Genomic DNA, 60,948 nt, shown 5'->3' with positions numbered 1-60,948 from the left:
TTTCATTGGTAGTCCCTTTGTCAGATGTTCATCGACACTTCAGTGCAAAATGGCGTGGGATGTTGGTTAACAATTCATCCCTGATTGGCTGTTAGCTAGCGAATCAGTGCATGAGATAGAAGTAAAAAAAAAAAAAAAAGTAAACAGCATTATAATAAATTAATATCAGCTAACATTGCTTTTTACTTGTTCCTGTGTGATAATGAGTGTGATGGGCATTTTTCTAAATTGTATTTCATACAAGTATGCGCGTGCATACACGTGTGCACGTCTAAGGCAATCCATCAGTGAGATGCACCACCCTGGCCACCCCACTAAAAAAAAAAAAAATAATGGCTACGCCCCTGGTCAACAGTGGATCATTTTAGATTGAGGCTGACAATCAACTGCAATCACTCATCCATTGCTCAAATAATAATGATGACACAAGAGTGCACACGTTGACGATTATTAGCCAGCAGCATCCCTGTAATTGTCATCTCTGCTAGCCTTCTGCTGTTAATTTTTGTGAGAGCCACTCAGGCAAACACGCACTTACAAACCGCATCCTTCGAACACTATCTAATGAGGTGATGACCAACCACTTGTTATAATTGCTTCAGTCTCAAGCTTATTAATCATATGTAGAGTTATTTAAGGATGCATAAATTAATCTTATATTAAAAAAGCCTATCAAAGCCTCAAAACAATTAAAGAGCAAGGTAAGATTTCCCCTGGGCTGCCACTTTTATTTTAATAGACTGTTCAGGTGATTATCATACTTTGATGCAACACTGTGATTAATGCAGACACACTTTTAAATGAGCTGCTCTCTCTTGCACAAAAAAAGGCAGAACAAACCTGATAATGACTTTTATCATCTCGCTGCCCAGCGCAGAAAGTATGACAACACCTGCGACTTTGCATGTTTTTATAAGGTGACAATAAGGATTTTTGAATGCACATGAGTTGGGCATTCTTGTAGACAACTCAAAATACATTTGAATTAATTTCGCCATCTTCATCACATTTTTAATCCATCAGATTGCTGGAATGAGATGATGATAATGAAGATGATGAATGCCTTTATTTTGTCATCTTGCTTTTTGACTTTTGTCTCTTGAAAAATTTATGTCAGTATGAATGGCTCTCAAATGAATGTTGATAATTCATTTTAATTCCGTTGTAAATCATAATGATAGTCATAAAACTGACATTTAAAAAACATACCTATTTATCACGTGTTTATTATTATTATTATTAGTAGTAGTAGTAGTAGTAGTATTTGCATTTTCTTATGTTAACATGTATTAATGTTAATGTGTGTTTAGCGACATCTTGTTGCGCAACTCTGACCAAATGCGGGACCCGCAGTGACAAGACGAGTCCTGTTTACCGTCATCAATATTAAACTCATGGTGACCAATCGTAAACGATTCATTGACTTCGAACTGTTCAATGGATGAGGCATTTTGCATAGTTTCTCCGTGTCTCTAACAGTTCAATGCTTTCTTTCAGCTTGTCATCTTTAGACCAACTGCTTGTCACTGCGGGCGTGCGTGTGTTAATGCACGTGCACCGTGCCTTCGTGGGAACGCGGCACGTGACGGGGGCCTGACACAATGCTGCTTTGCTGAAACAAAAAAACAAAAACAAAAAAACAAAATATATATATATATATATATATATATATATATATATATATAGATAGATATATATATATATGATCAATTAGAATTATAGGCTTCATACGAATCAAATAACAGTATTTTAAAATTGCATGAAATAAAATTACATAAGTGGAATCTTAATACAATAATGAGACTTTAGGCTATTTGTTGTGGTGGTAGTTGCTGTAGCTAATTGCTGCGCACGTCGATAATTTCATCCAACATCTGCCATGAATGGATACTTTAAATGTTTATGCGGGTGCATCTTGCAGTTTAACACGCTTGTGGTGTAACCCAACCCAGGCGAGCACATGCAGCCAGGGTGGGAGGGAGGGAGGCAGTGAGTGGAGTGAAGTGAGGGAGGCAGGAAGGCGGTGCACGGAGTCCCATCACTAAAACAAACACTCCGGCAGCACCCGACACACTCCTCGTTTTGTCTCCGCCACGCGTGTGATCGCGGCCGTGTGGTGCACGACGAGAGGGGCGCTGCACTTGCACTGAATAGGTGAGTTTTCGCAGGACTTCGCTTGGTACTTTAATTTGGGGGAAGGGATTGAAGTTCGTAAAAATGACTCTGGGGGAAATGTGCATTTAGGAAAAGCATGCGTCTGTCATCAGAGCGACTTAAACCCAATGTGTTCCAACATTTACAATCTTACTGCAGCTTGCACTCTCCCGCAACATGGAACCCATTCAAGCGGGCCGCGACTCCAGCTCCTCGCCGGGCGCCAAGCAAGAACTTTCCTACCCGCCCTCCAACAACCTGAAGCCCAACCAGGTTGGCGAGACGGTACTGTACGGAATACCCATCGTGTCCCTGGTCATAGACTGCCAGGAGAGGCTGTGCCTGGCGCAGATCTCCAACACCTTGTTGAAGAACTATAGCTACAACGAGATCCACAACCGACGCGTGGCGTTAGGCATCACCTGCGTGCAGTGCACTCCTGTCCAACTGGAGATCCTCCGCCGGGCCGGCGCCATGCCCATCTCCTCCCGGAGGTGCGGCATGATAACCAAACGCGAGGCTGAGAGACTGTGCAAGTCCTTTCTGGGGGCTCACTCGCCTCCCAAACTGCCAGAAAATTTCGCTTTCGACGTGTGCCATGAGTGCGCGTGGGGCAGCCGCGGCAGCTTCATTCCGGCCAGGTACAACAGCTCCAGGGCCAAGTGCATCAAGTGCTCCTACTGCAACATGTATTTCTCCCCAAATAAATTCATATTTCATTCGCACCGCACGCCGGAGTCCAAATACACGCAGCCAGACGCGGCTAATTTTAACTCGTGGAGGCGACACCTTAAATTAACCGAGAAAAACAGCCAGACTGATGTGTTGCACGCGTGGGAGGACGTGAAGGCCATGTTCAACGGTGGCAGCCGCAAGAGGACGCTACCAGGCTGCAGGTCGGAGTCCAGCTCGCCTCTCAAATCCCACGGTCCGAACCCCCACCGACATTCCCCCGAGATACCCGCCAAGATTCTCAGCTGCGAGGACAACCGGGTGAGCGTGGGCCCACGCAGCTACCCCGTCATTCCGGTGCCCAGTAAGAGCTTCGGGATGCTGCAGAAGATACCGCCGCCACTCTTCCCGCACCCGTACGGCTTCCCGGCGTTCGGCCTCTGCCCGAAAAAAGACGACGGCATCGTGGGCGAGCCAAGCAAGGCGGGCCTGCCGGGGGTCCTTTGGCCCGGTACCAAGGACAGCGCCTACCCGTCTTTCCCGGTTTTCTGGCCCGCAGCGGGCGCCCTCCCCATGGCTCCTTACTCTCAAAGCCCGCACAAACCTCCAGCCGAGATGCTACCTCTCCACAGACACGCCGACGTGGACGTTTCCGAGTCCACCGACACGTCCAAAGACAGCCTGGCTGACAACGACCGCTGCTCCAGCACCCAGTCCACGCGGAACGACGACGACAAGTCCGGGGATGAGGGGAGGCCGCTGGAGGGGCCCACATTGGCCCCACGCAAGGCCAGCTACGTGTCCGCCTTCCGGCCCGTGGTGAAGGACGCGGACTGCATCGCCAAGTTGTACGGCAGCAGGGGAACCTACACCCGAACCGGCTACTTGTCACCTGACTTTTTAAGCGAGAGCTCCAGTTACCGCTCCGTGTCTCCGTGCGTGGACAGCGAGGGCGAGGCGGACGTGGACGTGGAGACCAGTAAAACACCCGAGGACGAGGAGCCCTGCAGGCCCCTGTCCTTGATGTGTCCCCGAAGCCCTCCGGGGCTCACCCACAACGTGTCCCCGAGCGACTCGGACTGCAAGGGTGTACCGAAGGAGATAGAGCCGCTCGAGTCCCAGAAAGTGGGCCCACGCGTGGCTCCGCTTTCCTGTGACAGAGAAGGGCAAAGCAAACAGTTAACAGACGCACACATTGCGGCACCGTTTAGCCAAGTGAGTGACACAATTACACGACTTAAATATTTGCCCCAAAATTCACGTTTGTTTGCCTAATTAATAATAAAAATATTTTTCCCACTTTGATTTAATGCCGTGTATTTTCCACCCAAATCTTGCAGGTTTACACACAGGAAAGAAACGAGTTGCAACTGAGAAGCAGTCCCTATCATTTCAGACCTGCAAGATACCAACCTGCGGGGCTTACAACCCATGGTCAGACATCATTCTAATCCATATCTTTAACTGAATAAATCAAATCCGGAGAATCTAATTTAAAATGCGTGTTGGTTTTTTTTGTTTTGTTTTTTTTTCCTGCAAGATGAGGGGACAAGCAAAGAGGAGCCGTCGTCCACTGTGGAGGAGATCGAAAGCAAATCTTTACTGGAACAAAGCAACGACGAAAACCAGCTAGAGCAGGACGAAGGTACACGAGCAGAGAGAATGAGTTTCACAAGATTTTTTTCATTTTTATGCAAAATAATTTTTATCCCCACAGTAAATTAAAGTGTGTTTTTTTGCCTCTATCCAGACGAAGACTCAGCAAGAGCTTTGCAGGCACAAAGAGGCGTGCGGACTCTTGCAAAAGGTACGGTTGTTATATGCATTATATTTAAATATTACAATAATTAATTAATTGATTATTTTTTTGTCATTCCCCATTATTTTAACTTTTTTATCATTGTGATTATTTAAAAAGCTTTTATTGTTATATTTGATGTTTCATTATAATTTAACATATGTCGCGCTACTTTTATTTATCTAGCCATTAAATAAACTATTTTTAAATGCTTGGAGGCAAAAAGAAACTGATAGAAAAAAAAAACGTTAGTCTCATAATGCTCTGTAATTTGCTATTGAATATTTTAGATTTGGATGACTATTTTAATAGATACAATTAATAAATGATTACAAAATAAGAAACTAAGAATTATTTTGTCACATTCTATGTTTGTATTGTGTGTTTCCACATTTACAGCTCAATTTAAAGTTCATCCAATTGTGTATGTTGTCTCTTTTTAGAAGAACTACAGAAGCAACTGTTTGAGCAGGTCGAGTTGAGGAAAAAGCTGGAACGTGAATTTCAACATTTAAAAGGTGAATCTTCACAACGTGACACGGGCTGGATGTTATCGGTTCGATTTTGGTTCGAATTTAATTGTTTGCAGTCTTGCACGTTTTATTTCCTGAACGCTCCAGTACGAAACCTTTGCAAGAGCTCAGTGACATGCAAGTGGATTACAATCTTTGCAATAATCCATATTTCTAGACAAACTAAAATGTGGACACCGAGGTGTTTTCATACCAAAAGAGAGCAGCATTTGCAGGCGGCTATTTCTTTTTCTTTTTTTTCCTTTTTTTTTGGTCGCTTCAATGACATCCTTGTACTCAAATGTCTATCACTTCTTTTCACTCTGCCACTGTGGCTATATGGAATGATGAATGGTGCGAATAAAGCAGTACTCATTGGCAAAGGGGCACATAGACCCCCCCAAACCTGCAGTAACCGAAGAGCGGCGCATCGTGTTTTTTTGGATGCTCATGGATGTTTTTATTTTTTTTTACCGGTGCATGTTGTTACTTTTCAAACGACTCACCTCTGTGCAGCCGTGAAAGTGGACACATTAGCATTCATGTCTGAACACAACATTCCCACATGCACTAGTCACTTGGAGCTCTTTTTTTACCTTGACAATCGTTTGCTTTCATCACGTCAGAAGTGCAACTTGCAAGTAATTATATAAGCCAATCTAACCACAAAAGGCCGAAACGTACTCTTTGGACCACTGATCAAATACATCCTGTATTTCACTATTTAATAATAATAATAATGATAATAATAATAATAATAATAATAATAATCATTCTTGGTTAATTTTTCAATTTAGCTGTTGCGTTACATTGACTGTTAAGAATGCATTGTTAAACGTCCTCCAAATATGTATTCATCGCCGTCTCATACTAGATTGACTGTATTTCCTAAAATAGACTTAAAACATTAAAAGCTTACATGTTGCTATTGTTTGCACGCAGACATTAAACACTGAACTGCTCAATCTGTCCGAACGCTGCTGCTAACCAAAACAGCAGCACCTACTGAAGTACACTTTGCTTACACTTTGCTTTAGATGGCTCTAAGTGAGCAAACCTCGTCCAACTATTTCGTTTCTGAGTTGTCTTTTGCATCATCTAGCAAACCGTTTGGCTGTCAATAATTGAAAATCGTCTTTTCCCCGACATCTTCAGATAACTTCCAGGACCAAATGAAAAGAGAACTATCCTACAGGGAGGAGATGGTCCAGCAGCTGCACATCGTCAGAGGTGAGAAAAATAAAATAATCCTTTTCTGTATTTGATTGCGAACTCCCCCAAAAATTGAGTGATTACATTTATTTTAAGGCTAACGTATCGATTTCCTTGCATCGATTTTGTTTTTTGACGGACTGTGTAATTACCCCAAAAAATCCACGCATGTTTCCGAATATTCACGGGCACGTTTGATTTTTGGCTGTCGTTCTTCTCAGAAGCTCACGACGCATTACACCATTTCTCCTGCAAGATGCTAACTCCTCGCCACTGCACGGGGTCGTGCACCTTCAAGTCTCCTCTGCTCCCACCGTGACGCACGCAAAGACGCAAACTCCGCGGGGGAACCTTCCACTCCACGCTGCGAGGAATAGACTCATTCGTTGTTGTGATATTTATTTAATAACAATGTGTACTGTCCAGCATTTATGTGAAGCTCTCGTTTGATTTCAACGGAAACCATTGATGATATTTATTATTTGTGGCAACGTGCAATGATAATGTATGTATCTAAGTTGTAATAGTAAATAGAGGTTGTTAGTTCTCTCATTGCTAATTTATTCATAAAGTCTGGTGGATTTTTTTTTTTTATTTAAATTTGTCGTTTTAATTCTCCTCATGGAGGCTGGTCGCTGATTTTATTTTGGACATTATGCACTTTAAATGAGTGAAAACGTGACATCACAAATAAAACAATTTGTTGAGGAAGACGTGAATTTCGAAGACTTGCAGACAAGTTAGGCCCACGACTTTCTCTTGTAAAGCACATATTCTATTCAACTGTTTGTTCATGTGGTATTTGTTTACAGCCCCCCGTGAATAAATCGTTTTATTAAAAGACGTTTGGATTATTATACACATAGCATTAGTACGTATATATATTGACGGATTTAATCAATCCAAGTGTGTTTTATTTCTTATATTCACGATTGGTTGTTTCACGAACCCATTTTATGACGTCGACTGTATTTATAAGTCCCATAAGGGGTCTTTACCGTCACATTTCGAGATAACGATCGAACTAGTTTTTGCAGCGGCATATAAATACGTCATCATGCGGCACTATATGGCACGCTCAGTTACCACCTATATTTTCCCATTACATTTTCTGTATTTAGGCGCACGAGTGTTTTTAATGGAGATATATACCAATAACTATGACTGCATTCCCGAGGACCCCCCTTTTTTTTAAAAAAAAAAAACTTTTTGTGCACGCGAGAGTCTGCACGATTGACAAATGCACCACGTGTCCTGTACATTGATTGGATTTCATATTCAATAAATCCCATTTAAAATATTAATTCAAACACTGGATAAATTGCATGTGTCGACTGCATGGAAGAATTACAGTTTACCTTGAAATAATCTTTTAATACTTCAGAAACGTTTTTTTTACATATTTGTGTAGCTCCTTAATTTTATTTCACATTAAAAAATTCATTCATGAAAAGTTTTAAAAACATAAATGTCATGATGTCGGTGTGTTTCATCCATTTGCTTATCTAAGATAAAAAAAAGTGACTCCTGCTTCTTTCAATATTAATTAGGGTTTTCAGTACAATAAAATAATGATTAAATTGGCTAAGGTGGGCCAATACACGTTTTCAGTAGTGTATGTGTATTAGCAGGTTTAGAGTTGAAAAAAGTTGGAAATACATATAAGTTTATTTGAAGAGAGTTACAACAAGCAAATGGCACCGATTCGGTGGACTGGCCACATTTTTTCTTTTACTGCTTCAACCAGATTAAATTCAGATGGTCTATAATTTTTTTAATAAAATGGTGGTCTCATCATTTTATTGTCCTAATCTTAAACAAATGTCAGTAAATCTAATACGGAGTGTAAGTATGCTTTTACTGCTACAATCACAACAATTTCAATGGAATGTTGCTGTGCCGCGTAGTTCGTTGAAATGGAGCAACTGCCCCCCCTGTCGTCTATTATGATGAAGCGACACAGCGCCCGAAGACTGCTGTTGCGCATGCGCACACAATGACACAAGATGGCGGAGAGTACGGAACTGAAGGTAAAGCGAGCCCCTCCACTTGGTTGACAAATAGGCGCTTAGCACTGTCACGTTTGAAATTCAAATAACGGAAACACCAGCTCTCGACAATCAAGTAGCCAACAGCGATTTGATAAATCCCCGTGCGTCCACAGGAAGGGGATAGTCATCACACAAACTGTTAGCTGGTTGGCTAACATGCTAGCCATAGCTTTGTTATTGTTGCCGACGATCCGTTAGTCATCTTGTGCTGTGCTGTTCTCGTGCAGATTACACGCAGATCCCGCCTTGGATCTTAAAACGAGACTTCAATAACGCCAACGCTTTGAAAACAGACCCACGACAGCCAGATCCCACTGACATTACTCAAAGATAAGCACCAACACCGCTACATCTTATTCAAACGGGCTCTGTCTATTCCCTGGAAGGACGTTTCATTTCGCTATAGGTAGCGTTGTTTCTCTTTAATTTATGTGAATTAATGACGGGAAAGAATCACCATCCAAATTTATGTTGCCTGGCGGACACATTTGTGTGCATTTAATTTAAGACGAAGTTGAAAAGCTCAATATTTTTTCATTTCCCCGCCATCAATCGGCTAGTTAGCCTAGCTAGTTTGTGTGTTCTAAACGTCGTCTCCTGCCAGATTACTCTTTCTAGCTGTGTATTTGCACTTTTTCAAATTTCTCCCCGTGTTTGATCATCGCTATGTGTTTAAGTGGCAAGTTCCGCGCACTAATTTCAGATGTGTTTTGACTGCTTGGCCAAATTGCAAATAATTAGTGCTCCTTTGAACTCACAAATCGTTCAGCATTTTTCTCATGACTTTACCTCAGACATTTGTTTCAAAATGTATCTTTTATGATTACACGCAGACCCGTGGTGTAAAATGACTTGAAATTAAGCCTTCTGGGCGCACTGAAAGGCAAATGTAATGTATATTTGATTTTTAATCTGATGTGTGACATAAATGACACTATTTTCCTTTTTCAGACAAACTAGGTTGTGGTATTTTCTTACCTAAACCATGATTGTCAGATGTTCAGCTTTTATGACAAGTACAAATTGTTTGAACCAATGTCCCAGCCTTGTAATCACGATACAGCGTGTCTTCTTGTTTGTTGCATGTGGTGATGCTTTATGGCTAATAGCTTTGAGCAAGTATAGTTCTTCTTTCAAGAAAATATACCATCTGTTTCTAGTTTTGTCTCGATTCAGAGGGCTGTGCTGGTTCCTGTGTGAATATTTAAAAGCCAGCAAGTGAAGCTTTTATTGTGATTGAGAAATAAAAAGCCAAATATGTTTATTTTTCTTCTTCAAATTCAATATTAGGGTTGTGACTGTAAAATGACAGATTTTAATGTCACGTCTTTTTCTTCTTGGCAAGTGTCGCAGAAAGTGGTCCTTAACTTGATTTCCTTTCCCCCCCAGCAAATGGTAATGAGCCTTCGAGTTTCCGAGCTGCAAGTCTTGTTGGGTTTTGCCGGAAGGAATAAGCACGGGCGCAAACACGAACTTCTGACCAAAGCGCTGCACTTAGTAAAGGCTGGTTGCAGCCCTGCCATGCAAATGAAGATTAAAGAGCTCTATAGACGAAGATTCCCAACCAAAATGGTATCGCCGGTGGACCTCGCACTGCCCGGCGTTCATTCCGCCTCCAGCCTTCCCGCGGGCCTCTTTGACAGCCATGGTTCCCCCTCGCCGCTGTTGCCTGTTTCACTGCTCGGGCCCAAGCATGAGCTCAGTCTGCCTCACCTGCCCTCCACCCTACACCCCGTTCACCCTGACGTCAAACTGCAGAGATTGCCATTCTACGACGTACTCGACGAGCTCATCAAGCCCACCAGTCTGAGTGAGTTTATGACTTTGCACATTTGTGCTCAGAGATGTCTGTGGGTTTCTACTGCATTAACTACTATCTCCTTTGTTTATTGTAGCCTCTGACAACAGTCAGCGGTTCCAGGAAGCTTGTTATGCCTTCGCTTTAACGCCGCTACAAGTTCAACAGATCAGCAGCTCCATGTAAGCAACACAACTCTCGCTCTTGTTAATACTGTCAATGAGCATGCAATGAAGGCAGAACAGAAGGAAACTCTTAACATCTGCTGTTTTCGCTTTCTCGTTCTCTCTCTCTCTTTTTTTTTTTTTTTTTTTACCACCAGGGACATATCGGGGACCAAATGCGACTTTGCTGTTCAAGTCCAATTAAGGTACAAACCAGCTCGTGGACAGTGATATCTTTTTGTGGAAAAAATAGTTACAGGAAAATTAATTTGATGCAGCCAGGAGTCTGCTAGTGAAAACAAGAGATTGCAGCATGGCATGCATCGGCCAACCGCTCACTGAGCCATGTGGCTTTCGGCCACTAGTTTGGCTGCAATTTGAAGTTTGAATCATTTGTGAACGGTATCGACATGTCCCCCTGTATAACAGCCAATCAAAAATGCATGTGAGGTTCCCCTCTTAAAAAAAAAGAAAAACGCAAATGAGACCTAGTCAGCCAGCGACTGCCGCCAAGCCATACTAATAAAGTACATACACAACACTTAAAATATTTTGAATTTCAACTGTACCTTTGGCTTGAAAGTGAAACAAGGAGAGTCTTGTCGCCAAAATATGCAGGTGCAGTCTGTGAAATGATCATTCCCAACAGCATAAAAGCATCTACACTTCCTCCTTTATACTCGGTTTCCTGATAATCATGCCATGTTTTTCTGGTTCAATACTAAAATAATGCATTACTGTTCTGGTTACTGTAGGTTAAAATCCCCAAATAGGGTCCTGTTTTTTCTATCACGGTGTGTGTAGAAGTGTGATGCTCAATCACTTAGTGTGTGGCTGTAAATTGCAAACTTTTAATTTGCTTCAGTCATGTTTTTCCGGATTGCTTGTTGTGTGATGTGCCTTGGGGTACGCCGGTAATTTGTTTGCTCTGCTCCCAATCAGATGATGGCTTTTTAAACTTGGTGTGTGTGGTGTTTTTTTTTTTTTTTTGAGAGTAAAAAGATCCCAGCGAACCAAAATGCAACAAAAACTGTTTGAGATCACTTTATCTCTTGTAGATCAATGCAAATGCTGTACCAAAACTGTTTCTAAATGTGGACTACTTGTTTTGGGTTGTACCGGGAGTTTAATTTATGTTTGAGTCATAATCTGTGATCACAAACTAACATTTGAGTTAAAACACTCAATAGACAACCACGCATCTTTTGACAGTATGCATGCATCAGTCAATTAGTCGTTTATGTCGAGTGTCCAGATGAGATTGGCAAGCATGTTGTCCTCATTATTTTTCCAATTGTGTGATAGAAAAGTCAGAAATTAGATTGGGCTCGCATTGAACAATTTATTCAATAATTTCCAACCATTGTCGCAGGCGATTAGAAAGAACATGATAGACAAGCACATTAATGGAATGGTAAAAGATATAAGACCATTGATGGCCACAAGTAAGGTCACCCTTTTTGAAGAAAAAAAATTCCACAGCATTGCAATTTAGCTTCTTTTTTTGTCTTCCAGGTTTTGTCTATCAGAGACAAGCTGTCCCCAGGAAGATCATTTCCCTCCGAATCTATGTGTGAAGGTGAATGGAAAGCCGTGCAATCTCCCTGTGAGTTCTCTCCATCCACAGACTATGTTGTTTATTCAAGTGTTAGCCACCATGAAGGGCATGGAATAATAGAAATGTGCGTTTTTTTTTTTTTTTGTCCTGGCAGGGATATCTTCCTCCCACCAAAAATGGTGTTGAACCAAAAAGACCCAGTCGCCCCATAAACATAACCTCCCTTGTGCGACTGTCCACTACAGTCCCCAACACAATTGTCGTATCATGGACTTCAGAAATTGGGAGGGTAAGGAGAACATTGGAAATACTTTGTAAAACAGATGTTTCGAGGAAGATGTGAGTCACCTCAGCATGACCCCCTTTTTTCACGTCTGTTGCCAGAGTTTTTCCATGGCTGTTTATTTGGTAATGCAGCAGTCGTCCACAGTGTTGTTGCAAAGACTACGATCCAGAGGAATCAGAAACCCCGACCACTCGAGAGCCCTGAGTAAGTTTATTTGCTTGAAAAACTCAAGAGATTAATCTGGATTTTAATTGTCTTCACATTCTCAGCTCCGTCCTAAAATACATTTGACATCAACTTAACTTTATTACTCAGCCATATGAAATAAAGCAACACGCTTCAAAATATTTTGTTTATTTAGCACCAGTTTTGAATAATGGCCTTTTTAACCTGGTAACCTCAACTAAATTAAAAAAAAATTATTTCGAGAGGTGATGTCAATATAAAACAACTGAAATAATTTGTCGGCACAAGTGTGTGCACACTTTTCGAACTGGGATCTGACTGTGTTCAGAATTAACCAATCACGTTCCAATTCATGTTAAATGGAAGTCAACCGTGCAAAGAAATGTCAGCAAAAGCCTCCCAGAACATGTGAAAAATTTGAAAATTGGTTATGGATGCGGGTTTGGGTTAGTCAGAGGCATTTTGAATAGTTTCAGGTGTGTTGACGCCCATGGAACAAGAGTTTGAATGTGATTGGTTAATTTTGAACAGCCACTTTCCAGTTATGTTGTAAAAATATATTTTTTTGCTTTGAATTGATGCATCCGTTTAGCAGTTTACTCTCTGTCTATTCAATTTTGTAACGCATTCATGAAGCATCCAAAGTGTTTAGCGTATTATTGCTCATTCCATCAATCCATTTCTGCTGCCCTGCTGCAAACACATTTATTTATCCAAGTGTCCTGCTTGTTTGACTTTTACCACAATAATCTAACGCTTGCACATACACCGGCCTCTGAAAATGCCCTCTCTTCTTGAAAAAACATTCATCCCCTGTTATGTTTGCCAGTGAATATATAAACATGCCTCACTCCTTCCACCCAAGCCACATGGCCTACTTGCTAATTATTCTTCATCCATGCCAGTCTTTGAAAAAAATCTATTGCCAGTTTGAGCAAGTCAGAGCACACAGGAAGCTCAATGAAATTTAAATGTGAATGCAAGAGCTGTTTTGAAATGACAAATAGCTTATGTTCACAATTGGTAGTTTGTTATAATTGTGTATATATATATGTACACAAAAACATTTCATTTCAAATAAACATTTTTTTCCCATCAGCCAGAAAGTTGTTGCGAGTTTTACTATGACATATGATGCTTATTCTTTTTTTGCGCCATTTGTGCAAGTCTATTTCATGATACAGAAAATTTATACAGACACCCTACTGGATTATAATTAGATTATTAGACAATGTAATTATTATAATCCAGTGTGGAATCAAATACGTAGAAAAATTTGTTTTCAAAATAATTAAAAATCCAAGTAAAGTCTCTTTTGGAACGATGATTGGTACTCTCTTCAGTCGAGCAAATAAACACCCAATGCCGTTACACTTGCTTGTTTTCATGTTTTGCCTTCTCTGCTCATCTTTGTGATTTCCTCGTTTGTTTTTGTCTCCGCAGTCAAAGAGAAATTGACAGCAGACCCGGAGAGCGAGATCGCCACCACCAGTCTACGAGTGTCTCTTCTGTGTCCTGTAGGTTTTACCACTTTTAGCTTCAGCCTGAGAATACACATATCATCAATGAGGTGTACTTATTGGCATGCATGTTTGATTGATTGATTTTATTTTATTTTTTTCAAAGCTTGGAAAGATGAGGCTGACAATCGCTTGCCGAGCGTTGACATGCTCCCACCTCCAGTGCTTTGATGCTACGCTTTATATCCAAATGAATGAGAAGAAGCCCACATGGGTGTGTCCAGTGTGCGACAAGAAGGCGCCATACGAGCACCTCATCATCGACGGGTGAGCAACATGAGCACAACTGTTGGTTTTGTTTGACTTCAAGTGTGTCCATTTTTTTAGTGGCTATTTTACTTTTTTCTTTTTTTTTTATTCTACATTTTTATGTGATTGTTTTTATATCCACGGCATATTTTGACTAAAGCAATCTTTTTACAAGTTGGAAGCCTTTATTTCCATATCTGTAGCGAAAGCAACATTCTTTTCCTTCAATGGACGTTGATGCCGATAAATCCTGAGACAAAAACAACTTTTGGTATAATAAGAAATAAAGCTAATCCCTGAAGGGAAACTAAAAAGTATTTTGCAATTTGTCGGTTGACCAGGTGTCATGATGAAAAGGCTTTTGATTTCAGGCATCATTCTGTTTTTACAGGTTGTTCATGGAAATCCTGAACAGTTGTTCTGACTGTGACGAAATTCAGTTCAAAGAGGATGGAAGTTGGGCGCCCATGAGGTCAAAAAAAGAAGTGCAGGAGGTGTCTGCCCCCTACTATGGAGTAGACAACGGTGCGTACGTCCTACCAAGGTTTCCAACCTACTGTGTGTACTTTATACAGAGTTCCTGCATAAATGTATCAAATCAAGCTTTCAAAAGTCTTACATTTTTTAAACACATGATAAAGTAACATATGATTGTAAATAGGATCAATTGTTAAAATAAATTAACATTATTTAAAAAAATTAAAGGATTGTTACACAGTCACAATAATGGAACCAACAAAACACTGAGGTGGTTTTATTTGGGCCACGACAGAACAGATGCATGTCTGTAACAACTCTGGACATAGTGGTCTTAAATGTAATTAAAAAGTCTTGAGGAACCCCGTTGTGAGTGGAATGTATGTGACTTTGCTGGCTCTGTGTGCGCAGATGTGCCTGAAACAGAAAACCAAGAGCAGAAACGGGGGTCAGCCAATGAGAACAGTAAAAAAGTAGACGTGATTGACCTCACACTGGACAGCTCGTCGGAAGATGAGCTGGATGATGAGCCCCCTCCGAAAAGGAGCTGTCCGTCACTATCGCCCATCTCTTCACCTCCAACAAAGGGGTCAGTCTGGAACCTCCACTTAAAGCACTCGTTACATTCCTTGCTCCAGCTAATGACATGATGCTACGTTATTTGTTCCCTGTAGCGTGCTGAACCTTCACAACCAGACGTCACCGGTGACAAGAGCTCCCAGCATGCCTCCTATAGAGACCAGTTATATTCCTCCTCCGCCGCCACTTATTCAGGACTACCGCCACTTCTATCACTCAGCGAGTGACCTGCCAGGTACGCTCGGCACCCTTCTTTTAAAATGTTGTGTGAACCTGTGCACCGTTATTTATTTGGTACTTACCGAACAGAACCACCACCTTGTTGGGGTTTAGAGGGTCGACTGTTCCTAATATTTTGAAATATATGTGATATCAAAAATGAATATATTATTGAAAAAAACCTTGGCGCCGAAAGGCTTGATTCGAGCTAAGTATTGAAAAACAGTGGAATTATATTCACCTGGTTTTTCGTATGACGAAAAAGGTGCAAAACGGTCATGCAATCAAGCTGAACATTTCCAAAGACGTACTGCCCATTTTGATGTAACTTTTGACCCGAGGTGTGTGCTTCCAAGTTGCAACTACTTTGCCTTGAATATTTTATTGTTTAATTATGGAAAGACCATGTTTACATTTGTACATGTTTTGACGAAAGGGATTCTTTTCCCTTCCAACTGGAAGAAACAGTGACTTTCACAAAAAAAAAGTTGTTAGGTTTACGCGAAAATAAAGTCAAATGTAGCATGAATTCACATGAAGGATGATTTATTTGTCTAGTTCAATTAGAGACACTTTGACTTGCTGTCTTTTAAGCATTCACTTTGACAATTTCCACAAAATTCTACCAAACTTTTGGAGCCTTTGCGATTTGAAAGTCGAATTCTTCAGCGCAAATTGTCAATGTTGTTTTGAGTAACTTTATTTTTTAATGCGTTTTTTTTTTTACAGATCTAAATTTCTTTTCCTTCCTCCAAGGCGACAATCAGGTACACCCCATCATGACTCGCATGTGGACATCATCACACTCGCTCCCCCTAAACTACCATTCTCCTCTCGTCCTTCAGCATTACAACATGGTGATGGCTGCTGCGGCGGCCGCGTCGGCATCGGCCTCGGAGGACTCTGAACTTCTCCTCAACCGCTTCCTGCCCTACGGCTCGACCCCCATGTTGCGGGAGCCGCCGGGCACCCCGGGCAGCAGCACGCTGGCAGTCACCAACGGAGGCAGCAACAGTGGCAGCACCAGCAGTTTGGTATCTTCGAGCAGTCTGCGGGACAAAGACAGAGAGCGCGACAGGGACAGCCACGTCATCTCGGGACTGTCGAGGTCCTCGGTGGAGGCGGCGGCAGCCATTTATGGCTCCATATCTGACGTCATCTCTCTGGATTAGAGACTCACAAAACTCATGCACAACGGAGACATTGAGACAAGATGATCTTTGTAAATATGGAGGAGAGCTGAAAGAATACAGTACTATGTACAGAGAGGAAAATCTATTTTCAATTTACTTATCATGTATATAAACTTAGGACACTTCCTGTCCAGTGGGTCGCTTCAGTTCAATATTTTCTGTGAATACTGAAGACTTTTTCACACCTCTTCATGTGGTCCTTTGATTATATTGTACCTTTTGTACTTGGTTTTTACAGTTTTGTTTTCGATATTCCATGTCAATGGCATTAGTTTATTATATTATGTGCACAAAACCCTCATGAGGTGAGACCTTATGGAACATGATATTTAGCGTCAAAGTAAATGGGCATTGTCGCGCGTGTTCGCAGGGCACAGCGCAGTAAACGAGGAAAAGGGTAACTTTTTTTCAAAATTGCAGTTTCTGTAAAAAAAAAACAGACAGCAGAAAGTGCTTTTGTCATCACTGTAGACATTCATGCTGTGGTTGCATTATTTTAAGGACTTATTTATAATATAAGTTATGTTGGATGTAGACTGTTTTTTTTAAAGCATTCCCCTCGCCTCGAACTGTTTCCACTAGAAATACAATGCAGGTCCTTCTCTGTTATTACGTTCCTCTTGCTTGCCATTTTGAGTCAGATCAAGCAGATTCTTATCCAGCATAAATTGAAGCTAAGTATGTATAATCAGTATTGTAGGGAAATTCTTCCCCAGCGTGTGAATGAATGGTTTTGATCCACAAAGCATCCTCCATGGTAATCAGATAGAAAACGGAAATGTCCATGTTCTCTTCCTGCTAACGACTCTGCATTCATTTTGTATTCAATCAATGTGGAAGACTGACTCTGCTCCCTTTTCAGATTGAATTCAACAAATGGATGGTTTTTTTTTGTTTTGTCTTTCTTTTAAGCACATGCTTTCTCTTTTCAGTCTCTGCACAGAAGTGAAGCATTGATCAGTAGCAACCACTTTGAGAGCAGTTTGTGTCTCTGAAAATGGAAATTCACCCAACGCTCACCTGTTAAATGGCTGTTCTTCTGCTTTGAGAGGCCATAATTTATTTAGTGTTTTCTTTAGTCAACTAGATATTTGGGACATTTTCGTCTTCACACACCATTTTAGCCCAACTAATGAAGTCAACATGAATAGCCTTTATTCCCCCCCCCTCGACTTATGCTTACAATTACTATTATTTATTATCATATATATTTTCAGCATTTGTTTGATTCGTGGCTATGCATTGCTGTCATTGTATGTGATATTTCTTTTGTAATGATATAATTAATGCTATTTAAAAACTGTCATTGTTGCTTGACATGCATTGTAACATTTTGAGTTTCTCTGTCCGTTTTACCTATCAGATGATGTCAATAACTCAATAGAGGCTTTGAGCATTTTCAACCGCTAAGAGGTCTACTGTGCTGTTTGATATTTATAATAATTAAACAGGAAAATGTGTCTGTGGTTAATAATTTATTTTAAAGGGATTTTTATTAAATCTACGATTAACGTACTGACGCACATTTCCAAACTTTAAAGCTACCTTTACCGCTGGAGTGGAATCTATTGACCAGAGGTAAATCCATCTTTAACTCCGTAAATTATTCAAGACACCGTGAATTATTCAAGTTTACCTAATTAGTATATATTCACGAATTACAAGCATCGCTCCTATTTATGACAGTGATTACTTTATGGTCACTGGCGGAACAATTAAATGCTCTTCCGTTAGATGGCAGAAGGCACAATAAATCTGTTGGCTTTCACGCAACAGAATAAACCATGGATTGATTCCTACTTGCATATCAGCTTTCTGTTTAGTTTAAAAGGCCCAGATTTCACAATAAGTCATTTTGTGAGTAAATTGACACAATAATGTTAATTGTACATTTTTTATTTCAAATGATTTTAACGGTAGTCTCATTTCTTTTAACGACAGAAATTCACGTTTAATGCGCGTTGTAAAACCAAATAAAAAGTTAACATTAATATTGTAGAACAAACGCCCAGGCTAAAGGAACCATAATTAATCGTTGTCGCGCTATGCTTGGTCGCGTTTAATGACGTCACCAAATCGGTGATGACGTCTATAAGTGAGCGGCACCGTTTCAGATTGGAATGGGAGCTGGCGATTTTTCCCCTATTTTGATCGTTTAATCCGTGAATGGCGCCGAAACAGGACCCGAAACCTAAATTTCAAGAAGGTACCGCGTTCTCCGCTTGTGCTGTGATCGAACCGCGATGATATATAACGTCCAAATTGTTGGATTTGAGCTCAGACATTAGCTAACATCTCTTCCGCTGCTAGCTTTCATTGTTTTTGCGACGAGCACAGTGCGTGTCTTCATGTCTTTATCCCCCGTATTGCCTCAACCTGTGTTAAGATATATCACTAAACCAACTCATTAATCAACGAAAAAACGTTTTCATCTCTAATATTTAGACTCCCTCACCTCTACAGGCTTCCCTGCATAGCTGTTAGCTTAGCCTGGCTAAATGTAATAGTCCAGGGTGGTTGACGTGTGCAAAACTAGGTTAGAGCGAAATACATTCATAGTTTATTGTGCACAACGTCCTCCATGCGCTTGTTTCTCTTTCCGAATGCGATGCTTTGTATGTTTAAAGCTAATTGATCTGCGTGTGCGGATTGCTGACCTGCATGTGATTGAATGTTGTTTCCAGGTGAAAGAGTGCTGTGTTTTCATGGGCCATTGCTCTACGAAGCTAAGGTAAGGTTCCAGAGCGCTCTTCCTCTTTCAATGTATCGTTCTCAAAGTGTACCAATAATGTCTCCCTCTAGTGTGTTAAGATAAACGTCAAGGAGAAACAAATCAAGTACTTCATTCATTATAGCGGGTGGAATAAAAAGTAAGTGAGTCGTTACACATTTGTATATTGGTTGACATAAATGCCTTATTGTCTTATTTGTTCTCTTGCTTCTTACTAGTTGGGACGAATGGGTTCCTGAGAGTAGAGTGCTGAAGTATGTGGACAGCAATCTGCAGAAACAGAAAGAGCTTCAGAAGGCCAACCAGTATGTCCACTCTCCAACTTTTCCATTTCACACATTCAAAAAGCATGCATAGTGATGACAAAAAAAACCAACACATTTCTGTTCAAATCACGTTTTTGTGGAAAAAAAAAAGAACCCAGGATGAATCATTTTAGAACTTCTTCACCAGTGTTGTGAGAGCATTTTTTAAAAACTCTTCTTGAAAGGAAATTGAAACAAAAATAATTTGCATGCGTTTGTTAAATGGGAATCAGCACACACCTGTCACCATTTGAAGTGCCTCTTATGATCCCCCAAATAGGGTTAAAATATTCTGGTAGGCTTTTCTTGACATTGCTTTTGCTTTCTAGTATAGAAGCCTAAATGTTTTGTGTTAACACTGAGTGCTATTTGGAACAGCTCGTAATTCCATCCATCCCACACATGTGGGGAAAATCTGTTATGGTCTAATGAGTAAGGTTCAGCTTCTTGGCCATAATTCCAAGTCTTACTTGCGCAATCATGAATAGGACACCATGATTTTAAATGAAAAGTTTTTGAAAATGCGTTGGTCTCATTTTATTGTATCACAAACGCTTTCATTTGAACCTGGATATGTAGATATTTTATATCTACTGTGACTACCTATTTTACACAAAAATGTACAGGTTGAGTCCAACATATGTTTGCTCTGTTATTTTATTTATTTGTTGCCCTGTCCAATAGGTTGACTTTTTTTGTTCCTTCTTTTTTTTTTTTTTTTTTTTTGTTAATTGTAGAGACCATTATGTTGAAGGAAGAATGAGGGGTGCTGCACCGAACAAGAAGATACCTGCTACTTCACAGAAAAACGACGTGTGAGTGCAAGATTCTGTGTTTATTGGCTCTTCTGCTTTGTAGTGCTGGATCATAATTTTACAGTTGTACATATTGTTTTTTGTTTTAATGCAGGAAAACCAAAAAGAACAAACAAAAAAGTAAGTATGTGCCTTTGACCATGTGTGATGGAGTCAATTGTTTGATGATTGCTACTATTGTAGACTGATAAAACAATGTTTTGATTGTTACAAAAACATGACAAATATACATTTGAACTGCAAATTATAATCAGAGATGACTTCATGTAACCCTAAAAGTGGTTTGGACGCTGATTGGAAAAATGTTGACTTGTAAAACCTTGCGTAATACACATTTCAGGTTTCAGAAAAAAACTCCCACTGTTGCTGAACTTAATCCTTTATTTATAAGTAATGCTAAATACTGTATTGCAAGTAAATAATTATTCCATTTTATTTTTTAAATATTGAAAACTTGATGTGCTAGAGAGAAAAAACACAGGGCAGTTTCTAATTCGGTGCAAAAAAAAAAAATGAATCCAGAAAAGTTTACTTGTATCTCTGATTGTGCCCTATAAACTGTATGATTTTATTATTATTATTGACTCTTAATGACATCCCTTTACCAGTCGTCTCTTTTGATATTCTGGTTTTGCTGTCCAATAAATACTGTATTCACATTTTTTTTAAAGTATTTTTATTCAAAATGCAACGCATATTGCATTCTTTATCAAACAATAACACATCCTGACTTGGAAACATTACACAAAGCTCCAGCCTTTTTCACCATAGTCACATAAAACAATAGAAGATTGTACCATAAATTATATTTGGTAATGCAGAGGGGGAGTTAACTGTATGTCTGTTCTAGCTCCTGGTCCTGGAGAAGGTCCAAGTTCAGGAAGTGACCCCACCCACCCTCCACGAAAGAAGAGGGCTCGTGTTGACCCCACAGTTGAAAGTGTATGTTCGCAGCTCTCCTATGTTGACATTGGATCACGTTAGATTGTGTTTGTGTTATGCGGGGAAAGAACTCTTGTCTGTATGGTAACTTGATCCTGTTTTGGGCAGGAGGAGACCTTCATAAACAGAGTGGAAGTTAAAGTCAAAATTCCTGAGGAGCTAAAACCCTGGCTTGTGGATGACTGGGATCTGATTACCCGACAAAAACAGGTATGGTAGTGTTTATTTTTTTATCTTTGGGCAACTGCAGACAGAGCGACTGAACTGAGTTATAGTCAGTGACTCCTGGCAATGGGAAAACAGTGACCCCTGGTGTTCTTTCTGGGTAACAATGTTTTGAGGCTGCACGTACTATATTGTATATTGTACTGATAGGAGGGGATCAGCCTTTAGGTCCCTTGACAGCATCATGGAGACATAGGTTCGAAAGTGTTTTGAGGTTTTCTGATGAATATTGCCCATTTTTTACTTTGTCTTGCTGCTCAAAAACTTCCAAAGGTTTTCATTTTTGCAAAACACCCCTAATTGCAAATGCATATCAAATTATTTGCCTTGTCAAAAAGACTCCAAAAAAATATACTTTGATTTGCAAACCCTTAAGCAGTTTCAAACCATTGTCTCCTGGATTTGGTCATGGGACAAACAGGTTTAATCCCCGACTAGTACTATTTTTTTTTCCCATTTATTTATTTTTTGCGCTACAGTTCCACAATCAATGTGGCGCAATTGTCAAAGGAGGAGAAAATTGCACTACCTGCAGTATTATAATAACACAAAGATAGCTACCCCAGGAATTATAACATACTGGTTTGACTTGGCTGGATCTTGCTTGGCATTTCCCACTTGCCGTTCGATCCGCCATGCTGTTTACCTGTGATTCAAATTTAAAATCACTGCAAAAGCTGTTGCGAAACCCCAGCTGGTACACGGTGCGACGGCTCACTCAGTCAGGTTCATTCTTGTGGCTCATCGCGCGATGGTCCTTATAACCTTTCAATACAGTGTCATCACCCTGTTTTTGTTTTGTCTTCAGCTCTTCCATCTGCCCGCTAAGAAAAACGTTGATGCGGTGCTGGAAGATTATGCAAACTACAAGAAATCGAGAGGAACCTCTGACAGCAAGTAAGACTCTTTTCTAATCTTTCCAGAAGTTAGTCGTGTTCTCAAATACTGTCTGGAGGCTAAATTCTTTGATATTCCTCACTCCAGGGAGTTTGCAGTGAGTGAGGTTGTTGCCGGCGTGCGGGAATATTTCAACGTCATGCTGGGCACGCAGCTGCTGTACAAATTTGAGAGGCCGCAGTACGCAGACATCTTGGCCAACCACCCAGATACGTCCATGTCACAGATCTACGGCGCCCCTCACCTATTAAGGCTCTTTGGTAAACCATCGTACACAACATTATCCCCACTGTTAAAACCTCTCTAGCCTACAAGGATAACATAGTTTGGGGGGATTACTGTATAAATGAACCATTCGATGTTATTCTGATTTACTGTGATTAAACCTACCTCCCATGACACATCTAAGCAAATATCAAAGCATGTTTTGGATGAGCTAAAAGTGCATGATTCTAAATCTCATCCACCACTCACTTCATTAGGTACACCCATCCAAATTGTGTTAATATGAATATCTAGTTCTCCAATCAGATGAGAGCATTTCATGGGAGTGTGTAAACTAGGTTGAGATGATCTGCTAATGTTCAACCTCAACATGCGGAAAAACACTTTAGTTACGTGGGAGTCATGGCTAAATATTGGAGTATTTCAGAAACAAACTATTTATTGGTCTAGGGTCACAATGGTCGTCACTGATAGGCAGTTGTAATGTGCTTTTTATTCCGCAAGGAGAGAGAGCACCATTCGGAATGTGCTGCAACCTGAAATTTGTATCAGTATTTTGATCCTATTCAATCGCCGCTTCTTGGTAATATCTTCCCCTTTGGTTTTGCAAGTGCGAATCGGAGCCATGCTGGCTTACACTCCCCTGGATGAGAAGAGCCTGGCACTGCTGCTCACCTACCTGCAAGACTTCCTCAAGTGAGTGTCTGCACACTTTATTATTAGAATTTTTTTTTCTTATTCCAAGCTTGGTCATCACATGAACTCACCTGTACTCATGTCGCTTCGTTGCAGGTACCTCGTCAAGAACTCTGCAACGCTCTTCAACGCCAGCGACTACGAGGTGGCACCGCCGGAGTACCACCGTAAGGCCGTTTGATCTTTGTGACTAAGAGAGAGGATCTTGGAGCAGGATGCGTGGATCATCAAGGAAGTCTCGGACCAACTTGTCAAGTTTCTTTCATTTGGAAAGCTGCTAAGTACGCTCTCCCCGTATTGGTATGTTTTTTTAATACCACCCCTTAGTTTCGATGACCTGTCATTTGACGAGGAACTTCAACATTTCACATTTTGGTTCTTTGTTTTTGTTCACGTACAGTCATCATTTTTCTAATAAAAGTACTTAATTTCTTCATGTGTCTTTGCTTTGCTTGCTGGTACTTCCATGAAAGCTGGCTGGCACGTTTCTTAGTATTAGCTTGTTGGCTGTAACACTTGAATGAGAATGAGATAAACTGGAATGCATTTCACACTGTGGTATAATGTGGAAGTTGTCCCAAAAAGAAAAACGTCAGTCGAGTGTGAAATACGTTTGTTTGTTTTGGCCAGTCAACCGGTTAACTGCATGAACGTCTGATCCAGCAATCAATTGATGATTTCTCAAACTGGAAAGCTTGTATAATGGCCCTTCTACGATAATCATCACAGAACATAAATTGATTTCTGGTTCGCGTTGAGTGTGTCACAGTGTGCCGTTGTTGCCAGCACACGTGATGAGAAGCATGTGACACTGCGGAGAGAAATATGAGGCTACGGGATGTTTGGCAGCCGCCGGACATCCCCTCAGCTGCAGTGACGTTGTTGACCTAAAAAACAGAGATGCTAAATGTTAGTGAAGACCATTAAGATGAGCTTGCACGAGACAGAGATCCTCCTCATATTTCAAATTTAAAATTTCTGTGGTGTTCGGATTAGACACATTATGCATTTCCCTTTTTCTGAATTTATCATGGTTTTTGGAATATGTTCACAAATTGGTCATTGACCAAAATACATTATTTACTCCAAAACAGAATTATGTGCTGTTATGAAGAGAAATTCTGTTACCATATTAGTTGTATAAACCCTGTTGAAACACGGGGAGAACAAGCAAAATTCACACAGGAAAGCACAAGCTGATATTCAAACCTTCAAACCAAATAACTGGTTGGGCCCTGAGCAGCAACAACCGAAATCAAGAGTTTTCCATAACTGGCATTAAGTATTTCACATCTCTGTAGAGATATTTTGGCCCATTTGTCCTTCCTTTAATTGAGCAACACTGGACGGTGCAGCTTTGTGAGCTCTTTTGGCCGGCTTCATTTTATCAGACCAACGGATGGATGGAGGATATATTTATTTTATTTATTATTTGCGACCACTCAGTTTTGCTGGTGACCAGTCCGTGTTGTATTCAGCTTCTACTTTTGCCATTAACATCTGAGTGCTCTTCTGTGGAAAAAGACACATTTGATCTAGAAGCATCGCTGTAATCTTGTACTTTTTTAAGGTGTTGTGACGTCAAGCAGCCACTAGATGTCAGGATTTCGCAATGCGTTTTCACTAATGAACTCCGCTGTTGTCTAAATATTGCCATCATGTTTTAGTGGCCATCCACATGTATGCACACAAACCACCAAAGAGTCATTGCAACACATAAAACTGTCATCCAATACTCGGCTCCTTCCAAGCTGCATCAATTCTAGTGCGAGCGATCAGCGACAACCGCAGCCCCAGAATGTTGTCACTTCAACTGACTGATGGAGGCGATTTGTGCCTCACAAGATTCCTCAACAGCAAATCCATCTGCTCTGGACTCTTTTTGAGGTGAAAAACCGCCAGCGTTTAATGTGGTCCTGAATGTTTCCCCAGACTGGGAGTTAGTGGTGGACTAATTAGATATTGGGCAGCGAGTCTTACCAGTGCATGGCTGCCAGAGCTTTGTGTGACTGCATGTCATTAGTATTGGAAAAGTACACTCTCCACAAAGGGCTGCGGTCAGTCGGAGCCACTAAAACATGAAAGAACATATCCCGCTCTTCTGGGGGAAGGAATTTGCACAACATAAACAGCCTGTAAAATGGAAAACTACATCTGTGTCTATTTGTTTTGCTGAACGGCGGCCAGCGTTGGCAGTTCTTGCTGAAAGTCCTTCCAATAACAGTGCAGTCCAAATAAAGGAAAGGGCTGTTTGATCCATCTGTTTCCAATGCAAGCGGTGCAGTATCGAAGCGCTTTTAGAGCCTTGGATCTTGCTCGGTGGGAGGCTAATTCATTAAAGTCTTCAGAACGCGTTGGGGCCTTTTCTCAATTAGCTTTGACATTGCGTGTTTAATGAGTTTGCGTCGGCTGCTTGTCTCTCACGGCACATGCTCGAATAAAACAGATATCACTGCAATGTTGATTTGTTAATGTGGGTTTTGTCAATGGGATCAGGATATATGGAAGGACAGATCGTACTTCTACCAGAACATTTTAATTGACAATCTCAGAGAGTTATACAGTGGTGGAACATGTTGTTGTTTTCTTCAAGTTCTTCTTTTAATGTCTTTAATGCTAAATGTGTAAAGGTATGTCCTGTGACTAACAGTTAGAAAAGAAAACATGGAATGGTACCAGGCATTTAAAACGAACAAGACACTGAAGAAACAAGGTTAGTCTTCCTGTCACATTCTCAATCCCAATCCATGCCTGTTAAATTTATTGAACACTGTAAATTGTACATAGTGAATGTGAGTGAATGATGTTAGTGATATAAAAGTGATCTTGTTTTTCCCGCTGAGTTGCACAGCTTATAGTTCACATAAAGATGAAATAAATTATCTTGGTATTGTTTTTTTCAGTTTAGACTTTATAGGAAGAATTCTGCAGTAAAACTAATGTTTGTACTGGAACCACAAGACAATTACACACTATATTGCTGGTGTGTTGGTACATTTTTCTCATCAGTGAAATGTTTTGTGTTCGTCCCTCAGCTGTCGTTTGATGTCAGGATGGATGTAAACTGCCTGAGAAGTGTCAGCTTGAAATTTTTAATAAGATAAACCCATCTCCCAGCCCCACCGCTGTGTCCCTCATTAGGCGCAGCTCAACATTTTCAGGGCATCTCAGCAAATAATTTAATGTTCTCTTTCATGTACTTGTTTCTCCCTGGTGCATCCGTGCTACTTTGATCCATCGTTTGCGTACGTTCATTTAGATTTGGCTGATTGCTCAAGAAATCCTTCACAACATTAGTGCACAGTATGCATAATTTAAAGCGACACACCTTTGTAGAAGGCCCCATCCTTCTGTTTGTTGTTTATTCGGGACACACAGGACGCACCCTTTAGCCTGTATTTTTCTATTTTATCTTTAAATTTATAGATACTTCAACAGAGCATAAACAATGCAATGATTTAATATATGAATGGTATTTTTTAGATGATCAACTCTAGTATGCACATTTTTTTATAGCTAATGAACTAAAATATAGTCTGAACTTATTATTTCAGTGGTGGGCTGTCAAGGCTGGCCTAACATAAAAAAAAATCATGATCATATTCTTCACATTGATGTAATATATCCTAGCGTTGAATTTTTACGTTAGAGATTTTATCCAATCAGAATTTAGCTCGTGTTGCCAGGCAGATTTCATGATACCAGTGGCACGCGCTATTCGTCCTTCAGATACAATGGTGCGGGCATCTATTCGGTGTATGAGGCGTGTTTACAGTTGATAGACAGTTGCGATAGCCAATCAGATCACGAGTTGACGAAGCTAATAAGCCTTCTCGCTGCCCTTACGTTGAAGACGATGAACGCGGCTTGTGATTGGATTACTCACACGTGCCGAATCAACGCCACAGAAAGTCGTAGCTGGCGACGTTTCGAAAATCTAAAATATAGTCTTGTTTTTTTTAAACCACAATGGCTGAATGAGGGAAGAGTGTGGATTTAACTGCAGATACACTTGTAAGGCCATTTTCAAGACGGACCTTCCAAGAGAAGCTAGGTCATCCAACGCTCAGCCGTAAGTCTTTCTGTATATTATTTCTCCAGCTGTAGTGTCACAATTAATGGCAATAGGGGGGGGGGGGTTATTCAAGTCGGCCTAAGTACGACTTCACTGAAGGCCTACGTGTGAAATTTACGGCCCGCCACTGGCGTATTTTAAAATATAATGCAGAATGACACGCTCTGAGTTACGTATGTTAAATAACACTGGCTACTTGGATGGGCAGTGGATGCTCTGGGGTAACAGAATACAAAAATGTAAAAGATAACAACAAAAAAAACGCTTCCATATTTTCTTCCCTTATTTGACTATCTGATCTGGACAAAATAAAGCAACAGCTCTCAGAATGTCTTTAGGCTCCATAGGAGACACATATTTAAGTGCCTACTGAAGTTAGGTTCCCCTTTTGACCTGCAGAGAGCAGACTTGGCTGCAAATATATTGTGAAGCTGGTACTTTATTGGGTTACCTTGTTTAACCTCATTCACTGTGATAAAACAAGGGATTGTAATGGAAAAGTGTTAAATAATGGTATATGCATTTTTATAGTGCTCGTCTTTATTGAGGGTCAAAGGTTAGGGTGGAGCCCATCTCATCTGATTTTGGGCAAGAAGTGGGGTACACCCCGGACTGGTTGCTGGCAAGTCACCTTGCCTGTACTTTCCGTCAAAATCATCAAAGGCCCGATTCATGGACGTCTGTGAAAGATTATCCTCCTGACTGATTATTCTGTGGTGTGGGGTATGTTAAGAGTGATTTTTCTCTCTCCGCCATCTGCTTGGATTTGTAAATGTTAAACCTGTTCCAAATTTGAAGCATATGTGCTCATACTACTTCACCGTGCAGCCCAATAATAATACAGTTACATTGTTGGATCAACATAACTCTCCTACTGTGAAGTTTGTTTCTCATGGACCAGAAAATGTGCTTTTCAGGTTCATGTTACATTGTGGATTCCAACCTAGAAATGTGAAGTCAACGTCCATAAATAGAAGTGACAATGGCAACATGATCCCTTTGTATGACTGCCAACATGCACGCAGTGGCGTACAGTCGATCGGTGGCTGATTAGTTTGTTAGGAGGTCTGAGTCGTGTCCAGCTGCGCCCTCGGTCAACTCCGGCCGGCTTGAGTGATTCGGCGTGACCTTGCCGTGCCACAGCGCTGGCCTCGGTGTTCTAACTGTTCTCCTTGCTAGTTGACAGCAGCTCGCCTCTGGGGGCAGCCGGCCATCGGCCGCACGCTGACCTCGTGCCAGTCCGCACAACAGCAGATGGGGTAATGAGAACTCCTCGACAGCTCTTTGCCTCAACTGACACGCGACGTCTAAAAGTTTGGCAGACTTGATGTGTGTATGGGGGTTTCCACACTTTCGTCACTCCCGTTTCCCCTGTGTGTGTGTGTGTTCATTTGATGTTTTACTCTCCCTTCAAGGGTTTTACACACTATAATCACTCCTCAGGTGTGTACTAACATTTTATGCGTTGTTTTTCAAATGCAGACTTTATGTAATGGTGGATGGTATGTCTCTGGGAGCGGAGCGGTCTGGATTTTATTATAATTTAAGAGGCAAGTCACAGTACAGATACTGGTGTTTTGGGACATTTCCCTATTACCCCTCCAGGAAATGGAAAGGGAAGAAAATAGAGTGCTGGGGGTTTTTCCATGGATCTAAAAAACAGTTGTGACTGGCTCACGTTCTGTGTTCCAGTTCATCCCGAGTTTGGTGTTTTTTTTCCCCCGCCAAAAATCATTCAATTATGTCTTAACTAACCTTCCTGGGAGGGGAAAGTGGCCTTCCAAAAATTGGCTGTCGTAGGGCTCACGCATACCAGTTATAGGGCGGAATTGTAGCATTTCGCCTTTCGATTGTGGGATGTCTCTAAAGATTATACTGAGCAATTATTTTGTGGTGGTCAAGAGTGGTTTTATTTGATGTTTCTCCATGATCTGCTTATAAAAATGGTCAGGGACAACAACCGTAAATGTTGAATGTGTTCAATATTTACGAACGTAAATCCTTATGTGTGTGAACGCTCTTCTTTGGCTTTTCTAGCAATCTGGATGCCTGCTGCTTACAGATTAGTCTCAGTACTACGACAAACATCTATTTTCTGTGACGAAACGTGTCCTTATCGTGAGCTCGGAACCTTTCTCAACAAATTGTGGGTGACTATGGATGCAGACTGTGACTGGTCGCCAATTCACTTTTCGGAGAATCTTTAATGTATTTTTCTCTGAATGTGGGAGGTATAGTTGAGGGAGAAAAGCAATGCACTCGAACCCAAATTCGAACCTCAATCTCAGAAGTGTGAGGCGGATGTGCTAACCACAAGATCACCGTGTGGCCAGAAATCAGTAATGGTGTTAAAAATGGTCTCTGGCTTCCCCACTTAAAGCACACGATAGTTTATAATGACTTGATAATATGACTAACTATGTACTAAGAAGAGCTAGTCCACCCCTGATTGACTAATTAATTGATTAGGTGGCATGGCCCAATCATTTTATTTAGCCTCCATCCTTCTGGCTGGCTGTCATCAGCGAATTAAATTCTCCCTCATTTGTGGTTCGGTCTCGATGAAACAGAAATGGCACAGAGTCAATTAATGATTAATTCGGCATCTGCTGGTGGCGGCGTTTGAGACTCCCGTCGGATGTTTAATCACCTGATAGCATTGTGTTGGAACATAACAACAGCGCTGTTGGACCCGCTGTAGCATCAGTGAGCTCAAATGTTTTGATCCTCCTCCAAGCGTGCTCATTGGCTATTCACCGCTGTGTGGATCCCACCCACGGCAACGCTCCATCAGGACCCGTGGCGGAGGAGGATGTTGCGCATATACGGCCTTGACAGCACACTTAACCCAGAGGCCGAGCAGGGACAGGAAGCAGTTGATTCTTTTGCCCGCCTGGGAATTTCCTCCTCGCCGTCCATTGTGCCCTGTGGTCAGGATGGAGGCGACTAAGGCTTACTGTAAGTGTAGAAGTTGTCGAAAACTTATCAGAGGGGATCTTGTGGCCCTTAGCGGAGAGAACAGCATCAATTATTTGCGCTGGCAGATGTTCACAGAGGCAAATATGCATGAATGTGGAGCTGGCAGGCCTCCCTCAGCCTTCACCATGCATGCAGGAGCAGTTGTTATGCTGGCTCGTGTACAGACAGCATTCATCTGAGCTGTCAGCGCCGCCAACCACTTTGGTGGAAATTATTTCACCCCTTAATAAGAGAACCGTGGTGCTCTATTACATTTGGCGGTCGGGGCAACATTCTTGGTGGGTCTGTCATCACGTGGCCGCTTTCCAACAGTAGGCCTTGTGTGCTTGGCCGCCTGCACAGCCTTTAACCCGCAGATGAAAATAATACTCTCGACGAGACCCTAAATGAAGCCGCCGGGCTGCCTCGCATCAAATATTGCGTCTGAAATTGTGTCAAATATCACGTTGATGATAGGCTACTATTTAGAGGATGTGCTGATGCTGTATGTGTGGATGGCTTCTGTATGATGAGTAAAAGGTCAGGTTCGAGCTCATCTAACACGGCCAGTCAAGTCAATCAGGAGATCACATCTTTTTACAACACAACACGTGGCGAGTCTGGACTGTAACTGACTGACTGTATTTTAATTGGCATGTTACAACACTGCATTCCCACAGACAGACAGGCTGGATATACATTTTAATCCATGAGGGAAACTATAATTATAAGGGATGGGCAACTTACCAATGACAATTAAGTTGTCCAATGCAAAGTGTAATATAACATTTTCGGCTTTGGTGTGTGCACAATTAGTCATTCCTGACATTTTCAAAACGTACTCTATGTGATCTGTGAATGTTTGAAGGTAAACATTCAGCAGCCAGACAGCGTGCTATTGTGTAAGCCGCTCACCTCATTGCGAGCTGCCAATAACAATAACAAAGTTAGCCCGAGACAAGCGGTGACTGTTAAGGGTGTGCAACCGCAACTTACGGAGCTTTGCTACAAGAAAGGCCTTTTTGGCAGACTGCCACTTGCTGCGTTTCCTCCTGAGGGCTCTTACTCATGAATGTGAGAAAATGGGAATTTCACATATTAAAGGAGGGTCAACGTCTCTAATCACAGCACTAGGATGTGGAGGGTGGGTCTGCTTGAGCACTCATCAGGCCCTCTGCTGCTGTTTTAAAGACAAGTGATTCAAGGGGAAGCTGCAATACGATCTGTTACAGGAAATCATGCCGAGATGAAATTCACCATTTGGTTACCTGTCTTCATACAACGTTTTCCTACCGTTGTGTTGACATCATTCCATGTGAAGACTGCAGCATTGTCATCACAATAACATGTCACACTGACCTGATAAAACATGAAACGCTGAAATATTCATGTCGAATCTGTTAGTGGCGATGACATATTTTAAAACCTGGATTTGAGCAGGAATTAATGTAAACGTAATATGCACTTGCCACGCTCTGTTTTAAATCCTGTTATTTAAAGGGATGCTTCGTTTTCACGCAAATGGAAAGCACAGCGTTGGTTACCATGGTGACCAGTGACTGATATAGGCAAAGCAAAGAAGCGAGCCAACTCAGTGCGACTTTTCAGACGCTTCTTGTAACTATTTAAAAAAATTGTGCGGAAAGACAAATCAAAACTATTGTCCTTCAGTTTCATAGATGACTGTTTTTATGTTTGTGAAAATGAATGATAAGGAACTTCTACTTCATATCTCAAACGCAGTTGTTGTAAACAAAGAGCCAAATTTCTGCTGTTTGTCAAAACATCCCTTTAGCTTTCCACGATAACGACCTGCGAGACTTGTTCATTGCTGTGCTCGGTCTATTTGTCTTCCATTCACGGAGTAGTTGGCAGTATTGACACGCAGATGTTTACTCGTCCATCCGATCAACAGAGGTCATGTGGCGCTTTGTTTGTTTGCCCGGTCAATTGAGTCCACTAACAGAAGATGCTAGCCAGGAGACGTAAAAAAAAAAAAAAGGATAAGCACTCATCAGGGGCCCCTCCTTCCTATCCAGACCACTGGGTCCTTCACCCTCAACTCACAGATAAGATGTCTGGAGTTGCTCCATATGGCTTTTGCTACTCGGGCAGAAAACAACCCTCAAAGGAAGGAAACTCAGGCAACTGTAAATATTTGGGCACCACAGAGCTTTATAGCGTTTGTTGTAAAAGGAATTATAGCAGTGGGGAGGTGATGCATGGGTGTCAGAGGCCTTGAAGCAGCCTGTGTTTACAACATCGCCTGCAAATCCTCCCACGACTCTCGGCCAAGCCCGGAGAAGTCAACCAAATAAGCACTTGGGCGCGCGGAATGCAAACAGCACCATTTTTTTTTTTTTTTTTTTTTTTTACAAACAGGTTGAGGAAAACAGGTGTGAACGTGCTGCCCTGCAGGCCAATTGTGCTTCCAAGTGTGTTCACCTACCGAGGTGACTCACAGGCAAGACAGGGCCATGTCCTCGCTGTGACTGATTTGGAAACGGATCTTTAAAGCCTTCGAGTGGATAAAATACTGTTATTTGCTCAGAAAAGCTGCAGGCTATGGATGACTGTCAACAAGACTCTAATAAGACATTTTGAGTTACGAACGAATTTGAATGAACAGGACATAAATTACAGACTTGACACGGCTAATAGCTTAGCATAGTGGGGCTGTTGGAAACAAGGAAATAGTTCACTTGGTCTTTTTAGGGCTAAAGCAATGATAATTGCCGATAGTTGCCGCAGTAACAAGTTGTTCCACTTTTACCAAAGCTCACGGCTATGTTCGACGAGGTTCACCTTTCTTTGATATTAGTTTATTTCATTTGGCACTTGATCCTTTTTTGCCAGTCAGTCCCCCGCCAAGGGCGGCACGGTGGACGACTGGTTAGCACGATGGCCTCACAGTGAGAGACAGCATCGGGCGTGGGTTCGATCCCGGCTTCGGCCATCCTGTGTGGAGTTTGCATGTTCTCCCCGTGCTTGCGTGGGTTTCCTCCGGCTACTCCGGTTTCCTCCCACATTCCAAAAACATGCATGGCAGGCCGATTGAACACTCTAAATTGCCCCTAGGTATGAGTGTGAGCGCGGATGGTTGTTCGTCTCTGTGTGCCCTGCAATTGGCTGGCAACCAGTTCAGGGTGTCCCCCGCCTACTGCCCGAAGATAGCTGGGATAGGCTCCAGCATCCCCCGCGACCCTAGTGAGGAGAAGCGGCACAGAAGATGGATGGATGGCGTCCCCCGCCATCCGTCCGCAATCTCAGTACGGTTCCGGCCTTACTCATAAAAATTGTTGCCCCCGACAATTCACGAGTGGTTTCATCACACGCACGAGGGCCGAGTAGTGGGTCGGACTAAAATCAATCTCCGGCCTTTGTTAATCAAACATTTTTTTTAAAAAAATTCACCCCCCAACCCCCGCCCCAAAAAGGGCCGTCCAGAAAGCTGGACCGTTCCGACCCCGCAACGGCCTTCCTCGCTCTGTTAGTTGGTTTTTGGCAACCTTTCTACTCATAAAAATGCAATAGTTTCACCTCAAACTGTGCTCAGATGATAATCACGCTATTACTGGTTGGCTAGCTGTGGCAACGCATGAGGTGTGATTCAATCCACAAATGGATTCCCTGTAGCACTTGTCATCATTCAGGTTGTAGATTATAAATTTTAGAACCTCAGAACTGTCAGGCAAATGTGATAAATTGGCTAATTTCTTACCATTCGTTTTCTTTTTTTACACACCCTGCCTGATGAAGTACTTGAAATAGTATGGGCTAAATTCATTAGATTTTAACAACACATTTCAGATTGAATTGTGTTGATGTGAACAAGGTTGAAAGTACCAAGTGTCAAACCCATTAAACGCCTTGGGATGAACTTGAACAGCGATCGTGACTGACCTGACAAATGTACTTCCGGTTGAATGGACAATTGTTAAATCAACCAAAGATCCATTTTTTGGGAACGTGAGAAAGAGCCAGAGTACCTGAAGAAAATGCACACATGATTGCCAGAGCCAAAACTCAAATGCCAAACCTGAGAAGTGTGAGGCAGACACCTGAACCACTAGCACCCATTGTGCTGCCCTGCAGTGATTCCTTTTTTTGGACATTTTTTTTTTTTCCTATCGTCATCATCCACCTCTGCCCCTCTTTAGTTTCCGCCTCCTCATCCATGTTGCATGAGGCCTTATCTGTATCCCTCTCATCTCTGGCTCTCCCCTCAGGTCTTATCGTCCCGTCTCTTTCATCTCCCTACTGCGGGGCGGCCGGACATCTCGTCCAATGTGCGTCCTCCCCCGGCTTGCTTCCCAAAAAGGTCACACGGCTGCCTCGTCCCAGATTGCCAGAGGATCGGGATTCCTCATTATACTGTTAACTGTACATTTATCTGACAAGACAGGAGAGAGAGAGAGAGAGAGAGAGAGAGCGACCCCCGGCATCATTAAGCTTTAATGGACAGCCTCGAAATGAGAGGGAAGCCATAAAAGCGGGAGCCGAAGCAGAGTCTCTCTTTAATGTCTCTGATCGCCCTGACAGGATTATTAATCAGGAACTAAAGGAATTTAAAACCTTTGCTCTTGGCTCCCTCACTTAGAGTCTTTAGCTTGCACCATTACATAGCAAGCCAGGGTCAGGAGGGCCGCAGCTAATTGGTTCTACAGGGTTTTGAATAACAATGAGCTGAGCCCAATTACTGAACTACAGAGAGGCGGAGATGAGAGCACGAGGGGGGAGGAGGAGGCCCAGCGGAGCAGGCGCACGGAGGATGGTGCGTGGAGGAGGAGCGGCTGCCGCTGTCTCTCTCCTCCTCGGAGTTGGGATATTAATGAGATCAGTAAATGAGTTCTGGCACAGACGGGGGATGTGATGGAGAAGAAAGCGCCGCCGTGGCCCAGCAAGACGGCGGCTCCTCATTCGCTATTCCATTTGACTTTCCCACCAAACGCCTCACTCTTTTTGTCCCACATTTTCCTTTCTCTTTGTATCTCATGTTCATTTATTAGTGATGTGTTTTGCTTTGCGCCAACACGGGCAGGGGGGGGGGGGGATGCGTCCCTGCGGTCCTTTGATAGCGCCGCTGTATTGCAGCCTGTTTTGTAAAGCCTTTAATGCTGTCTGCAGGGCTTTCTTCTGCACTGATGGCCAACATAGTTAGTCCCAGCAGTTTAGACGGGGCTGGCCTATGAATCTGAGCTCATTGAAAAGCCGAGATCCTCATTTTTCTGGCCCCTACTGCTTTGCTGTGCATCACGGCTTGTTTTTCATGCTCTTACTCATCCCTCATGACACGTAACTGCGGCTATCTGCACTACAGCGCATCACACAGTGGCCTTGCTACTGCTGATGATGAAACTGCTTTATCAGATTTTGGAGAGCTCATTTGTTCCAGCGGGCAAAAGAGCTTTCCGAGTGCTTGAAAGGAAGTCATTTGCTTCCGCGATTTATTTTTATTTTTTTTTTTTAGGGGGGCGGGGGGTGGCGTCCTTGAAACGTTTGCAACGGTGTTGAGCTGTAAGACTTTTTAAATGGATCTTCTTTCAGATTCATGAATTTCTCCTCTTTCCGAGCATTCACAGCTTTCAATGAAAGCCGCCATTATGCCGCCACCTCCTCATCTGCTTCTCAACTGCCGTTCGAGTGCCGCAAATTGGAAATGAGATTTAAATATTGCTTGAAACGGATAGCTGGTGTTCACCTCAGCCCCGTGCCAGCTGATATTCACTGTCGTCGCTGCACTGGGACTGACTGCGAGATGTTAATTGCTGCTAGCAGCGGGTTTAGTCCTGACCTTTCCACATCAGCAGGCAAACAAAATTCTCTGTAGCCTCACACGCCTTTTGTCACTCGCTCTTCATGGCCGGATTTCTCCCAGATGAGACGGATTCTCTTTGCTTACACTTTTAATCGGCTATAGAGCAGCGGCGCAATACTCCAGCTGGAATGAGAAGGAGATAAATGCCTTCTTAACTCTAGACTGCAAATGAACTACAAATCCTTGAGCTGGATTGCTGCTCATTCTTCAATTATGTAAGCCTGCGTCTGTGTGTTTTTTTTTTTCATACTCAGCAGTGTCAAAAAAGCGCAGTATATGCAAACATTGCTGCCACGCTAGATTATGATATTGTCACCAGTCAAATCCAAGAAATGATAAGGACATGTGAAAGAATAGAAGCCGTGTTTACACCGTGATTTGAGCCATGCGAGCCTTAAATGCACGCCACGTGCTTTGTTTATGCCGTCCTGAATATTCATCTGCAGTGATTGATTGGCTTCATGTAGATTTGTCATGCAAATACCCTTTGAAGTTCCTCCTCAGCCGCTTGGCGTGTTGAGGACGATGTGTCGCCTCTCATCATTGTCAAAAAAAAAAAAAACATCTCGTGAACTGCTAACGTATTCTCAAGTCTTCAATCTGCCGTATTTGCATGCTGTAACGGTGTCGCAGCTGCACTCTCCCAAGAGTTTATCATTATTTCACATTTATTTTGTCTCCCTAATTACCTAATTAATTCCGTTGTTTTGATTGTGGTGTTTACCGTGTGCTCGGTGGAAGTGTAATCCGGTTGTATTTGTCTGTTTGAAGAAGAAGCGCCCGCGCTGAATTATTCATGCTCCGCTTCAGCGACAGCGCAGCCGTTTAAATGATGAAGGCATTCGTGAAATCATCCCTCCCACACACACACACACACACACGCACGCACACGCACACACAGCACTAAGCGCCCCGAGGCGGGGGAAGTAAGGAGGGGAGCGCAATTCACCTCGGAGCTCACCTCAAATGAGCCGAGTATCACACGTCACGTGACCAACTGAGCTAGCCGGAACCTTCGACTAATCGGACACCATCGTTTGACCTTTCACCCCCCGCCCCGCTGTATACTCGGCGTGTGGGTGTATGTGTGAGTTGCAAGAAGGAGCATGGACACTTGAGTGGACACGCAATCCCTCCGGAGTGCTGCTGGTGTGTCAAATGCTGTTCACCGATTGCCTTTTGATGTGTCATGTGGCGGCGCTTCACAAAGCTCTATTGAGAAGCGGCACAACCACTTTGTGATGTGTTCAGTGTGTCGACAGGGTCTTGTCGGTTTATGACGGAGTAAACCGGAAATACGCAGGAGACACTGACACACTTGTGGAGTCATAATTCCAGTAAATGTTTGGTATAATAAAAACTTCTAGGTCATTATTATATAACAAATGAAAACCCAAGTGCAGGGGCGTAGCCAGAATATTTTCAGTGGGGTGAGGTGATTGGTGGCCATGCGTGCATTATTCATCAGATTGAAAAAATTGGTATGTGTGTATTTTTTCATGAAACCATGACTGTGGTATGATAAACGCTACTTTTGTAATCCTGACCCGTCATGTTGGTCGGGCCGGTAATCAGATTCTGATGGTACGAAAACCTAAATGTATTTGTTTGGGGGAATAGCTTTTTCCCCCCGTGAACACAATCTGTTTTATTTTTAAACATAAAGAATATTTGGTTCTTTGGCAAGTAAACGTAAAGTGAAATCAAAATAATACTTGTCTTTTTTTTGCAGAGAGGAGCCCCTTTTCCGCTCTTCTCCATTTTGTGATTTTAGCCATGCTAGTTAGCTTGTCATCAACCTCTGGAGCAAGTCTATCATATTTATTTCACCACTCGTAGACAAGTTAACTCTTATATAGTTGTCGTAATCGTCTCTTTGAAGAGTGAGTTGTATTAACATTGTAAGAGTGATGGGCGGTGAGCTCGCAAGTATGATTTTGTTTCGGAAAAATTGCCTACTCTTAGCTTCCTGTGCACGTTTTGCAGTCAATTCACGGTTTACTCGACCACTCAACCAGCTTCATGCCCTGAATCACCCACGACCCTCTTGAGGACAGGCGCAATAAAAAATGGATGGATGGCTGTACCAATACTTCTGCTCTATCTGATGTGTCTGCTTGCACTGCAGTCCCATTGGCAGATGGGCCATTCAGATGTGATTTGTATCCATATATGATCTGGGAGTTGGCTCACCTTGATCCACGCCGTGTAAAAATAGTCAAAGTCATTGGAGTTGTACCCTTGTTATACTTGATTGGGGGAGAAATTCAGGGAGATACAGCAGCCCTGTTCAAAGCTACAAAACAACCAGATACCTTGAAGTCGATTAATCAAATGCATTAGTCTAGGTTGTTCCTTGAAGGACAAAAAAAGGCTTCTGCTGTAGTCTTATTCGTGCCAGTGCCGGAAGAGTACTTTCCCAGAGGGACGACAAGGAGAAAAGCGTTGGCGGCTCTCGGGAGGATTGTCTGTTTATTGTGTTTACCATAAAATCCTGAAGGACTCGCAGACGTTGTCATCATCTGTGGCGCACTCCTGACTTTTTTTTTTTGCATTTTTGTCATCTCATTTCCTTCCTGTGAACTCTATATGACAAGTGAGGGTGGCAGGCATCACTTTTCCGCATTTGCAAAACCACTTTGACATCTCTTAAGGGACCGCACTCCTCTTATACGTTCATTTACATGAAGAGAATCCATCGACAGGCATCATTTGTTCGCGGCTTCTTTCACGGCGGTCCCTAAGGGTGCCATTGTCCTTAAAATGCACAAATCACAAGCACTAGCTGTGGTTTTAAGGATGCTTCTTTCTTTTGATGGCGTCTGCCTTGATGGACGTTATCTGCTTGCACGACTGCAGGCTCAGACAAAGCCCCAAGCATACAGAATGAGCGCTTTTATTTAAAAAATATTGTGCGTGCTTTTCTCTGTGTATCCAAGTGGATTCTCTATTCTATTTGATCTAGCCTAAACATACATCTTTAATCTGTGCTGCAGGCTGTGTGCAAGGCAGCGTGTCGCTGCAGTTCCACCGGGAGGCCTACAGAGGGCAGCATAAGAAACACGGCCTCGCCTCTCTGCTCCATTACACCTGCAACCACCTGCCACACCTACTGTGTCTTTATTAACACGCTTCTTCATTGAGTCACATGAGGAAAAAGGAAATAATTAGAAGCAAGAAAAAAAAAATACTCCACAAGCATCTGATGAGGAAACCACCACAGGCCCTTGGGGTGTTCTTCTGTTTGTACTGACAGAGGACGAGTTATGCTAATTGAGCGTTCTTTGCATAATTAGGAGGGAAAAAAAGTTTATCATTATTATTAGTGGAGGATCGCCAGACGGAGGGTAATTTTAAGTTTCCCAGCAGGGTCCTGGAAAAAAAAAAAAAAAGAGACTCAATGTTATTCCTGCCTTCTTTTGATGCAGGCTGCATAATTCATCTAAGATACTTAGCCTGAATACACTTTAATGATGATGACTTTTCCCAATGTGATTTTTCCAAGTGTTTTAATGTACTGTCTTCATAGCAGATGTGTTTGCTGTGGTGAAACGCGAGGACGGCGCATCAAGCTCGTCAACTAAATCGAGCTTTCATTTATGTTTAATGAGCCTTCACTTTTTTGACCTCACACTGGGTGGGATGCGCTGTGCTTGTGGCTGCTGGGGGTGTTCTCGCGCATGTTTAGTCACGTCATGTGTGATACCGCCAAGGGACTGCTAGCTGGTAAAAGCATGCAGAAAGTAGAAGGCTAAAAAAGGGGTGCAGTGAGTCTTTGCCTAAGGCAGGGTTTATACTGCAGGTCCAAGTGTCCAATTATGATTAAATGCATATATTATATATATATATATTATATATATATATTTTCACATGTACATTTCATGTGACGTTTCCGATAAGGCATTCACTCAACACACGCAGCAAACTATTTCCACGGACGCTTAAATTTCGCTTGACTTCACAAGCATCAGCACGGAATGAGCATTTAGTTGGCCTGGCCTGATTCTTCCTCCCATTGATTTAAATAGGCATAACATCCACATTACTCCACTGGCTGCTCTTGAAATAACTTTCCTTGTTTATTTAATGGGCACACTTCTAATGAAGTATATTTAGCTAGCTATGCTGTTCCGCTGTAGTTTTAGTAATGGGCCGGTGTTTCTTAAAGTGTTGTTTCAAGGGCAAGTCGACCCAAGATTTAAAAACTTCCTCTTGTACGGTATTTTAAATTTGCTAATGGTTGACCCGTGACAGCTGTTTATGTGTTTAATTGCCAGAGTTAGAATAGTTTGCGATTTTTCATTATACAGTGGACCCCACTGTTCACCGGGGATTGGGACCAGGTTGGCCTGCGAATAGCTAAAATCTCTATACCGTATAATTGATGGCCGTTATAAATGCTTCGAAATTAAACAACTTTTTTTCACCCCCAAATTTTTGAATAAGCAGGGAGAAACCCCCCCAAAAATTGGGTTGGCTCCCGCACTCCCAAAAATAATAATTAAAAAAAAAAAGTTATTTAAAAATAAAAAAATCAGCCGGCAGCGAGTGTCTAGTGTTAGTTTTAATTTTATTTGGACTTTTGTTTTATAAATTCAGTTAGTTTGAATTTGTTTTTAGTGTGGGTTTGTTCGTTTTTATTTGATTTTACTTTTGAAGAAATTGCTTTGTTAGTTTTGATTTGATTTTTGAAAAAATGCTTTGTTTTAGTTTAGTTTTTAGCTTGTATTATTTTTAGTATTAGTTATTGTTTCTTTCATATGAGTATTTGTGAAGTGGAAGATTAAAAAAAGTCACAATATTTTGTAGTAAACTACAATCCCCAAACGACAATTCCACCTTCCTTTCTTTCTTCTATTACTTAGTTTTCTAAAAGTAAAATGTAATTTTATATCATTTGTTTTTAGTTAATCTATGGAAAAAAAGAGTTCCACTTATGCCATTTGTTTTTATTTTCTATAATAACCTTGTCAATTACTAATTTAATTTCCTAAAAAAAAAAAAAAAGCTTATTAATTAACACTGTCATTATTTCAAAAAATATGTTGCCGGTGTTATCAGCTGGTGGGGGATTTCGCGAGGGCCGGTGAACTACTTTGCAATAGTAGTTCCTCAACGAGCTCGGGTCTTTTGCTTCTCTTGGCCTCACTCCACCTACTTTTGCCACACCCCTTTCCACTGTATCGTTGTCGAAACACAGCATAGGAACAGCTTTTTTTCTTACAAACCGAACTATGAATGCAAACACATCCCATGAGGACCATATTCTCTCGTCACGTCACTTACTCCAAACATTTAAAGTAGCCTTTGCCTGCATTAAGACTTAACGATAGTTTATGCTGCAGTAAGTGTTCCGATCCGAGTCTTTACAAGGCACCAGGGATTAGGATACGGTAGCACACTCATCTCATTTGCGTCAGAGCACTCTAAATACGCTCTGCACCAACACGACGTACGAGCTGGAATGGAGACGAGGGCTCTCTGATGTGAGAGGAGCGCACGGCTCCCCCCCCCGTTGTTCTCCATCGACATGGCCGCCTGCTTCTCGGATGCGGGGAATGTTCCGGCGCTTCAAAGGTTGCCTTGCTTTTTTTTTTTTTTTGTTACGCACGCTAGCCCACGGCCACAAGCACACCGATTAATATTTCAAAACATGTTTCTTTGCTTGCAGCCCTCCACGCGCCCCTCCCTTCTCAATACCCGCCCCCCCTTCTACCCAACATCATCTCTCACACAGCCCATTCCTTCCGATTCTAACACTTATTCCCCTCAGCCCTCCCCACCTTCTTGCTCTCTTGCTCACACAAATGTGAGATTTTCTTTTCCACGTTTCATGTTTTGCTGCTTCACTGCTCCCCTCCATCCAATCACTAGTGTGATATGTTTTATGGATTAATAAGATATGATCCTGCAAGGTCCAGTACCAAAGCAGTAGGGAGAGGTGAATTTGGGGCTGGGTGCCGTCTGCAGTTGAATTTTAATGAGTACCAAGGGGAATATGCTGTCTTTTTTTTCCCCCGAGGTGTCCTTCTGTTGCATGGCGGTGAATCACTGTCACACAAACAAGGTATTTCCCATCATGCCACTGTTTTGGCTCACTAACGGCGGCGAGTTGCGGCCTCGCAGGCACACCTGCTCCGCTGTCCTAATTGAACAGATGATCTGCCAATTTGTCATGTTTATCTTCAGAGGCACGCTCGCCCCTCCCCATACAGTGCAGATGTTCGCTGAGCTTCTTTTTTTTTTTTTTTTTTTTTTTTTTCTTGGTGATGACAGATCCTGTAGTCGTTATTGAATAATTCATCCCTGCATTTATGTCTTTAGATAGCATCTTCAGCACCTTTTTTTTTTTTTTTTTGGTCTCTACCGCTTCGCTGGCGAAACCTTTATTATTATTATTCTCACCGCTGACAGCACGGTGTACGATAAAAGATAATTGCCCAGCTCGACTCAGCTATTGATAGTGAAATAGTGCTGAAATTAGAGTATGTGATGTGGTTTAAAGGTTAGATTAAGGTCTTTTGCGTAAAAAAATTGCAGGCAAATTAATGTTCCCCAAAAGAAGCAAGAAAATAGAACTTTCACCGCTTTAAATCCTATAAAGTCCTTGACAAGTGAAAATAAATGTCTTCTAAATTTGGACCTCTCAGAGAAGTGAATTGTTACCAACCCAGACGAATTTGAATAATTAAAAAAAAAAAAAATCACTGAACTGTGTAGAAAATGAGGCTTCAAAATCGTGACAAATCAAGCTGTTATTTCCAGTCCAGCCTTAATGTGCTAAAACCACACACCACTCAGCGGTCAATCAAACACCAATTCTTTGATTTGAAAAAATGGTCACTGCTTCGTCTACACACATTGGCTGACACATCAGACTTAACTTTTTTTTTTTTTTTTTTTTTTTTACCTCACTCTTCTGGCTCCTGTCTCTGTGATATGCGCACACTCTCTGCAGACAGACAATGAGGCATTCTAAATTGGTGATCCCAGTCCAGAGCCCCACTCTGGCTGTCAAGTTGGACTTAATCAAATACCATTTGTTCGACCTGGAAAAATGGATGCCACTTCATCTCGCTACCTCGCTCTTCCGCCACTCTCTGTGTGACATGCGCACACTCAGGGCTGATAATGAGGCACTCTAAAGTTGCCATCTCTGTGGATTGTCTAAAGGGATGATGTATTTTTGGAGTGTAGGCATAGCTAGCTGGCAAATTGCCTGTCGTTGGGGAGGTTGGATTTATGCCAGACATCAAAGGCACCAGAAAAAAATGAAATGGTGAAAAACACTTGCGTCTCCATAACTGAATACGACAAAGTTCTCGGTCTTTGCAAGATTTCAGTAATTATATTCAAACATATGATGTACAGTAATAAAGAAAAAAAAATCCCTTTATAATTTTTCCAACAGTCAACCAAGAAACCACTAGCCAAATGCTCATATTTAAATGTCAAGTAAAAGTCTGCTGAATTCAATTTAATTCAGTAAATAATACTAATTAGTAAAAAAAATCTAGTTTTTTTATTTATGTAAATAACTCAAATGCAAAAATGCACACCATTTTAAATGTTTTGGTTGAGCAATTTGGTTCCGTACAGTTCTAAATGAGCAAATTATGACTCACCTGATGTGATTACGAAATAGAGTTGTCTGCGGCATATTGTGTGCAACATCTCCCATTCATGGTGGAAGGTGACATAAATGTGTGAAATACATGATTGTCCATACATACGGGCTCGTTAATGCTTGAGATGAACTTTGGACTTAATAAATGTCTTTTGCCGTTCATGCTGCCGTTGGGCTGTCACTACCTACTCCCGTCTCCATCACCATGGCAACTGGGGTGGGGGCAGATGCAGGTGGCGGGCTGCAAGCTGTGAGACGTCATGTTGCGCCGTTTGATTGAAGCCACACAGGCTTGTGCACACGCGCTTCGACACCGCTTGCACTGAAGCAACACTTTGAATACCTACTCCGATCCCCTGTGATTATATCATACCTCTGTTTTCTGCCATAAATAGACAGGTTCATTTAAATATCACATCAAGGTAATATTTCACAGTGTCAGACCATTTGTAAAATACTCTCAACATTTCCGGCGTCACAATCGAATGAGATTCAATACAGGAGCTGCATGGATGTGTGTGTGTATACCGTAAACCTCCACTAGTCAGTGGAGGATAAAATCTATAGTTAATGATATACCACATAGTGTGATTCCAAAACACTAGCTTGCAACATCATCATTAAAAATGAATGACTTGCAGCTAATTAGTTAAAAAAAATGTACCAGAAGCATCCCGCAACAAAACATCTGCTCTCTGTTAGGTTGAGCTTTTTAATAGCCACTTAGGGGAACAAAAACATACAGCAGAGAGGCGAAGAAGACTTTCTGTAACTTCCGCTAACAACCCTAGCTAAATTGAGCTCCTCAAATACAAAGATTTCTGTCTCTCAGATGAGATGTATCACCTTAACATTATCTTGACAGCAATTACTACTTTTCTATTAGCCAGTGCTTTGGTGCCATCTTGTGGCCTCACAGAAAGCGCAAAAAAATACAAACCCTAATATGTGTTATTAATAAAACAGCTGCAGAAAAAATAATTTATAGCATTTTGGAATACATTACATTAAAAAAGTGGAAAAGGTGACGTACTGGGAATACTTTCCGGATGCACAGTTTGCGCAGTCAGTGTTGGGTTTTCTTGAAGCCTAAAATGTTTCTGATGGACATCTTTGAACCAGGCATTGATGACTGCGGCATGTGCTCCAGAACGAGGAGCTGATGAGTCTGCAAACTGTTTCCTCGGGGTCGCAAGGGGGCAAAGGTGGGCGTCCAAGTGTGACGACAGGCAGCCATGTGTCGCTATCAGCGTGCTCTTCACTTCGCGCCTTGTGGTAAAGATCAGTGACGCCGCCGCCTCTCCGTGTCCAGTGCAAATAAATAAGATCTTGTCTTGGCCGCTGAGCACTTGAACAAGAGGGCTTTTCTCCAGCCCAAACTGTTCGTGTGATTACAGACGGATCAATAACGGTGTGTCCTCGGCCAGCCCGCTCCTCTGCCACAGGAAGCCGCTGTAACATTGACAGGCTCCACAGAGGCGACAACTTCACTTACTGGAAAAATACTCTCCATTAGCTCTGCTGCTTGGCCATTGTTATGCTAGCGAGGCGGTGACATTTGCGTTAGATGGGTGGCAAGTGCCTCCCTATTCATGCTTCTCGCAGCACTATTTGAATTTTCATCAACTTTGACAGACAGCGCCCGCAGAGTTATCATCAAGAGAATGGAATCTTCTCTGACCCGAAATGCCACAGCCGCCTGCCAGTGTCCCACGGGGAGGCTGATAACAGCCGGAGGCGTTCGCGCAGCATCTCCCCGCGGCCTCTCGCCCTTTAGCTGTTGTCTTTCGACTCTGGAGGTTAAATGGCGCGGCTTTTCTCATAGTTTGTGAAAAGGCCTGCTGATAGGCCTCCTCCTCCTCTCCTTGAAACTCACTGACCCTCGGCTCAGGAAGTGGCGCTCATATCCAGCGGCACTTCAGGCTTTTTCTACTGCTACGCTCTTATACCCAAACACATATTGACCCAACTCCCTCATTTGCTCTCTCAGCCCCTCCCAGCGTTTCCTTGTTTCAAACTATATTGTCTGCCGGCTGCTATTGATTGCACAAGATTGGGTCCTGGCAAGTGCTCCTTTGAGTCTGCTGCTATATTAAGCCATTTTTATTTCCAGCAGCAGATGACAGTGCAGGGAAGCTTTTGCTCATTTTTAATTGCAATCATCTAAGTGTTAATTGATTTGGCGACTAAATGTACAGGGGGATCTAAAAATACTGGTATGCCATCACGTGTAATTGATAGCTGTGGTCCAAGGGGTGCCGTGGGCCCCTGAGCAGAAAGCAGAAACACTACAATGGCACTCAGACGTTTGCCGTGGCCCAAAAAAAAAATCATGACAGAGAGATCAGAAGAATAATCCACCAAATCTTAGTGATGATTGACAACTGAACAACTGTGTTAACGGAGATGATCTGTTTATGAATATGTGCAGCTGTTAATGGGGGGAGGTTTAAGTAGTGAATTGATGGACAATTGAGCAAGTTCTTTTTTGAAGCTGTTGTACTCCACTCCTGTAGGTGGCAGTAATGCGCATTAAAACATGTAGATATGGTTTGTATTTATGTTGCAACAAATTATTATTTTAGTAATCGATTAATCTGTCGATTATTTTGATGAATCAATTAATTCTATTTAGTCATATTTTTTTTGTTCCCATACAAATTAAATTGAAAGTGCAGAAAATGCACAAACATAAATTGTTTGTGACTCCTGGTTTGGTCCGTAACATTTTTTTTTTACTGTTTCCGGTGTACGTCATTTTGTGGTGGAGGAGTGTGCAATAGACGCATACTTGTGGTCTTAGAGTGGATCCATACTCAGACAAAGTATGTGTCGTTGGCATTCACGAAACTTGTTTCTCCTACTTGTGTCCGTGCTGAGTGTGTTTGTGCTGCACAGTCAGAAAGTCCAAGCGTGTCAGCAGTCGCGGGCCGGTTATTGCACATGGGCTGTTTTATGGAAGCCACCTCAACTAAATGCTCTATTCATCTGCTCCGTCTGCTCCGGCCTCCATTTCCTGCCCTGTCACATGCATGATTAAGACCAGCTTGAAGCATTCATCAAGACGCCGCAACATGGCGGGTGGCGGTCGCTCGCATGCTCGCTTGGTTGGTGAAGTGAGCTTTAAAGACAATGCAAAGACTGGCGGACATCCCTCACACAGTAATCACGCTCTGCGGATTTGAGACAACTCGGGGAGACATAACGCAGCTGATTTGTTTAGAGCCGTGTGGTCATCAGTTGTTTTCAATGGAATCAGCGTGCATGTTTATTTTGGTCAAGTGAATCCCATTAGATTGTGTCTGCCTGTTCCACTGTGGTGCCTCTCAACTGAGAGCTAATTTGCTAATGGCACAACCCTTATTAGAAGGCAATTATTATTAATTACCAGCGGCTGATAGCCCTTAAAGCCCATGCTTTTCCTCTTCTCCTGTGGCCAATGTGTGTGCGTGTGTGTGCGCCTTTTTGTATGTCCGTGCTGTCTATGTCTGAGACGACTGCCTTCCACCTCCCACTGGCTGCGAGCCAAGCAGCGACGTTGTCGTTATCAGTGTGCCCGTGGCCTGCTAAAATGCCATTATTGCAGCTTGTGGAGTCCTATAGGGAATAAGCAGCAAGGCGTTTAATTTCCCTAACAGCCCTGGAAATATTTGTTGCATCACCAAACCGGCGCACGGCAAACATCTATCGGCGCTGTGCAATTAACGACATGGATCATTTACATAGTGCTCATTTTCCTAATGCTCCTTTTATTGTCGTAGGAAGAAATTAACGCCGGAATTTATTTACACACCCACTGCAAATGGTAACAGTGTGCTAATTGGCTGTTAGATGATTAATAAGCTCATGGCACATGCTAATGAACGGCGCGCTCAGTGTTTGCGAGGTGCTCCGGCACTGCGCTTGTGTTTTGGCGGCTTAATTAGACAAATAATTATGTCACTTGTTGCTTTGACTTTCAAGTAAATACAGTCAAATCTGGAAAAAAATATTAGAGGGGTTTGCATCGCCAAGAGCTGGTGTGGAAACTCGATACGCTTTCCGTGTTCTAAACTGACACTAATTGCTTCAAGGCCCTCTGCTTCTCCGGCTAACGACGTAATTAAATTGTGACCCAGTGAACTTTTCACGTTTGACTTTGTCATCCACCAGAATGTGTTTGCATCATTGTGGATTTTGAATGATAAATAATAGTTTAATAATTACCATCCCTGACTACCTATAGTACAGCCGGAACCAATTAAACCATGTGAAATTTGCTAGCAAAGCCTTTAAATTGTAAAGCTTCCGTGGGGCGGCATTAGCTCATCTGTGAGGACTTTGGGCTATGGAAATGAAGGGTCGAAGGTCAAGTAGGCAAAATATGAAAATGGCAACCAGTTTGTTGGAGAGAATTTGCCCCTGCAGTGTAGTGACCAGATTAAGATATCTTAGCGTCGTCTGTTTTTTTTTTATTTATTTATTTTTTTTATTATTCTTCTTCTACTACTCTTTCTTCTTTGCCTTGTGGAACCTTTGTGCCTCTCACAGGTTGGTCTTGGTATGACAGACGGCATTTGGTCAACAGAACCAAGTTACGTATATTAAGATCTATTGAAAATTTGTATATTTTGCTAAAAACGGGTTGAAACATTTTCAGTGCGGTAGAGAGTTCAGGCTGTACTGAAAACAATATTTGCTCTAATTTGCTATTGAGTCAATGTCTGGAAAAAAAAAACACAAACAGTACACGAATGTGTGATTTTCTACTAATTACTTAGCGTTACATACACCGTGCTCGTTTCTTAGCTGCGCACTTCGGCGGTTTAGCATTCATTATTCATCTTCATGTTGCATCTTAAAACACTTGAGTCACGCTTCAACTCTCTAGCAGGAATCCTGAAGTGGAGACTAAACGCTTTGTCATGACAAGAATTGCAAGGCAGACTGGGGTGAATCTGGGGATGGTAAAACTGGAAAAAAGTAAAAGCCTCTGAAAAATCTGAGAAATTTGAAGATGGATATGATATGAAAAAAAATGCAAACACAATTTGGTATTTTTTAATATGTTATTTTCAGCCTTGGGCAAACGTTACAAAAGTAACGCGGTGCAGTTATATATTACATTTTGTCAGTAACCAAAAAGTTATTCTAAAATTTTTGGAAATATTATTACGGTTACTCAGTCTGGTAAAACTTTACTAATATTGTGACCTTAACGCAATTAAGCATTCAACAAATCTATGGTTTTTCTGCTTTAAGTTTTCCGGTTTTGTGAAACAAGGATATGTAAACACGTGGACTGCACTTTTAAAGCACTGAATCTACCAAACAAATAAATAAATCAAAGACATATAAAAATAAAGCAACTGACTAAGTTATGAAGCAGTTTTATTGTTTTGTTTTTTTTTCTTCACCTCATCCTTTCCAATTTGAAAATTGCATTCTACTGCATTGTGATGTCGATTTCAATTGGATGAATTTTTTTCGCCCATCTTTCAAACTATCCAAACATGCACAAGATACATGAAAGGATCTTGAATATATCTGGTGGAGTGTCTCCCGTCAAGTATTTGTAAAGACACAATGTAATTATTATTGTCATCTTCCGCCAGCCGACACAGAACACAGAAAGCTATTGCAAAACAATGACATCATCTTTGCTCCATGCTTTTTGGGGCTGGGCGGGGGGCGGAGAACACACTGTTGAACGGCCCTATGTTTCCTCCAAACATAAAGAATCGCTTTGTAGATAATTACTGCAGTTTGTAACTTTTCTTACATAAGGCCCAAATTGGAGCAGCTCGTCCTTACAGGGAGTTTGCTTTCTGTTTTTGTTTTCCTCTGCTGCGTATAGAACAAAAGACAATGCTTGTCTGTGATGCTGGATCCTCTGGGAGAGCTGCCGATGAATATTTGATGTAAAGCCTGCGTTTTATTGCCCACACACTTCTGAGCAGGAGTCCTCATTGATCTGGTGTTATAATCACAGGCTAAAAGAACCTCCCCCTCCCTACCCCACCACAGCCGCCACCCCAAACAATTCCCTGATTAAAGCGCTGTTTGTACGCTCACTTCATGAGCAAGCCAGATCCACACACAGACGTTGAGGAAAGCCCCCAAAGGAGCAAAGGCTGTAAGTTTGGTGGGGAGGGGGGGTGGAGCAAACATGGCTCCCACGGGCCGTTGTCAACACCAAGTGTGTGGTTGTGTTGCAGCTCATTAGCGATCCAACTTGGCCTGAATGTAACACGACGCACTTAGGAATCAACCCACAGAGAAGCTCTCTGCATATTTTCTCGATTTGTCTTGAATCGCGCCGTCGTCATAGCTCAAGCTATCACAGGTTCAACACCCGCAGGTGACACGATGCGATTTTGTTACAAGTACAGTGGAGCCTCTAAGGTCCAACAAAAGCCGAAATTCACCCCATAATCTTTATCTTCTACTCAAAAGCTGTACGTATCTCAAATACAAAGCAGTGCAACGCCGCCATCTACAGAAATCTGTTAGTCATTAAAGAGGTTTTACAAACCTGAATTTCATAGACAAGCTGGGCCTGCCTGTTGAAAAATGTACTTGATAAATATATCCATTAAAGGTAAAAGTGTGCACCTCTCCACGAAAGATGATTTGATATGGTTTTGATATGCTAGTTGCGAAATGATTCAAGGACGGTTCGATTTGAAAGTGGGACGATTCCATTCGGTTTTATTCAGTAAGAATACGTTTCGATTTTATATGGTCTGGCTCAGTTCAGATTCTATTTGTTTTTTTGTTGTCATTTTACACACATTTGAAAAAAGGCGTCACTTCTGTAAATTGCTTCTAAGATCTCTATCCCCCCCAAAAAAGACGATTCTATTTGTATCTCGATACATTTCAAAGATTCGATTTGGATCAATTCGATGCACTCGCATCTTTTTAATTAAAAAAAAAAAAAGAAAAACAATTTTCAGATTCAAACCGTATACCTAATATTTGGAATCTGACTGGGTTTAATTTTCTCTAAAGTATAATTTTGCATATAATTTTCTCTAAAGATTCGCTATTGATTGACCAACATTAAAAACCAAAGATAAAGTCCAACTCTGAATTGTACAACCTGAGTTGCGTTTGAGTTGAGAGTTTCTATCTAGTTTGTGCTATATTAATAAATTCAGGCACTGCAGAAATACACATCTAAGTATTTTCTTTTCATATTTCAGTCCAGCATGTTTTTCTGCTTTCTCTGATATCATCCAGCGTGACCACCACTCAAAGGTTCACCGCATGGCATTTCAATTCATTCCGCAGACAGTCGAGCTCCCAAACTGGCAGCCGATGTCATTTTAATGAGCTTTCGGCCTTCCGTCCGGCCTCCATTTGTGAGCCGAGTTTCATCTTAACGGCGACAAAGACGAGCCAATCCCGAAGTTCATTCTCATTCTCTTCCAGCGTGCCAATTATAAATGTGTCTGCCGGAGCGCCGGTTTCCTCCTCGCACCTCTCCAACCTTTATTATCCCTTCAAGTGAGCGAGATTGCTCCACGCTCGCCTCGTCTGCTGCTGTGCTCACAAGCCACCGCGTGAGATTACTCGCGTGTGCATGAGGACAGTTTGGACTAATATCAACTCCTGGGCTGCGTTGTGCATGCTAATCACGTGGGGATGTTCTTCTATTGAAGTGAGCTCACCCCTTCATCAGGCTTTGGAATGAAACTTTTTACAGTCATTTTTTTCCAACATAGAAAACTTCGCCTTATAGCCTGGTGCGGCTTGTATATCTTTTTTTTTTGGTTGGTTGCAGAATAATTTTTTTAAACTAATTAATCGCAAAAAATCCTTCATTAATTGCGATTAATCGCATTTTTTGTGAAGCTTTTTATATTAATTTATTTATTTATTCATTTATTTTATATTTATTAATGCACTGATCAAAAAAATTACTGCAAGTTGTTTTTTTCTTTCATCTGTGCGGCCTTCCGCGACCCGGTCCAAAGTTGCTAGGGACCACTGATATAGAATCACAGCGCAATGTAAGGAATATTATATGCCATTGATGTGCCTGTCGTTGACTTTGTCAGATCGGGAATACACACTAAAAGTGTGAAAAATTTGTCTGTCACCTACTGACGACGCCTCACCTATGTTTTCTCATATCAGATTAAATGTGCCGGCTTTATAATAATAATAATAATATTGCCTTTATTAGTCCCACAATGGGGAAATTCGAGATTCGAACCCAGGCCTCCTGGGGAGACTGGGTCCTGAACGCGGCGCCTTAGACCACTCGGCCATCCTGGCATGTCCCACTGATAACCTGCTCGAGCGTTATGATTATTATGGCAGCAAGCACAGAAAGATGGAGAGAGTGAGTAATTAAATTAGCCCCGAATGGCTAATTGGATCAATTTGGAAGGCAGACACTGTCAAGGATAAGCGTAATCATGTATGCAGCAGCAATCTTTTTATTGCTCAGACATGTCTTGTAAAAGACAAGGTGTGATAGGGAGGTTAATGTAATTACTGTCCAATTCTCTCACTCAGTGTGCACAATATTGCTAATTTATCGAAGATCTCTGGACTATAATGAAGCGTGACAAGCCAGGTAATTGTGATTATGCTATTTGGGGCGCGTTTGAATATTCCGCCAATTCCACGTGCGCTGCAATTAACTCTCTTCTTCCTCCCACTGCTCTCGCTTCAAAGCATTCCATGTAAGGCAAAGTGGATTCCTCCCCCCCCCCTCTCACCTGTGAGGCTTTTTTGCTTTTCAGCCCAATAAAGGTGTCATTCACATTCCACACAAGACAAGCTCGGCGAGGTGTAAAGCCGTGTAATGAAAGCGCGAACAGAGCATTCATATTCATCATGATCGGGCCTGCAGGAGGATGTGTGCGACACAGCTGCCGTGCATGCTTTATGGGCGCACTTAATAGCACGCTGACAGCGGGGCCATCCACCAAATAAAAAGCCACAGTAGTCGTCAGACCGCTATTGATTCTCCCCTGTGTCCTATTGATCGCTGACGTTTTCATGTGGCACCGAGCCGCTAATCTGCTGTGTATCACAGAGACGCCCACGGTGCAGCCCATTGACTCCGCTATCAATAGCCTCAAAGCTGGATATCATTAAATCCTCATCACTTTGTTTCCCCGCCGGCCGCACACCGGCAAGCACGGCGCGACCTCTCAATAAGAAGCGCGCTCCGGCTTGTTTATGGGCCTGACATACACTGCTTCTTTTTAATAGGCTTGCTAGGCATCGCGTTGGACACACTTTTATCTCTTCGCTTGAGAGGGAACGTTTACGTCATTGATGAGCCGAGCCAAGGCGCATATCGCTGGCGTCGGCCAAAACCTCCCGACGTAATTTCATATTTTTTTCAAAAATCTATAATAATAATACAGCCACACAGATGTAGTCTACATACAGTTGTTGGTTTTCTTTGCAGAGGATTAAAAACATACGCCTTTTTTGCGCTGCAGTTTGTGTTCAAATAATACAGCAGTGGTGTCAAACTCATTTTTGTCACGGGCCACATCATAGCTACTGTTTCCCTCGGAGGACCGATGGCGAACGCATATTCACTGTAAATGTATGATCGCCTTATAGTAACATACACAACAAATTGATGGATGACTAGTTTTGAAAAAAAAACAAACATGTTAAACCATTTTTCAATTTATTTTAATAGGGTGACTGGTAACAACAAATTCTTGCGATATCTCAATGTTACTAAGAGACTAGGACAATTTGCAAAACACATTAAGTTGATGAACATGATTTGCCTTTGCGAGCCACATAAAATGATATCAGACCAGATCTGACCTCTGGACATTGAGTATAACACGTGACTTACTGGGTTATAACATCACGACTCAGAAGCTAACCGTGAGCTTGTCAATGGTACTTTGGATTATTTATTAGCATTACGCTAAGCAGATTTTTCTTGAGGTAAATCGTGTGCTTGTTTTAAAACAAGGTGTAATTCTCCTTGTTTGATGTTTAGTTTTCCAGTGAAGTTGCACACACCAGAAGGGGCCTATTATTATTGTTTTTATAAACTATAATATTATCGAGAGCTATTTTCCTTATTAAAAACAAATCACAGTGTTTTTATTCATTAATTTGGTAAGGCTGGGACAGATTAATGGCATTTCCATTCATTTCAATAGGAGAAGATGATTTGTAACCAGAAATTGTAGTTATGATCTGGAGGCAAAAGGATGTCAAACTGCCCAGTGGTTAACATTATAGCACCGGTTTATTGGTTTGCTCGTGCGCGCTCATTGTTTCCAATTGGTCGTTACCAAGGTGACAAGGGCTCGTCGGAAGTGTTCCACCGATGAGGAACATCTTTCAGTGATGGCAGCATGTGCCACCAGGGAGATGCAGAGGGGGCGGGGCACCCGCGGGACAAGGACGGGAGACCAGGGGATCGATGGTGCTTAAGGTGTTGGGGGGCGACGAGGACGGGTGCAGCAGAGCGCCCTCCACGGCCCATTAGAGACGGCGCCCCCCAGCTGAGAGCAGACAGCATGACAAAGAGCCTCAGCTCTGATAATAGTGCTGCTGATCAATAGGCTGTTCCCTCGCCACCCCTCCCGGGACAAGCACATCCACCACCACTGACCTCGTGTCATTCTGTACGTGTGTGGATGGGGGGAGGAGGGAGGACTGCACTAGGGAGAGAACCATCACAGACTCAGATTGAACGTTGCGCCTGTGACCTCTCAACCTAGCCTTCTCATTTCTTTATCTGATCAATGTACGTGTATTGATGTACTATTTGTGTTAAAATATCCATTGCTTAAAGGGTTATAACTAGTGATAGACCGATGAGCTTTTTTCAGGGGCGATACCGAAGCCATGGAGGCCGAGAACCGATATTTGAAGCCGATATTCATTTGTTGAAAAGAAAGGGTAAAATGGTGTCAAAATTTTGAAAAATAAAAACTCCAAACTTGACTAAGTTTAAATGCCTTTATTTAAAAAAAAATGTTAAATGTTAAAGCTTTTTTAGATATTAGAAAATTGACAATTTAGTTTTAAAAGTCTAACAAGCATCTCTTTAAAGTTTACTACAGCAATTAGTTTTCAATTGTGCAGTGAGCCAAAATAAAACAGCTTTTAATTTATCGGTCTTGAAAGTTAAAAAAAAAAAAGCAGATGCCGATAATCGGCAAAATGCCAAATATCGGCCGATAAACGGTCTATCACTTGTTATAACACAGTGACGACTATTCGTTAGCCAGTTGATAACGTTTTGCATTGTGTGTTAGCAATAAACTAGCATAAGGCGAAGTTGTTTGAAATATAGAATTGTGATTGTGAATTGTGTGAGTTTCTGTTTTCTGTTTAGTTCCACAGTCACCTTCAGGTAGAGCGTCGTGAAATTGTCTAACCAAATTAGATTCAATCACATGTACGGTAGCATTCAATCATTATGTTGGTGCCGTTACAATTGTAGCATTTTGTCCAACACTGACTCCATAATAGCTCTCATCGACAATTATGGTCATGGAACATTTTGTGTGTTCTTTGATACACGTCAAACATCTGGATACTTTCTTGCTTGAAGTGTTTAAATGACATTTTTATAACATATTGAGAACACAAAGTGCTTTTTCAAGAGTTGAATTTAAACGTAATGGTTAGCCACAATGTGTGTGTGTGTGTGTGTTGGTGACAATCATTGGTTGAAAGGAATTGTTGAACCTGAGCCAAGTTTCTCAAGACATTAATTGAAAGTCTGACGTTAAAGGAGCTTTCTGCCTTGTTGGCGATGTCGCGGAATATAAAACAACATTTTACAGTCTGTTTGCCAGGGCTGCGTAATTGATTTAAGGGAACGATGAGGAAGAATCTTTTATCCACACGTGTTTTGCAAATAAAACAGGAAGCGCTAGTAGTTAGCAGTGCTGCTTGAGTAGGCGGATGTGCGAAAATATGGACACACACAAAGTGTCTAGTTGTCAGTCAGCGAGCCAAGCGCACATGTCTGCTGCAAAGTCCTTTCTTCTCGACGTGTTATCTCGCAGCAGCAGTTGCGGCTTGAACAGCGCGGAGACATCCTGACTTGCAAAGTGAGACTGCATCTCTCTGGAGCGAGCCCGCAAGCCATAAACCGCAGGTGGCGGCTTCTGCAGGCCGCCTCGCTGCGACATCAAACACTAACAAGCTGGAATAACATTTTGCTTGGGGTGGCTTCCCTTGACGACTCCCAGCTGCTGGCAAGCTGATGGGGAGTAAAGACAAGATTTATTACAGGGCCTTGTTGCATTGGGATAAAACCTAACCGCATCGTATAGGACGTGTGGGATCAGAGAACACGCCATTACCGCTCCTTTCTCTTTAGATCAGCGCGAGATCCGGCCTGGAATCCATCAGTTGGAAAATCAATTTTCTTGTCTCAGCTTGCTTCTTCCTGCTGTCAGGGCCGCACGTGCAATTGTACTGACACTTTGGCTTGCTAACACCGCCGCATTTAAACAAAGATTCCCTTTAAATGATGCGCCACAGTCAGCGTAAAAAGGGATTGGAAATGCTGCACTCGGGCTTTTCTAAGTGTTTTTTTTTTTTTTTTTTTACACACTTTCATGAGAGGAAATGTGAGGCAATGATGAACCTGAAAACAGCCTCCCCCCGGGCCATGACTAAGTGAGCACATGCATTAGTTTTTTTTGGTTTTTTTTTGGTTCATGACCAACTACCTGAAGAAGAAAAGCTGAGATACTGTGTGTGTGTGGGGGTGGGGGTGTGGGTGTGTGGGGTTGTGTGTGTACGTGTATTTTGGCTTCGGTGTAGCTGTACAGATTTGGCCCCACGAGGACTATATTGACTTTACATATAATCTCATCATGAGAATAACTCAACTCACCGTCGGGATGACCGCATTATGAGAGAGAGAGAGAGAGAGAGAGAATAAATTGAGATTGTCTCACTAGTTACATGTCACTAGTAGGATATTGAATATATGCGCTAACGACTTTCGATAGTTTGACATAAGCCAGTTAATGTCAACACGAGGTGCAAACGAAACAAGGAAGTGGATGCCAGTGCAGTTTCAACCTTCAAACAAAACGAGAAGTGGAAGGAAACTATATGGGGTGATGCTCACTTGCACAAACGCTGCTGTTGAAAGGTCAAGTCGTGTGTGTGTGGGTGTGTGCGTGTGGTAAGGCATCAGTTCTGCTTAGCGAAAAAGCAAATGTACGACAGATGCATCCTTCTTTTCTGTTTCCTGCCATCACCTTGACTTCATTGTGTAATTGAACACAGCAGCGTAGCGTAGCAGACATGGCCGCACATGTCCGCTTACAACAACGTGATTGCATGAAATGGAAATGAAGCCCTTTTTTAGAAAACATGACAAGAGCAGGAGATGCTCGCCGGCTACGTGATGTTTACGCCGGCCTCGCCCTCCAAATTGACACAAGAGGAAGCCGCGACCACCCACGGCGACTCCGGAATGAGGCGCAAAGCGGGCCTCTTGAACCAGATAAATCTCTACTTTCATGAACCACATGAGAAGGGTCTACATCTGCACAACATTTCAGACTATGTTTGGACACGGTGCAGCTTGCAATTCCGACCCCGGAGACCTGGGAGGAGGTGGAAATTAGGGAAGTTGGTGTGCGTGTGATGGAACGTCATGTGGAAACTTCAGCAGGATGAGTGATGGAGGCGGGTTGACGTCCACGAGAAGAACACCTGCCGGCGCCCTTTTGCCACAACGGCTCTAATAAGAAAACTCATCATCATGAATTCTGAGAATGAATCATCATGACGCGCTCAGATTGTCACCTCCACTCTGAGGTCTAGAATTTGGCTGCCTGTGGTAGATTACATAAACTCACTGGAACCCAAATGCAGGCCATTCCCGGATTTTTCTCCAACTCCAGCCATCTATTTTCTTTAGTCTTATCCTCAGTCTGTCTCAGGTGACTTTGGGTGGGAGGCGGGGTTATACCATGGACTGGTATGGGACAAAGCACCCTACATTGGTCCTATCTTTTGCGCCCCAGATCAGAAATGTCTCACAAAACCAGGTTAATGAAACAACTTTAACACTTCATTAAAGGCGAAGTCCAATCAAAAATTGTCTCCACAATAATATGTTCTAAGCACCCTCATGCGTCTGAAAATGGTATTCTGATAAATATTGCATTTATGGAACATGAATTTAGATGAAAAATCCACCTGTTTTATTTCATCCTCGGGGAGGCCATTTTGCCTCATGCTGTCGACTGAAAATGACATCACTGTGCCTAAGTGCTCAGCTTGCGAACCTCACATGACCACACCCAGAAAACAGGTGAACCTTGACAGTCGTTACCTAAGCCCTTAGGCGAAATTGTCATTTTCTGTCGACACAGAGTGGCAACTATGAGCTAGAATTGTGATGGTATATAAATAATAATATACTGTAGGTAAGTTTGTGTAATCTAATGGCAGCTGCATTAAGTTATTCACCAATGTCCAGAAATAATTTAAAAAAAAAAAAATTGTTAGCCTGTCTATGGCGTTTCCCATTACATGTTAGCATCAATCTCGTAGACATAAAGGAAAAGGTATGCGGTTGTTTTTAATACATATGCAATTCTCTTTGTTTTATGTTTAGTTTAAACTTGGACTGGAGTGTCTAAAAAGCTTGAAGTCTCTTTTTTTGAAGATTCGTTCGCCTTTTTCCAAACGTCTGCATATGAATTGAGCTAAGCCACCTTACAACGCTAAGACACACATTTTAGATGGCTAAATAGAAGCTAGTAATGATTAGCGTTTTGATGGCTTCCTGTATGTTTCCTGCATTTCTGCTTCCAGGACTGTTTTTTTCCCTATTTGCAATTTTCTGCTGATCCAAAGCCAAATTAGAATTGCTCTGCCTTAGCAGATTCGTGCTCTGCCGACTGCCGTTTCAGTTTGCTCCGTTTTCTGCGTGATTTTGATTTATAACTGCAAGTCGGGCGGCGTTGCACTAAAAATAACAAAGGAGCAGGAGCAGCGCTCGTGTTTCTCTGATTGTATTGATTTCTTCGAGCTAGGCCCGGCGTTTGTGTGGCTCGGGGCGTATTTTATCGAGAGCAGTAAAATAACAAAGGAGATGGGCTGGAAGTTCTCCATGTATACCAATCAGAATTTATAAATTGCTCCATTACCTTTATTTCCCTGGTTACTCTGGGAACATTAGCAATTATTCTCTCATGGGTCTGGCTCATAAAACTAATAATCTGGTGATTTAGTGCCTCGTGGCACAGTGCGAGCCGGCCTCGCCAACTCCAATCCATTCATCTTACCACCTATTAGTTTTATTTTGGTGGGACAAATTGCTTACCCAGAAAATAGGTCAGTTTGTGTCCTCTATTAGAAACTGTTAACAATGTAAGCGTGCACATGTGTTTGGAAGAGTTGCAGTGTCTGATTATCATTCAATCTGCATAGTGGGAGATTGCCACAATTATCTTTCTTGGGCTGCGTGACAAATTGCAAATAGCCGATGTTGCGCACGCCCTTCCAAGCGTGTTGTCTCTGCGCGTTTGTGTGCCGCCTCTGAGAGCGTACCGCCAAGTGAAGTCAAAGTTGCTTTCTTGTAGTGCTGCGTGATCATGGAGATGGATGTCAGGGCCCGGGAGCTGAGAGGGCTTCTGTTGCCGCGTGATGGATCCATCCCACTGTCCCATTAGCGGCTCCCCTGGGAGCCAAAGCGTCGGAATCTGGGGAGACAGACCCAGATTAGCTCATAAATCACCGCCCTGGGGACCTGGGCAAAACAGTGACATCATCACTCTGAGACGCTCTGTGCTGTGATCTGGCTGTCGCTGCGGTCCCGCTCAGCTGATGCGAGTTGACAGCAGACTGTGCCGCAAATCACTCCCGCCAAAACTGTCAGGATGCTTCAACGTCTTTATCACGTTTGTTTGTCATCTGTGTGACTTAATCTGCTTTTAATGCAACAGCGGGGGGATGATGCTTCCAAATTGGAGTTAAGCACTCGATATCAAGGTTGTCATCGTTAACTCAAAGTACCAAAATAACTGAATTTGAAAAAAACAAAAAAAAAACATTTTCGTTAACAATTTCTTTATTGTAAATGCTTTAAAAAAATGAAACCTACTGAAACTATATCTTACATTTACAAAATATACTATAACTATAATTATAGCGAAAATGTATTCATTTTGGTATCGCTGTATGTCCATACTGAAGAGGGAAGGTCAGACGGTCATTTGAGAAATGTAGTTTAATTGGCTTAATTACACACAATTCTTTAAACTAAATCAAATACTAAAACTAATAAAAACTAAGGTAAAACGAAGCATTTTTTGAGAAAATAAAAATAAATGAAAACTAACAAACCTGCTCTAAAAACTATTCGAAACTATCTAAATTTAAAAAACAAAGTAAAAAATATTGTGAGATTTCCAAAATGATGATAACCCTGTTGTACATGCGCGCTAATAAATGCTTGGTTGTTTTCCTAACCTACTCGCTGGGCTGCTGTGGCGTGTGTTGAGTTGACGTTTCAAATTGAGTCTGGGTACCCTGGCTTCCAACCACATTCCAAGAAAAAAACAACGTAAATGAAGTTTATTGATGACTCTAAATACGGTAGATGTTAACGAATGTGAGCGGGAATAGTTGAATGTCTGTCTATAGGCGCCCTCCAATTGGCAAGCAACCAGGTCAGGGTATGCTCCACCCGCAGTCGGCATGAGTAGCCTGCAGGCCTGTTCTAAAAATAGCTGACCGGTGAGAAGACATTGTGATTTCCTAGGAATGTAGAAGAATTGGTGAAAACAGTTGACATTTTGTTTTTTTTTTCCCCTGCAGAAATAAAAAGCACAGGTACATTAAGCAGGCAACACAAATCAGAGCGACTTTATTTGCTTTAGTGGCCCACATAAAGTGATGCAGCGGGCTGGATCTGACCCCCGGGCCTTGACACCAGGCCATTATGGATTGAATGCAATTATCTTTATTTCCTATGGGGCAGATTTTTTTTTGTCCATCCATTTTGCGTACAGTGTATCCTGAGCAGGGTC

The 60,948-nt window shown here is 42.1% G+C and overlaps 3 protein-coding genes across 6 annotated transcripts; all 3 read left to right on the top strand.

Moving 5' to 3' along the window:
* Nucleotides 1–2,008: 2,008 nt before the first annotated feature.
* Nucleotides 2,009–6,961, top strand: skor1b (SKI family transcriptional corepressor 1b). Of its 3 annotated transcripts, none has more exons than XM_088298912.1 (8): nucleotides 2,009–2,154; nucleotides 2,314–4,041; nucleotides 4,167–4,260; nucleotides 4,367–4,471; nucleotides 4,577–4,633; nucleotides 5,068–5,142; nucleotides 6,292–6,366; nucleotides 6,573–6,961. In XM_088298912.1, exons 2-8 carry the CDS (start codon nucleotides 2,332–2,334, stop codon nucleotides 6,665–6,667), a joined length of 2,211 nt encoding a protein of 736 aa, XP_088155038.1. In that variant the 5' UTR covers nucleotides 2,009–2,154; nucleotides 2,314–2,331; the 3' UTR covers nucleotides 6,668–6,961. The 3 variants fall into 3 exon arrangements, with proteins under 3 accessions (XP_088155038.1, XP_088155039.1, XP_088155040.1); XM_088298913.1 differs by having other exon boundaries at nucleotides 6,570–6,961; XM_088298914.1 differs by lacking the exon at nucleotides 2,009–2,154 and having other exon boundaries at nucleotides 2,320–4,041; nucleotides 4,179–4,260; nucleotides 6,570–6,961.
* Nucleotides 6,962–8,261: 1,300 nt separating this feature from the next.
* On the top strand, nucleotides 8,262–18,088 carry pias1b (protein inhibitor of activated STAT, 1b). Of its 2 annotated transcripts, none has more exons than XM_088298552.1 (14): nucleotides 8,262–8,378; nucleotides 9,789–10,209; nucleotides 10,295–10,379; nucleotides 10,520–10,567; nucleotides 11,877–11,967; nucleotides 12,074–12,208; nucleotides 12,304–12,409; nucleotides 13,835–13,908; nucleotides 14,018–14,178; nucleotides 14,552–14,685; nucleotides 15,049–15,226; nucleotides 15,312–15,451; nucleotides 16,165–16,202; nucleotides 16,281–18,088. In XM_088298552.1, the coding sequence occupies exons 1-14, from the start codon at nucleotides 8,355–8,357 to the stop codon at nucleotides 16,605–16,607; spliced, it is 1,962 nt and encodes a 653-aa protein (XP_088154678.1). In that variant the 5' UTR covers nucleotides 8,262–8,354; the 3' UTR covers nucleotides 16,608–18,088. The 2 variants fall into 2 exon arrangements, with proteins under 2 accessions (XP_088154678.1, XP_088154679.1); XM_088298553.1 differs by lacking the exon at nucleotides 8,262–8,378 and adding an exon at nucleotides 8,403–8,805.
* A 577-nt stretch (nucleotides 18,089–18,665) lies between these two features.
* Nucleotides 18,666–23,898, top strand: morf4l1 (mortality factor 4 like 1). The gene is made up of 12 exons (XM_088298554.1): nucleotides 18,666–18,834; nucleotides 19,313–19,359; nucleotides 19,431–19,498; nucleotides 19,578–19,664; nucleotides 20,402–20,479; nucleotides 20,574–20,599; nucleotides 21,330–21,421; nucleotides 21,530–21,631; nucleotides 22,455–22,543; nucleotides 22,631–22,803; nucleotides 23,380–23,464; nucleotides 23,561–23,898. Exons 1-12 carry the CDS (start codon nucleotides 18,795–18,797, stop codon nucleotides 23,643–23,645), a joined length of 972 nt encoding a protein of 323 aa, XP_088154680.1. The 5' UTR covers nucleotides 18,666–18,794; the 3' UTR covers nucleotides 23,646–23,898.
* Nucleotides 23,899–60,948: the final 37,050 nt, after the last annotated feature.

The sequence above is a fragment of the Idiotropiscis lumnitzeri genome, chromosome 6 (genome assembly GCF_059441095.1).
Source record: "Idiotropiscis lumnitzeri isolate Australia: NSW breed Sydney's pygmy pipehorse chromosome 6, RoL_Ilum_1.0, whole genome shotgun sequence".
Taxonomy (NCBI): Eukaryota; Metazoa; Chordata; class Actinopteri; order Syngnathiformes; family Syngnathidae; genus Idiotropiscis; species Idiotropiscis lumnitzeri.
This window is presented reverse-complemented; position numbering and strand designations above follow the sequence as displayed.

Excerpts from the sequence above, each read along its gene's own strand:
- skor1b (XM_088298913.1), top strand. The coding sequence starts at position 2,332 with ATGGAACCCATTCAAGCGGGCCGCGACTCCAGCTCCTCGCCGGGCGCC. Across the intron at positions 4,042-4,166 it reads TTGCGGCACCGTTTAGCCAA|GTTTACACACAGGAAAGAAA; the intron begins GTGAGTGACACA and ends CAAATCTTGCAG. Across the intron at positions 4,634-5,067 it reads CGTGCGGACTCTTGCAAAAG|AAGAACTACAGAAGCAACTG; the intron begins GTACGGTTGTTA and ends GTCTCTTTTTAG.
- pias1b (XM_088298552.1), top strand. The coding sequence starts at position 8,355 with ATGGCGGAGAGTACGGAACTGAAG. Across the intron at positions 10,568-11,876 it reads GCTGTTCAAGTCCAATTAAG|GTTTTGTCTATCAGAGACAA; the intron begins GTACAAACCAGC and ends TTTGTCTTCCAG. Across the intron at positions 15,227-15,311 it reads TCTTCACCTCCAACAAAGGG|CGTGCTGAACCTTCACAACC; the intron begins GTCAGTCTGGAA and ends TGTTCCCTGTAG.
- morf4l1 (XM_088298554.1), top strand. The coding sequence starts at position 18,795 with ATGGCGCCGAAACAGGACCCGAAACCTAAATTTCAAGAAG. Across the intron at positions 22,544-22,630 it reads AGAGGAACCTCTGACAGCAA|GGAGTTTGCAGTGAGTGAGG; the intron begins GTAAGACTCTTT and ends TCCTCACTCCAG. Across the intron at positions 23,465-23,560 it reads TACCTGCAAGACTTCCTCAA|GTACCTCGTCAAGAACTCTG; the intron begins GTGAGTGTCTGC and ends GCTTCGTTGCAG.